The sequence below is a fragment of the Heptranchias perlo genome, chromosome 5, assembly GCF_035084215.1.
Source record: "Heptranchias perlo isolate sHepPer1 chromosome 5, sHepPer1.hap1, whole genome shotgun sequence".
Taxonomy (NCBI): domain Eukaryota; kingdom Metazoa; phylum Chordata; class Chondrichthyes; order Hexanchiformes; family Hexanchidae; genus Heptranchias; species Heptranchias perlo.
In genome coordinates this window covers 61,351,643-61,423,731 of record NC_090329.1, presented here as the reverse complement: position 1 = coordinate 61,423,731, position 72,089 = coordinate 61,351,643, and the positions used below count along the sequence as shown (strand labels likewise).

Here is a 72,089-nt window from a genome sequence, read left to right as displayed (position 1 = left end):
AGTCAGTTGGTTGTCCTTTGCATCTCACAAAAGGTGCTGAATGCTTAGGGAAAGAAACATCTGAGCAGCCTGGTGCCTCCAGAAGGACCCTTCCTGTGCATGATCCACCCATCCTATCATCTTGTTTACTCAAGCAGCAGCTCAGATACACCCATTCCGGGAGATGGTATTACTGACACAGATCAGCAGTGAGCATAAGGAGCTGGGAGGCAACTTTAAGGAGACATCTGCCGCTCCCCAGGTGACATAAGCACGAGACCTCAGCTGAGGATTCCAAGACCAAGATCTCAGGGGTCTAGGGTGATAAAGATCAATGATTCAGGAGCACTGGTCTCACATGCAGGCAGTGGAGAGTCTCTCTCATGGTGCTGATGACGGGATAATTAGAGGAGTCCAGAACGCACATCTGCAATGCAATGAGGGAGGCAGGACATGAAGTGAGGAAGACCCTCATGACTGGTAGTCCAGGAGATCAATGGAGCCGCCAGCCAGACATTAGCAGGAGGATATAAGAGCGGTTGTCATTTCTGTATAGGCAACAGTTACAGCTTCCATAGATCGCAGTCTTACAAAGTAGCCTTGACTGCTCAGAAACTGCAGTTTCAATATGGTAGCGGTGACTCTCTGTCAAATCTGTGTTCCAGAAATCACACTGTTGTGTGCTTGCATTTAGCCAACCCTTCCCCTGTTCATTTGATTCCAGTGGGTGTGCAGCCAGCAGAATGATCAGGGCCACAGGAGAGAAATCATGGCAGAAATTGGAGGTGGCCAGTTCTGGTGCGGAGTTTTGGCTGAGGTGCCCTGCCCCACTCCACTTGCTAGAACACCACTCAGAAGTGGGTGGTTTTCATAATGAAAGTCCAGGCTTTTATGTCAGAGGAAGTTGTGAACAGACTGCAGCTCAGACCACACCTTGACTCCCTTGTGCAGCGCTGGTCACTGAGGCACAAGGGAGCTCCTGATGTGCTGTGGCTGGTACAGAGAAAAGCCACCAGGAGGATTGCTAGTATAGGAGAAAACAACAGATTCAAATATAGGAATGATCAAGAAATCATTCTTCAGACAAAGAGGGATCAACACTTGATTCAAGATGAGCCAAATGGCCTTGCTCATCCATAGTTATCTTGTGATCTCTTTCTTTGAATGAAAAGAGAAGGAGCAATGGACAGAGGATAAGCAGCATTCATAGATACACATAACCCAACTGGCAGAGCAGCTGTAGGAGTGAAGAGGAGGCACTGTGCAGTTTGTGTTGCCTGCAATTCCCAACTATCGCCCGTATTACAAAAGGCACTGAGAGTTAAATTGGTTAACTCCCAAATCCGGGCACGGGCATCGCGGTGTGCAATTAGCCCATGCCCAATGGTACCTATGCAGCCAGCACGTTAGATTGGTCCAACTTCATTTACCTGATTGACGTGCAGCGTGGAACCCTAGCTGTGTTCCTCTCTCCATTTCTCACCAGCAGATGGGGCCCCAAATCTCGGGTGAGTTGCTCTCACCTCTTAAAGGCAACGGGTAACTCTTATTTACAAAAAAAAAGATGAGCCCACAGGGAGAGCAGACATCGCACACATAAAACACAGATGCAGATCCCGTCCCTATGTTTACAAACTGATGAGTTATGTTAAAACATTGAATAAAGGTTGCACACTACTAAATCCCACATCCTCCAATCTGCCCGCCAGACCTCACCAATCTGACTTTGTACCAGTCCTGCGAGAGTGTGTGCACCAAAGTTCTCTGCTGATGCACTAGCAGCCTTGGTGCAAGAGGTGGACAGAAGGAGGGGCATCCTATATCCGCAGGAGGTCCTCCAGACAAATGCTCCCGAGGCAGTATGGGACGAAGTCAATGCCAGGCGCATAGCACCATGAACATGGATGTAGTGCAGGAAGCAGTTCAATGCTTTGACATGAGTGGTTCAGGTGAGTGAGGTCAACTGTCAAGTGGCCTCTCCTACCAACTGCACCACTAGCCGCATCCACTGCTCCACACACTACACCCCTCATCACCCACATACCAACAAACTCTTTCAATCAGTACTCAACTCTTCCAATCAGATGCTTCCTCTCACCCATCATCACTGTTGCAAGCTGCACACCCACAAGTCGCAGGTCACACACACTGGCAGCTATTCAAACATGACAGGCACATCACCCAAACATCCTGCAGGACACTCACCGAAACACGTCCCACTTTCTTGCAGGAGAAGGTGGTGCACAAAAGGAGGCACCAAGTGGCAGTGGCATTTAGCCCCTCGAGACTGTTCTGCCATTCAATAAGATCATGGCTGATCTGTAACCTAACTCCATATGTGGCTCCATATCCCTTAATACCATTGGTTAACAAACATCTATCAATCTCAGACTTAAAATTAACAATTGAGTTAGCATCACCTATCATTTGCAGAAGAGAGTTTCAAACTTCTCCCACCCTTTGTGTAGAAGCATTTCCTAACTTCACTTCTGCAAGTCCTGGCTCTAAATGTTAGGCTATGTCCCCTAGTCCTAGTATTCAAGTATAGGAAACCTCCAAAAACAGGTACAAATGTATTGGCAGCCAGAAGCAATAATCCAGCAACTAGCCTGTAAATCCTGCATGGTCCCTTTAAATAGCACTGGTTGTGGGGGGGAGGGTTCCTCCAGGCTGGCTAGGACGTATTCAGGTGTTTGTGGTTGAGTGCATTGGCTGCAGTGTTAAGTGCCAAAATGGTGTGTATGCCTTTAAATTAGCGTTGCACACTGATCTAACACATTCTCCTTACTTTACATGCTGCTGGCTTCCATTATCTGCATCTGCGCAAACCCCTTCACCAAAATGGCGTCCAGCGCACGTCATGCAAGCAGCATGCGGGTGCATCCCGGATGCCATTTTGGAACTTCGGGAGGCCGTACCACCAAAACAACCGGCCAAATTTCTAGCCCACTGTGCTTTATCTGCAGCTGTGGAGTAAAAGGCAATGCTGCTGTCCATTGGCCCCATACCCGTCTGCCATCTTTCCCATAACTCCACTTTTGAACCTCTCCAATCAGGTTTCAGCCCGAATCAAAGTCAATAGTGACATCCTCTGTGACAGTGGCCATGGTGCACTATCCCTCCTCATCTTTATTTCAGTAGTTTTTAAACACGATTGACCTCATCATCCTTCAATGCCTCTCCCCCTTTGTCCTGCTGAGTGGGAATGCTCTTGCTTTGTTCCACTGTTACCTATCAAGTCATATCCAGAGAATCTTCTGCAATGGGTTCTCTTCCTGCCCCATTATCTCGAGTCCCCCATGGATCTATCCTTGGCCCAATCCTATTTCTCATCTACATGCTGCCCCTTGACGACATCATCTGAAAACATGACATCAGGTTCCACATGTATACTGACAACACCCAGCTCTACCTCATCACCTCTCGACCCCTCCACTGCCTCTTTGTTGTCATGATGCGGAGATGCCGGTGATGGACTGGGGTTGACAAATGTAAGGAATCTTACAACACCAGGTTATAGTCCAACTGTTTTATTTGAAAAACAGTTTTCTTCGTTTTCAAACAATTTTCTTTGTTGTCAGACTGCTTGTCCAACATCCAATCTTAGATGAACTCCAAATTCCTTCAACTAAATATTGGGAAGATCAAAGACATGGTCTTTGGCCCCTGCCACAAACTCCATTCCCACGCTACTGATCCCCCCCACCCCGACCACCGTCTCAAGCAGAAACAGACTATTCGCAACCTCGGCATCCTATTTGACACTGAGCTGAGCTTCTCATCCCATATCCTCTCCATCACAGAGACCACCTATTTCCACTGCCACATCATTGCCCATCTCCGCCCCTGCCTCAGCACATCTGCTGAATACCTCATCTATGTCTTTGTTACCTCTGGACTCGAGCATTCCAATGCTGTCCTCCCATCTTCCACCCTCCATAAACTTGTACAAGCATGTACCACAACTCGCAGCAAGTCCCATTCTCCCATAACCTGTGTTCACTGACCTACATTGGTGGACTAGGAACCAACACCTTGATCTTAAAATTCTTATCCTCATTTTCAAATCCCTCCGTGGCCTCACCCCTTTCTCTCTGAACTCAGTAGTGTAGGCGCCGTGTGTTCCCTGAACTAGAGTGTTAGCACTATGCCATGTCTGAACTCTAGCTTGCCTGACAATGACTGGATCAAATTACACATTCTAGACAAAGCGTTGGGTAAGTATTGTCCTCCCACTGCCTCTTGGTGAGAAGAAGAAATTTGCGTATTCGCACTAGTGGTGTCAATAGACACAGCCTACTTTCTAGGCAAGAGATTAATTGGCAGAAATTAATTATCACATTGCTAAGGGTACTTATGCTAATAATTACAAGACTTAACTGTGGCAATTTTAATGGGCAATTAATGTGCAAATGCAGCGACTTCATGAAAATCACAGAGGTTAAGCACGAGGTGCCATTTTCATTAAGCTAACAGCAGAGAGGCGCAATTCGTCCAGCTTTGTGGCTATTTGCAATTCATGGGGTATCTCTTCCTCGTTACAAGTTGCTGGCCGATTTGCACATTGATAACGGCGTGCGTCATTCAGACACCATTATTTCTTCAGCAAAATCTGGCCCGATATCAGTTTCACCGCAGTCTTCAAGACTGTATCTTTAATTCTCATTATCTTTTGTGATTTGACTTTGTTCTAATTAAGGACTAACAGACCACATTGGAGCTCTTGTTTTTTTTAAAAACTTGTTTGAGACTCACCTTATAATGAATTCAAATTAAGGTGGAAAGCCTGAATTAATATAGAGCAGTGTTTTAGCCTTTTAGCTTTGCTGCTCTCAAAACTATTGCTTATGAGAAAGATGAGTTTCATAATGAATATCTTCAGCCTTTCATTTGCCAAAGGTTGTAACACTATGCCCCACTGAGTCATCTCTCACAAGACTGTTTATATTATTCCACTCCAAATTAAATTTAAAGCTCTGATGGGTTCACCTCCTTAATGACCCATTTTTCAAATTAATTTCTTTGCTGCCTTTCTTGTTTGTGTTGTGCAAATTTCAACCAAGACTCATTCTCCCAGGCAGACATTCACTGTTCATCCTCTTCAACCTGCTTTCTCAGAAATTATAGGGTTATCAATTTTTTTTCCAGCAATACAAGTGAGAAGGACATTTTCCAAGGTATAAAGTCAAAATCTGAACACAAAACTTTTCAAAATGCATTCATTCTTGATGTAGTCAGTGTAGGAGGCAGACATTCTGTATCAGGGGAAATGAATTAATTTTGGAATCAGTGTCAGCATCAAGCAATCCCAGATAGGGATAGTGTGAGCCAGATGCAAAATAAAGTTCTCTCTGCTCGGCCCAGCAATATACAGTGTGCATCTGGAAGTCACGGGAAGCACAGCCACAATTTTAAAGATACACTGGTGGCGGGCAAGGTACCTCACTGCTAGAGCAGACTTGGAAACATTACTCCTAGGTCTTAATCCAAAACCTTGGATCGAGTTATATAACAAATTAGGTTATACTGGATCACATGCATGCAGCACACTGACAAATTGGACGAGCTTTATTAGAGGTGTGCAATTCTACCCACCTGATTTCCTTCTATGTGCTATTCCCATGTAATCCAATACACCCAGGTACAAGAACAGAACAATCTGCCCCACTAGGTATTATTGGTTATAACGCCTGTATATTTTATACAATAGTAATACATTGTATAACACTTCCATTATTATCCTCCTATTCACTGCAAGCAATGCCCCAGATGATCCACTAATATTAAATCATGAAAGTTTTTGTCTGGTTCACTGAGTTAGTGATTGCTATTTCCTTTAAAATCGAAATTGTATTTTGTGCTATTTAACTCTAGGGCTGATTTTCCTGTGGCCCATGGAAATTATGTACAATGCGTGGGCAGAACACAAAGCAGCATCGTGCCTGACATCAGTAATGTGTGCCCGGATTTCATCTCAGCCTAATCTGCATGGATGGACGCTGAGGCCTCCAATTGGGTACATTGATAACCCAGGAAATAAAAGTGGAGCTGTAGGTCTTAAAGGGCTACATATGCTTAAAGGGGCAGGTGCATCTTGTGCCTTAGGGAAACCTGTGGAGAAAACAGTGAACCCTGAGCCTGTGAACATTTTTCAAGTCCAAAATTGCATGGGAATATCCTGGAGTGCAGCTGTGAACTTATGTGCCAACAGACAGTTTTACAATTGACAGTGCCAAGGTGGAAGATTTGGCTGGACTGAAGAAAAACAGTTCCAAATCATTATAATGCCAAAGAGGGTAGGTCACATAAGGGCACGCTGATTTGATGAAAAGTCCATTGAGCTGCTGCTGCAGCAAGTAGAGCAAATGAGGGATGCCCTATTTCCCTGTTATGGCAGGAAGGTCCTGAAGTATGCTGGGCATGGCAAGAGATGGCTTAGGTGATCACAGCAGGACCAGCACCAAGAAAAGGACATGGTGCAGGGCCAGAAATATTTTAATGACCCCAGCAGGAGAGGGAAAGTAAATGTGAATCTTTACACAGATGTAAGATGGTTTGTTATCAGTCACTGTCCTTTGTTTGCTGATAAAATATTTTAATAAGTGTGGTGCAGTCTCATTCCCACTTGGGAATGACACTCTGCTCATAAGCCAGACACTCCACATAAGCCAACGCACAGATATAATGTGAGAAAGAGCAAGAACTTAGCACCACATTCACAACTTACTTTAATGCAAAAGGAAATGGAAGGTGCCCCAGTGCTGCATATATTTATGAAAGCACAATATTTCTCTGCAGGTGGAGATATTTAACAGGAGGTAGAATTAACAGTTACTGAAGGACCTGCTACAGTTCAGGAAGTCACCCTAAAGAGCTCCACAAAGGCAACTTAGAGATAAAAGTCCATTGTTCTTCCTTCTCTCCCAATCCAGGTCAATGTATCTGAAAATACCACTTGTCCAGACCTTTCCATGCAGATGACAGTAGATGATGGAAGCCCATGATGAAAAAATTTGCATTTTTTAATGCTTTTCACATCCTCAATGTGTGTACAGGGTGTGCCCAGGTGAACAGCAGAAATAGAGCCCAACAGTAAGGATGTGGGCAGTGAAAAAGCATTGATTGCAGGCATCAGGCAAATCCATGAAGGAACCAGAATACTTGTGACGTTTCCTCCACCTGAGGCACAAGGAACAGTGCAGCCAGCTCCTTCTCACAGTAGGTACATCAGAGTATAGAGACAGTTCCAAAGTGCTTCAGAGCAAATAAACTACTTTGGCAGTGAAGTCACTGTTATAATGCAACTGTGATTTTCTTCTTTTTCCTCTATGTAGAGGGAGAGGTTAGGATCAGGAATACACTGCCTAAAATCTGCTTCCACCACCCTTTCAATCTCAACTTTCAAAAAAGGAATTAGATAAATACTTAAAAGGAACAATGTGCAGAGCTATGGGGAAAGAGCAGGGGAGTGAGACTAAATGGATAGCTCTCTCAAAGCCAGCAGAGGCACGATGAGCTGAATGACCTCCTTCTGTGCTGTATGATTCTATACAGTCTTCAAAAAGGAACAGCAATCAGGCCAGATTTTCCATAGTATCTGTTGGAAGTAACTTGTCTGGCACCCAGTCACAATTTCAAGACTTGGCATGCAGCAGGCCTGTTACACTCATGGGATATCCAGATTGAGATAGAGAAGATGAAGGGATCATTGAGGTTGAATCACTGACTGAAAAGCAGGAACAGGAAGGGAAAGAAGGAGACCCCTCATTGTCAGAGGAGGTGGTTTCCTCCAACAGCTGCACAGGCAGTGAATCCAGATCCCCATGGTTCCTGCATTCAAAAGAAGGACATTTTCAGAGCAAGATAAATTGTTTCACTCATTGGGTGATGAGCCCAGTAGCTTCTGCACTATGGTGGTAAGTGTGGAGGAGTCCACATCCTGCATGCGAGATACTGATGGACAATAATGAAAGTAAGCAGACATTCTTGATAGTGGCAGCATCTCATAGCTGAGGCCTTGTTACCAATCTGTGGCTCCCTCATGAGCATTTGGCTGCTGCAGTACAGGTCTTCAGCTTTAATGTGGCAGCAGAGGTAACTCAACAGGGAGGGAAATTGTGTGGCATGCATCCCACCAATCCTGTCATGGAGTTTGACAACCCTCAGACTCAGAAGAAATGGATTGTTGGAGCAGACTAGAGGTTGGAATAGTCTCCAGAAGGCTCCATCAGTATCAGGCCATGTTGGACCGAGTGGTCTCCATGCTCTGCACAATTCCTTGAGACAAGTTGGAGCTGGACTCCTCCGTGCTCCATGGCATTGTGTGCAAGCTTCTGGCAGGCTGCCCAGTGAGTGAACCTAGTATTTCCTGGTATATGCCCATGTGCCTTTTTTGGTAGTCTGGGCCCCTCGAAGTCAGCATCTGAATCCTCTGTAGAAGATCTAGTATGTGACCTTGCCCTCCAGCCAGCACCTATGGTGTCCAATCCCCTTGCCCTAGTTCCTACACATGCCTGGTAAGTCACCACATGTAGACACCTCCTATAACCTAGCCTCTAAAGTCAGCATGGTGCCAGTATCTGAGCTGATGTTTGAAAGTCAGATCAAGTAACAGTATATCTTCCTTAAGCCTGGCCTCCTCTTCCTCCACCTGCACAGGGACTGCTGCATTCTCAGCACCTGTAGAGGGGGACAAGGGATGAAAAGAAAGAAAAAAAAAGAATCTGCAGCCTGTCAGGTTAGAGATAGAAGACAGAAGGGGCAAAGAGGATTAGGTACGAAGAAGAATCTGCTGCTGTCTCCTCCAGCGTTGCCAGGCACCACAGCCTTGACTTTGCCCCTGCCCATGATGGCAAGCCCACTTCCTTTGAAGGGGGTGGGGGTGGGGGAAAGAGGGTGTGCTTTTGGGCTCTTCCTCCTCTGGTGCCCACCTGCTGTCATATGCAACCTTCTCCTGCAAGAAAGGAAGGAAGTATGTTAGTGAAAGTTTTGCATGATGTTTGAAGAATGTTCCTATCATGCTGGAATAGCTGATAGCCTGTGCATGGTGACAGTTGTGGGTAAGTGCAATAATGGTGTGTGGCAGTTTGAGGAGAAGGAGGTGTGATCTAATTGCAGGAAAGTGAAGGGAAGCAAGGGAGGGGAATTGGGTGATTAGTGAGGCTGTAAGTGGCCTTCCTTTCTTGCACCTCCTCAGCTAACTTATCACATGCTGTAAGCAGAATGTAAGAACATGCTGTAAGCAGAATGTAAGAGCACAGTATTCTTATCTTAAATACAATGATCTCACTAGAGTTGTTCCAGCATTCACAGCCATGTCTTTGTGCTAGGCTTCTGGCATTCATATACTCTGCAGTTTGTTCCCACCTGGAGGGCTGTGAACCTGGGGGGATAAAAGATGTCCCTCTTCCTGTCCTATGCCGGCACCAGGGCCTCCAAGTAGCATTGGAAAATCTTGGTGCCCTCAGTATTTGCTTCAGCCATATCTTGCTCTAGAACTGTTTCCATGATATCAGCCAGAATACACCTTCCTTTAAAAAGGAGGTGGCTACCTTAAGTGGTCATAGATGCCCAATATCCATTCCCCCTACAACCATGCAGCCAGAGTAGCACAGATAGCACTGGCTGTGTGCCTGACTCATGATAATGATCAAGCAACATGAATATTATATGCTGCCTGAGCCAATTGCAACAGGCACATGCAATGACCCCTGTGCACCCCACCCCCTATGCCCAATTCAGATTCCTAGGTCTATGTATGTCAGACACCCAGCTACCCAAAGGAAAAAAAATAGAAATTCCAATCTCCATTGGGTGCTTGTTATTAAAGTAACTTTAAAAAAGTCATTTACATACAGATGAATGAAAACTACCATAAATCCCACTTCTCAAATCAAATCCATCACCCAAGTACCAAATTTTATGAGGCATCTGCTTGTCAATCATTGGTCCCATACTGTCAAATCATGAATAAAGATTAACTACTGGAAAATGACTTCAGCACCCTGAGATTCTCAATGTCTGAGCCTCATCCAGTACCACTGATGTGGAAGCTTTTGACATTTTAATATTCCATAATAAGGATGAGGCAAGAGCCACATTTGTAATTTTATGTGGTATAATAAAACTTGCAATATGGACCAAGGTACAATTTACTGGGCTCCTGAAACACATTGAATTTCTGGTAATTATATTTATACAGCATTCTTTGAATCCCTAAATATGCATATTCAATAATAACAGAAGTAGGTGCACATGATGGATTTCAGGCACAATTTATTGAAATAAAAATTATGAAAGTTTTCCATAATGCTCATTCAACCCCAACTCCTACAATATCATTTCTAATCCCTTTTCTCCTTTATTTAAACACATAACACAATTTTGTTGGAGAATTCTCATTTCTCAACTACTGTTATGACATTTACCTCTAAGAAAATAAGAATTTGATTTGGGTCTAGGAACATTAGAAATATCAAGTATACTGATGAGGCCACCAGAGAATGATATATAGATATATAGATACACAATGAGTTAGTTGAGGAGGTACAACAAAGGAAGGCAGCTGCTGTTTTTGGAGTACTGGCCACCCTCCTGTGAGGACAGAGGTGCAAGCTGCATGTAGCGAGTGGTTGAGAGAGTACAGATAGTCTCCCCAGGAGAGAATGAGGAAGAGGTTTTCTGGTATCTAGTGAAGTACCAAGGTAAATATACACTTTCATACATTCTTTTTCTTTGTCCATGAAAGGCATGGTCCCCATGGAAATGGCACTTTTCATCCTCAGGGAGACACTATACCAGGAGCATTTAACCTTTTTCATTGCACTCTTGTTTACAGCAGAGTAAAACAAACAACTTGCATTTCTATAGCACCTGTCACAGAATCCCATCAACTTGTAACCTCCTTCATGCAACAAATAGTCCATGGCCAGTTCACACATCAAAACACTTGCCTTTTAATTCACACCACAGTACCTTTGGCAATATCCAGTACACTTTCCCACTCCACAGTACCTTTTCAGTGGCTCACAGCTACCTATCAACTCCTTAAGCCTAGTCCCCTAAAGTCCCATCTTCCAGGACTCTGGTCAAGGGGTTCTCCTCTACAGCCCTTGACCTGTCCCTTTTATCTCTCATCTGACTGGGGAAGGTCTTCATGCACTCCAGCATTAATTACCTTTTAAAGGTGAGGTCTCTTTAAAGGGCCATACCCTTCCTCTTAAAGGGAAGGTCTCCTTAAAAGGGCCATACCCTTATTCGGGGATCAAGGCTCTCCCTTACTCTGCTACATGCCTTTAACGTAGTAATACGTTCCGAGGCAATTCACAGGTGCGTTATTCAACAAAATTTGACTCCAAGCCACATAAGGAAGTATTAGGACAGGTGACCAAAAGCTAGGTTAAAGAGGTAGGTTTTAAGGAGTGTCTTAAAGGAGGAGAGGTAGAGAGGCGGAGAGATTTAAGGAGGGAATTCCAGAACTTAGGGCCTAGGCAGCTGAAGGCATAGCAGCCAATGGTGGAGCGATTAAAATCGGGGACGTGCCAGGGGCAAGAATTGGAGGAGAGCAGTGATTTCGGAGGGTTGTCGGACTGGAGGACATTACAGAGACAGGGAGAGGCGAGGCCATGGGGGGATTTGAAAACAAGGATGAGAATTTTAAAATTCCCAGACCTTGGAGCCAATGTAGGTCAGTGAGCACAGCGGTGATGGGAGAATGGGACTTGGTGCGAGTTAAGATACAGGCAGCAAAGTTTTGGGTGAGCTCAGATTTATGGAGGGTGGAAGATGGGAGGCCAGCCAGGAGAGCATTGGAATAGTCAAGTCTAGAGGTAACAAAGGCATGGATGAGCGTTTCAGCAGCAGATGAGCTGAGGCAGGGTCAGAGATGGGTGATGTTACAGAGATGGAATTAGGTGCTCTTGGTGATGGAGCAGATATATGGTCGGAAGCTCATCTCAGGGTCAAATAGGATGCCAAGGTTGCAAATTGTCTAGTTCAGCCTCAGACAGTGGCCAGGGAGAGGGATGGAGTCGGTAGCTAGGGAACTGAGTTTGCGGCAGGAACCAAAGACAATGGTTTCGGTCTTCGCAATATTTATTTGGAGGAAATTTTTGCTCATCCAGTACTGGATGTCGGACAAGCAATGTGACAAATGAGAGACGGTGGAGGGGTCGAGGGAGGTGTTGAGAGGTAGAGTTGGGTGTCGTCAGTGTAAATGTGGAATCTGCCGTTCTGTTTTTGGAAAATGTCACCAAGAGGCAACATGTAGGTGAGAAATAGGAGGGGACCAAGAATAAATCTTTGGGGGACTCCAGTGGTAATGGTGCTGGAGCAGGAAGAGAAGCCATTGCAGGTGATTCTCTGGCTATGACTGGATAGATAAGAATGGGACCAGGTGAGAGCAGACCCACCCAGCTGATCAATGGAGCAGAGGCATTGGAGGAGGATGGTGTGGTCATCCATGTCAAAGGCTGCAGACAGGTCGAGAAAGATAAGGAGGAATAGTTAACCACGGTCACGGTCGCGGTCACATAGGATGTCATTTGTGACTTTGATAAGGGCCGTTTCAGTGCTGTGGAAGGGGTGGAAACCTGATGGAGGGATTCAAACATGGAGTTGCGGGAAAGATGGGCACAGATTTTGAAGGCAACAAAATGTTCAAGGACTTTGGAGAGGAAAGGGAGGTTGGAGAGGTGGTGATAGTTTGCAAGGACATAGGGGTCAAGAGTGGGTTTTTTGAGGAGGGGGGGTGACGATGGCAGATTTGAAGGGAGAGGGAACCATTAACAATATCAGCTAACATGGGAAGAAAGGGAAGTTGGGTGGTCAGCAGTTTGGTTGGAATAGAATCGAGGGTGCAGGAGGTGGGTCTCATGGTCAAGATGAGCTTGGAGAGGGCATAAGGGGAGATAAGAGAGAAACTAGAGAAAGATGCAAGTTCAGTTCTAGGGAAGGGGGGATCCATAGGGGAAGTTTGGCTTGGAGGGCAGGGGGAAGGGAGGGAAGTGGCAGAGGCTGCTGAACAGATGTTCTCAATCTTAGTGACAAAGAAGTCCATGAGCCCCTTGCACCTTTCATTGGAGGTGAGGATAGAGGGGCAGGGAGAGAGGTTTAGAAAGACGGTTTGTAGTGGAGAAGAGAAGCTGAGGGTTATCTTTGCATTTCAGGATGATCCTGGAATAGTGAGCAATTCTGGCAGAAGAGAGCAGGACCCAATAGTGCTTTATGTGATCCAGCCAGATAAATGGCTAAACCAGTTGTCTGCCATAAACCTTCAAGTCTGCTTCCCTTGGACTTAAGGGAGCAGAGATGAGGACCGTACCAGGGGCAACCATCAAGGTGAGAGAGAGTAATGGTTTTAAAGGGAACGAGGGCATCAAAGGTGGAGGTGAGGGTGTGATTGAGCAGATCAGAAGCTGAGGAAATGGATTTGTGAAAGGTAGGTCGTGCCTGACAAACCTGATTGAATTTTTTGAAGAGGTGTCTAAAGTAGTAGACAGGGGAATGTCAATGGATGTTATTTATATTGACTTCCAGAAGGCATTTGATAAGGTCCTACGTAAGAGACTGTTAGCTAAGATAGAAGCCCATGGAATAGAGGGAAAAGTACGGACTTGGTTAGGAAGTTGACTGAGCGAAAGGCGACAGAGAGTAGGAATAATGGGTAGGTACTCACATTGGCAGGATGTGACTAGTGGAGTCCCGCAGGGATCTGTCTTGGGGCCTCAATTATTCACAATATTTATTAACGACTTAGATGAAGGCATAGAAAGTCTCATATCTAAGTTTGCCGATGACACAAAGATTGGTGGCATTGTAAGCAGTGTAGATGAAAACACAAAATTACAAAGCAATATTGATAGATTAGGTGAATGGGCAAAACTGTGGCAAATGGAATTCAATGTAGACAAATGTGAGGTCATCCACTTTGAATCAAAAAAGGATAGAACAGGGTACTTTCTAAATGGTAAAAAGTTAAAAACAGTGGATGTCCAAAGGGACTTAAGGGTTCAGGTACATAGATCATTGAAGTGTCATGAACAGGTGCAGAAAATAATCAAGAAGGCTGGCCTTTATATCTAGAGGACTAGAATACAAGGGGGCAGAAGTTATGCTGCAGCTATACAAAACCCTGGGTAGACCGCACCTGGAGTACTGTGAGCAGTTCTGGGCACTGCACCTTCGGAAGGACATATTGGCCTTGGAGGGAGTGCAGCATAGGTTTACTAGAATGATACCCGGACTTCAAGGGTTAAGTTACGAGGAGAGATTACACAAATTGGGGCTGTATTCTCTGGAGTTTCGAAGGTTAAGGGGTGATCTGATTGAAGTTTATAAGATATTAAGGGGAACGGATAGGGTGGATAGAGAGAAACTATTTCCGCTGGTTAGGGATTCTAGGTGTAGGGGGCACAGTCTAAAAATTAGAGCCAGACCTTTCAGGAGTGAGATTAGAAAACATTTCTGCACACAAAAGGTGGTAGAAGTTTGGAACTCTCTTCCGCAAACAGCAATTGATACTAGCTCAATTGCTAAATTTAAATCTGAGATAGATAGCTTTTTGGCAACCAAAGGTATTAAGGGATATGGGCCAAAGGCAGGTATATGGAGTTAGATCACAGATCAGCCATGATCTTATCAAATGGCGGAGCAGGCACGAGGGGCTGAATGGCCTACTCCTGTTCCTATGTTCCTATAAATGTCGTGGTGAATGGAGGGCCAGTTTGGAATTTGAACGTGCAGTTGTAACTGATTAAAGGGCACAATTGCACAGTGATACCTTGCAGGAAAATTTTTTAATTCCACTCGCAAAGAGTACTGCTTGCAAAAATACCATGCTAGCAAAGTTGCAACGTTTTAGCCCTGGAAGAGAGGTCGTCTGGGCACAGTGGTGCTGTTTGCAGGGGGTTCCAATAATCTTCATTACTGTGTTATGCTTACAGGCCAAGGCTGCAGTCAACTACAATAAGACTACTTGATAGGTGGGGGAACCAGCTATCTTTAAGCAGCTGGCATCACCTGAGAAGCTAGTCCTACCTTTTTCGGCAGTGCAACTGCAGAGGGTATTGGTGAGAGCAAGTTTGAAGGCACAGTGCCATCAGCTAGCAAGTATTTTCCATTTATTATGACCCTTCATGCCCTTACTCATGTGTCACCTTTTGGCTCAGTTGGTAGGTTCAAGTCCCATTTCGGTATTGGTGGTGCCATTTTTTCAGATGAGAGGTTAAAACGAGGCCCCATCTACCCTCTCAGGTGATGTAAAAGATCCCATGGCACTATTCCAAGAAGAGCAGGGATGTTCTCCCTGGTGCTCTGGTGAATATTTATCCTTCAACCAACACCTAAAGCAGATGATCAGGTCATTTACTTCATTGCTGTTTGTGGAACTTTGCTGTGCACAAATTGGCTGCAGTGTATCTTAAATTACAACAGTATCTACACTTCAGAAAGTACTTTGTTGGGTGTATAGCACTTTGGGACATCCTGAGGTCATGAAGGGCATGATATAAATGCAAGTCTTTCTTTCTTTCTTACTACTTTCTTAATTTTCATTTTATTTAAATGGCAGCATGATGCCTTATAATCGTACCTGTTTGAAGACCATGCTCATTTCAAGCAGTCAGAGGGGATCTATGCAATATCACCCAGGATGCCTCCACGCATGCATTCATTTTCAGTAGAACTGGGGAATTCATCCAATTGGACATGACAGCAAGGCTGCAACATGATAGGGCCTTCCAGTTTTACCATATTGCTAGCTTCTCCAAAGTGCAGGGTTCAATCATTGGTGCCCACATACCATTGCGAACTTCTACGATTAACTCCCTCAATTTTAGAGGATTACGGGGGGCAGAGAGGAAAGAGATAATTGGACATGAAGATTCCTGGGGAGGTGGCATTTCCTGCTTTGAAGGCAGAAAAGCATGGAGGACAGCATCAGGAAGACAATCACTTGGAGAACTCCTCAGTGACAGTTGCAAAAGATCATCAGAACTCTTCTTATATGAATAAATGAAAATGACGGACAGTAAAAGACTTACAGCTCCATCCAGCTTGTGCCATTCAGTTATGATGCCTCATCCATCACAATACATACCATTCTCACCCAACCAGAGCGACGTAATCTCCTGGGAGAGGTAAAATACCAGATAAAAACCCAGACCAATTAGGGGAAAAAAAATCTGGAGAATTCCTCTCCGACCCCCTTAGGAGATTGAAACTGGTCCAGGAGATCATAATGGCCATTATTTATGTTATCAATGAAGTTTTCTATCTGTTTAACAGTGACTACCTTTATTATCACTACCATAACTCCTTCGCCTTGCCGTCACATAAATTACAAATCTTCAATCCAGTACCCATCTAAGAACATCAATCACATCACGTCATGTCAGGTCATGTCATGTCATGTCACGTTACGTCACATCACGTCACGTCACGTCACGAGATATCTTTTGCTCCACATAACTATGAAAATCTTTATCATCTGATTGAATAAATCAGCACAAATTAAGTGCACCCTTTCTTGGTATGACTATAATCTCCATGAAGAGCAGAACACAACAGAAGTGTAATGCTCTTTTAATAAAGGAACTCAAAACTGAACATAAGCCACCTTATTCTTTCCTCAAATGTGTTCCAATGAGTTTCTAAATGCAAGCTTTTTTCTCCTCTTCTACTATTTCTCCTAAGTGCAACCTCAGGGCCAGTATTGCAAGAAATAGTTTGCAGCTCTTGTAATACAAAGGTTCATGATATTGAGGTGGCCCTCCTCTCAGGGCAGCTTGCTCCTAGGAGAATGTAGCTCTGGCTGCATCTTTAGAGCCAGTGCCTGGGCAGCCTGGTATTGCCTACTATGTGCCATTTGCGCGATTCCTCTCAGGGAAAAGCCTGGATACCTGGCATGAATGAGAAACAGCAGCCTCATGCAGCGCACCTCCAGGGCCCTGGATCTGAGTCCCCACTGATCAGCAGGCTGACTGGTCTAATGGTAGTTCTCAGATCCTGAAAACTCTGACAGACAGCAATCTGCATCCCAGGCCCAGGTTCTGAAAGCTAGTACAAAGGGTGCCTTTGATCTGTCCCCTACTTCCATTGGAGCTGTAGGCTGTGCTCCTGTGGAACAGGAAGCATCAACTGGTCGCTGGCAGCTTCTGCAATGAGGGGGATATGTCACAAATTCCAGTGAAGCTGCCATTACTTTCATTGCTGCCTGTAACAAAGATAAAGCATCCCTGATAACCTTCCTCAAATGAGGGCTGTTGATTCCAGAGTGACAGCTGTTAGTTGCCACTCATTCTTGCAGACTGACCTCAGAGCCTACACATAGGAGCAATGCTCCTTGAACGTGTTTCTTTTCAGACGAGTACCCATGTGATCTGGGTTCCACAATTCTGAAGCCATAGGCTGCCTTCTCCTCAGCCTTAAACTGAAATCAAAACTCACTCACCAAAAATTGGCCCCAGTTAAAATCAGGGTCTCTGTGCTTGTATGTTTCAACACTTGTGTAGAGCCCAGTATGTCAGTGAAACTTTCAATGTTACTGAAAAGCTGTGCCCAACCGGCTCTTTACTAATATTAGACACATAAAATGGGGTAAAGTTATTTTGCAGCTGGTTTGAAGCCCAAACAATGGGAGACTAGATCCTCCGGGTGGCTTCACTCCACTTGCCAAAATTATAAGCAGCAGCATGTCAATGGCCAAGGATTTCCTTGGAGCTCCTGCAGCTCCGCGGCCATAACTTTGCTGGAAGTGTGGCGGAAACACTGTTTACGGGCATAAAAGAGATTTCCGTCGCAGTTATGGTGAAGTTATGGTGACGGAGTAGGAACGGCTCTGAGGAAATTCCTTGAAAATCCAATGACATCCAGCTACAGTTATACTGTCATTTCTACATTGTTGCAACATAAAACAATGCTGCATCAACAGAAACTACAGTATGCTTTACCCAAAAGCTAATGGAAATGTGTCCTTTGAAATCCTCATTGTAAACAGAATTTAAATATTGCAGGAACACTTGATTCTGACCTGAATGATACCATTGTTTTCATCCTCTGTTATTTTCGTTCCTTCAGTATTAATCTTTTGACATCTGTGCTTGCAGTGATAACAGTTGCCAGTTCCCTTATGGGTCTGCACTGAAGGAAAAGTCTTGACCTCAGAATTGTTTGTTGTCAAAATTGTTTGAGTAATGTTGGGATGAATGATGTGTTTGTACCAGTCCTTCTGGTTTTAACTAATCACAGCATTTCTACACTTCAAGCAATATACAGCGTCCCTGAACAAACCAGTTCCTGTTAAGTTCTTTCAATAGCCCCTGATGGAAGCAGATGACAGGTTGCTGTTATTTTATTGAATAGACCAATGTGGCAAAGACTAATGAATCTGTCAGCAATGTGTAACACTTTCCATGAGTCAGCAAAGGTGAGTGGATGTGAAGGTGACATTTCTTACAGTGGGAAGAAGATGCAGCCCTCTACTCTATCTTCTCCATTAGAGGAAGGGCTAGAGAATTTCCATCTGTTGTGGAAACCTTGTTCAATTTAGTGGAATAGGTGCAGCCTGATACTCAGCTCTCATAATAGTTGATCAGAGCACCCATTATGCTGGAAAGTCATTTGCTTTACAGATCCTAAAACATTAGGCATCATATACAAACTTTCAGAAGAATGCTATCAGGAAATTCCTACAAGTGTCCTTGATGTGGAGATGCCGGTGATGGACTGGGGTGGACAAATGTAAGGAGTCTTACAACACCAGGTTATAGTCCAACAATTTTATTTGAAATCACAAGCTTTCGGAGGCTTCCTCCTTCGTCAGGTGAGTGTATACATTTATGGAATCCTATACTCACCTGACGAAGGAGGAAGCCTCCGAAAGCTTGTGATTTCAAATTAAACTGTTGGACTATAACCTGGTGTTGTAAGACTCCTTATACAAGTGTCCTGTCAGTCTCCAGTCACAGCATTTGCAAATATTTGACAAGATTGAGTCACGAATAGCAGATGACAGAGATCCAACAATGGCTCAGCTGTCCTTGAGTTGCAAGTACTTTTGATGATACCCACATTCCCAACACATCACCACCAAATGCAATGCAGAAATTTAAATGTGCTGCAGGCACTGGCAGTGAATAAATTATTGTCAGTAGCACAGCACGAGCTGCGTAACCTGCTTCAGACTAGTGCAGTCAATCTCTATGGATTAATTTGTTTTACCCAATACTGAAATTACTTCCAAATACACACACAGCAGCTTTTGTTCTACAGTATGGATCTGTAAAGGAAATTACTCTGAAACATGCATCAATAGTTTTAACCCTTAACAGCCATAATGTTGTGGAATAATAACAGGGATGCAGAACTTCTCCAATCCCATGAAACAGGAAACATAAAATGGGGTTTTGTGGAGATCACCACAGATGTTGATAGATAATGGGCTCAATTTTGAAATAGCGGTGGGATGGCAGCGGTGGGTGGGGGGGGGGGGGGCGGGCGGTGAAGGTGCGTGTGACAAACCCGAATTTTAAAAAACTTACCTTTTCCGACGCAATCGCGATGTGGTTGATGATGATTAAATTTGTTTCCGGGTTTTGTGCCCGACAGCCAGCTTGATTGACAGGCTGGCTGCCGACGGGAGCTGCAACGCTGAGGGGGAGGGAGAGAAAAAGAGATGTCATCCGACGCTGGAACAGAGAGTGGAGGGTGCTGAAGTTCGGGGGGTGGGGAGAAGGGAAGATCGGGGGGAGAGGGGTAGATTGGGGGGGGAGAAGGAGATCAGAAAGGGACATCGGAGGGGGAGAGGGGGAGATCGAAGAGGCAGACATAGGGTGCTGAGAGGGACATCGGAGAGGGAGAATCGGAGGGAGAGAGGGACATCAGAGAGGGAGACGTCGGACATCGGAGCAGGATGGAAAGGTAGGTTTATTTTGTTTTTTAACTTTGTGCAATGGTTTTCTATTTAATTTATTTCGTTTATTTTTGCCTGATCCGATCCTTCACGCCTGGTTTTACCAGACTTTTAGTTAGAAATAAAGTACTTTAAGTACCTCAGTGAGGTATATTTGGTTCTTTAACTATCATCCCGCCGGCTTTAATTGCTGGTGGGACTTCCAGATTCGTGATCCGCGCGCACACACAGGTGCGTCTGTGGGTTGGAGCCGGCTTCCTCACCCGCTCGGGATTTCCCAGAATTTTGGAGCCCCCATCACACCCACATTTTGATTTGAAAATCGGGGCCAATAGTTTTGGCTTGTCATATACTTACATGAACAGAACCATGTACTGATTTCTTTTAAAATATATCTTGATTGAAATTGCTGTTTGTGGGACTTTGCGGTGCGCAAATTGGCTGCCGTGTTTCCTACCTTACAACAGTGACCACACTTCAAACAGTACTTCATTGAGTGTAAAGTGCTTTAGGACATCTTGAGGTTGTGAAAGGCGCTATATAAATACGAGTCTTTCTTTCTTGCTTTTCACTTAACTGGATGGGTGCAGCTGCAACAGCATTCAAGAACCTCGTCACCATCCAGAACAAAGCAGTCTGCTTGATCGACACCGCAATAAATGCCTGCCTTGCCAGCGATGCCCACATCACGAGAATAAATAAAAAAAATAACCTGTTGCACTTTGAAATGAGCCAATGGATAAATTTTATTGCAATAGTCACTGTCTAGTGGTCTTTGCTGTGGATCTGGTCTGCAGTTCTGGCTGCATCAGTGACCATTACTTCTCCAGGGGTTCAGGACTGAAGTGTAGCCTCCTATGGCATATCTCCAGAGAGAGATTCAGAAAGGATTTATAGGACTGTAAACCCTATTGGCAGGGTATCTGTGAGAGGGTCCTGATCTTTGTTGGTGCTGGCTTACTTGATGGACTTCCATGCAGTCTTACTGCTCTTCTTCCACTTTGTCCTCCATCATATATATTAGAAATAATGGGATCCCAATTGGGAGCTATATTTTTCTGTCTTCAAAGATTACAGTCCTGAAATTCCTAGATTGGGAGAGGGCATATGTCCAATTTCTGCCCTGGGGGGCATGAATTATGGGGTGGAACCCTGGCTCCAATTTAGCTCTTATGCTGACATATTGGGTCCCAGGAATTTCTGGGCTTATATTCTATTTGACGAGCTGACAGTCCTCTCCAGGAGGACTTGGATTTGAAGCTGAAAAGACTAAAAAGAAAATTTCTAGATAGATGCAGGAAAAGCAAAGTTGGAGACAAAAACGTTTTCCTACCACAAAGCTGCTGCAGTATTCCTTTCAGCCCAACTCCTTTATCCTTTGGTCCTGCAGGAGGTCAGAGAGGCACTAACAGGTGAAGGCCCCAAGCAGAACAGCAACAGAGAAGTGGAAGAAGATGGCAACAGCATTAAGTGCCAATTCAGCTATTTGGTGCACAGCCAATCAATAGGAATAAATGGGCAAGATTCCCCATTGTGTTGTCAGCTATTCAAAGGATACCTCATTACTATCCATGTACTGCATAGGTGAATGTCTCCTCCTGAGAGTTAAGGCATGCTTTAGAGAATGATTTAATTTGACAGGGAAGTGCAAAATTGGGTAGGGATCTGATGTAACAGATCTCTATGCCACTTCCTTACCAAATACCACCCAAAATCAAAATCATTTTTCAGAGAAAAATCCAGTTTACTGCCTTTATATCTGCATTAAAAAAAATTCAACTATCCGTTTTCAAATACAAATAACAAAAATCATTTGCTACTGTCCAGTTTCTGTGTCATCCTAACGCTTGTCCCTTTTCTCTTTCCTGTCCGTCCTTTTCAACAACCACAGCTTCCTGAAGAAGACACCTCAGCTGAGAAGAATCCTTCTGAGGAGGCACTGTCATGTGCTCCATCACTCTCAAGTACCAGAACAGAGATTGACAGCCTAGTTGGGTTAGAGAGTGAGGCAATAATGGGCCTATCTGCTCCTCTTCCAACAACTGTCTGTCAATCCAAAGGAAAGAAGCAAAAACAGCAGTGAGTGCTTAATGAGGGTAGTAAGGGGGAAAAAAGTCTGAAAGAATCAATCTAGAAGTTCAGAACTGCCTTGGAAATGCACTACTTACAATTGTAACACAGATCTGAATGACCTAAGTGCATGCGGTTGAATGCCCCTTTAAATTCAGCTTCCAGTCATGTCAATCTGTTTGTAAAGCCAATCCTGCTAAGTTTTACTCAGCGGGTTAGCTGCAGGGTGGGACTTCTGACCTGCCCAGTGAAAATTGCATTGGGATCAATATGACATCATCGGACCCCTATTTGAATTTATTCATGAAGTAACCCGTCTCTTCCCGGTGGGTGCATTTATGACCTGAGTGAGCTCCACAGTGAAAGTGGCGGTTAGTCGGTTTTGGGCAGGAATTGGGTGGTTAAATCGACTTTCACAATATTAACCGCCCACCTACTCCATTCCTGCTGAGTGGGTTGGGTTAAAATTGTTATTTCTTGATTTTCTCTGACTTGAAATAACCTGGAGAGGTTGTTGAGGTAACGGGTGAGGCTCCAAGAGTCTACCAATCTGGAGAGACTTCCAATAATAACAATAATTAGCCTGTGATTGATCTTGTGATCTCTTTACATCGCTTTCCCACAGAGAGCACTTGAGCAGCGACCTTAAAGGGACAGGGCATGTAAGCAGCTTAAACATTGTAACCACATTCCATACCTCAGACTACCTGTGAGAATCAGCTAATAAACAAAAATAGGCTAAGGACTGTAAGCTGAGACAGTGAGAATAGGTATAAGGAAAGCAGCTTTCAAGATAATGACTGTATCTCATCCTCTCCCATAGTGATCCTATTATTGGCTTCCTGACAGCCCCTTATTAATGTAACGCATACCAGCGGTGAAATATCATGTAAATTGCATTGCCGCTTTCTGCAGTCAAAACATGAGTAATAATATTGGATATTTCAAAAACAGCATCATTTTTATCAGATTAAGGCAAACTTCAAAATGAAAATAAAATACAAGTTTCTCTGTAGACACTTGCCAAAAATCTGTTAATACATTATATATTTCTCATTAATAATTTTTTAAAAACATCAAATGTGGATATAAGGACTGATTATCCGGTTTGGTACACTGGTAGTGATGAGCAGGGTCATATGATCAAGCCTTGGGCCTGTTTTTCACTCAAAACGCAAGGAGCGCTATTCAGAGGTGTTTAAGCACAAAGGGCAATTATGCTTTTCATGTGATATTCTCATTAAGGCTTTAGAATTAACACTAATAACCTGGTGGCTCCATTTTTCATCTACAGCACACATATGTGATGTCCTGAATGCCCACTTAAAACCAATGCTGCATTGGTGGTCCTTTCAGTCACTTGAAAGATTGCATTATTAAAGGGGAATGCATTATTAGCTGCAAAACTTTGTTTTGCTGCAGTACTCATTGTTAATGTAGATTTTTTTTCACTGTTCTCACTACATTTGTTGCTGGTTGTGGCCTAATTATTACATTTTTTTGCATTTTTGTCATCCCCTATTTTTTATCTGTGACTTTTTGGTCAGCTGCAATATAAATTGCCACAACCACAGTTTTGAAGATTGGCATCCTGCCGTGTATACCTCTATATTTGCTGGTTTTGGTGGTTTTGGTGGATGAATATCTGCCATGCCCACATACCCTTCGCCGGGGAGGCAGTCAAAGAAATGTGACTTCAGACAAATACCAAGACAGGAACTGCTTTGGCAAGTCATTGTCAAGGTCTTGAACCTAGTAAACACCCTTACTGCCTCACACTGTGGCACCATGATAACCATACAGATTTAATAAACTCTCTCTTGGCAAGATGAGAACAGGGCTGGCTGCATTCAGGATTATCAGGTCAACGTGTGACTGCCGGCAACGCAGTGTGTATCGTTCACCAACGTGAGGGATAAACGGAGCAATTTTTCACTTTGGAGGCAGTAAAGGAAAATAATGCATTTCCAGATCAGGTATATCATGGGTAAGGTGCAAATGTAAGAAATCTTACACCAGGTTATAGTCCAACAGTTTTATTTGAAAATCACAAGCTTTCGGAGATTATCTCCTTCGTCAGGTGAGCGAGTGAATGAAAGGTTCTCAAATCGCATATCTTATATTAGGCTGGGACACGATCACACCAGTCAAAGGTGTCGTTGGTGTTCAGACAGGTTAGCCACGGAAAACAGTACGTCCCAGTATACTGAATACACAATGGGTCAGATTACACAGACAAAGAGAGAACGAGACCCGAAAGGCGAGAGAGAGAGGAGATTGCGGGGGCTCTAACACAGATATTCAGAACCTCTCTGGCCACAGGGGATGTGCCAGAGGACTGGAGAACCGCTAATGTAGTACCATTATTCAAGAAGGGGAGTAGGGAAATACCGGGGAACTACAGGCCAGTGAGCCTAACATCAGTGGTAGGAAAATTATTGGAAAAAATTCTGAAGGACAAAATTAGTCTCCACTTGGAGAAGCAAGGATTAATCAGGGATAGTCAACATGGCTTTGTCAAGGGAAGATCATGTCTGACTAATTTGATTGAATTTTTTGAGGGGGTGACTAGGCGTGTGGATGAGGGTAACGCAGTGGATGTGGTATACATGGATTTCAGTAAGGCCTTCGATAAAGTCCCCCACAGGAGACTGGTCAAGAAGGTACGAGCCCATGGAATCCAGGGTGCCTTGGCACTTTGGATACAAAACTGGCTTAGTGGCAGAAGGCAGAGGGTGATGGTCGAAGGTTGTTTTTGTGACTGGCAGCCTGTGGCCAGTGGGGTACCACAGGGATCGGTGCTGGGTCCCTTGCTGTTTGTGGTCTACATTAATGACTTGGATATGAATGTAAAAGGTATGATCAGTAAGTTCGCTGATGATACAAAAATTGGTAGGGTGGTAAATAGCGAGGAGGATAGCCTCAGTCTGCAGGACGATATAGATGGGTTGGTCAGATGGGCGGAACAGTGGCAAATGGAATTTAACCCGGAAAAGTGCGAGGTGATGCACTTCGGAGGTACTAACAAGGCAAGGGAATACACAATGAATGGGAGGACCCTAGGCAAGACAGAGGGTCAGAGGGATCTTGGTGTGCAAGTTCACAGATCCCTGAAGGCGGCAGAACAGGTAGATAAGGTGGTAAAGAAGGCATATGGGATACTTGCCTTTATTAGCCGAGGCATAGAATATAAGAGCAAGGAGGTTATGATGGAGCTGTATAAAACACTGGTTAGGCCACAGCTGGAGTACTGTGTGCAGTTCTGGTCGCCACACTACAGGAAGGATGTGATCGCTTTGGAGAGGGTGCAGAGGAGATTCACCAGGATGTTACCAGGGCTGGAGCGCTTCAGCTATGAAGAGAGACTGGGAAGATTGGGTTTGTTTTCCTTGGAGCAGAGGAGGCTGAGGGGGGACATGATTGAGGTGTACAAAATTATGAGGGGCACAGATAGGATGGATACTAAGGAGCTTTTTCCCTTCGTTGAGGGTTCTATAACAAGGGGACATAGATTCAAGGTGAAAGGCGGGAGGTTTAGAGGGGATTTGAGAAAGAACTTTTTCACCCAGAGGGTGGTTGGAGTCTGGAACTCACTGCCTGAAAGGGTTGTGGAGGCAGGAACCCTCACAACATTCAAGAAGCATTTGGATGAGCACTTGAAATGCCATAGCATACAAGGCTACGGACCAAATGCTGGAATATGGGATTAGAGTAGACAGGGCTTGATGGCCGGCGTGGACACGATGGGCCGAAGGGCCTCTATCCGTGCTGTATAACTCTATGACTCTATGACCATGGATGAATAAAGAGATAACGGTAAAATTGATGCTAAAGAAAAAGGCATGGACAATAAAAGAGAGGATGACAAAAGGGAATACGAAGAGGTTAGGAAAGAAATCCAAAAACAATTAGGAAAGCAAAGAGGAACTACGAGATTAAATTATTAAGGAATATAAAAAGAAATAGTAAAGTATTCTACAGACACATAAATAACAAAAGAAAAATCAGAATCGGGACAGGCCACTAAGGGATATACAAGATGAACTCACAGGTAATGGCAGAAATATTGAATAGTTACTTTACCTCGGTATTTACCGGAGAGACAAATAAGGTGGGCATGACATTAGAAGATGAGATCAAAAAAGATATTAAAAACATTTAAAATAGCAAGGCGGGAGATAATTAATAAACAAATCAAACTTAGAAAGGATAAAACCCCTGGTCCAGATGGATTACATCCGCAAATATTAAAAGAAGTTAGGGAGGAGCTAGCAGAGGCACTGTTACGTATATATATGAAAATTCATTAGGAAAGGGAATAGTGCCAGAAGACTGTCGGACAGCTAATGTAATTCCTATATTTAAAAAGGCAGATAGAACAAGTCCAGGGAACTATAGAACAGTTAGCTTAACGTCAGTGGTAGGTGAGATAATGGAATTTTTACTCAAAGATGTAATAGAAATACATCTAGAAAACAAAAATATAATAAAGAATAGTCAGCACGGATTTCAGAATGGAAAGTCATGCTTGACCAACCTTATTGAATTCCTTGAAGAAGTAACAGAAAGGGTATGCAAGGGTAATGCAATAAATGTATATATATGGATTTTCAAAAGGTCTTCGACAAGGTACCGCATTGTAGACTCATGACTAAGGTCAGAGCATGTAGAGTCAGGGGACAGGTTGGATAGCAATTTGGCTGCAAAATGGAAAACAGAGAGTAGAGGTTAAGGGTAGCTATTCAGGCTGGCAAAGGTGGGAAGTGGTGTTCTACAGGGATCGGTGCTGGGACCACTGTTGTTCACAACTTAGATTAACGATTTGGATTCAGGAATTGGAAGTACAATTTCAAAATTTGTGGAACATACCAAATTGGGGGGTATAATTAATAGAAAGGAAGAATGCATGAAAATGCAAGGGGGCATTCATAAATTTGCAGAATGGGCATGTAATTGTAATGAATTTCAATATACATAAGTGTGAGGTGGTGCATTTTGGTAAGAAGAATAAGGAGGCCATGTACTGCTTGGATTATAAGAGTCTAAATGGGATAGAGGAGCAAAGGGATCTAAGCGTACAAATACACAAATCACTAAAAGAAGCGATGCAGGTTTATAAGGCCAGAAAAAAGGCGGATCAAGCAATGGGGTTCATTTTTAGACGGATAGAATTGAAAAGCAGAGAAATTATGTTGAACTTGCATAGAACCTTGGTTAGACTACATTTGGGGTACTGTGAACAGTTCTGGTCTCCATATTATAGAAAGGATATAGAGCCATTGGAGAGGGTACAAAAAAGATTCACAAGGATGATACCAGAACTGAGAGGATATACTTAACAAGAAAGATTTAACAGGCTGGAGCTCTTTTCTCTAGAAAAAAGAAGGCTGAGGGGTGACCTAATAAAGGTCTTTAAGATAATGAAAGGGTTTGATAGGGTAGACGTAGAGAAAATGTTTCCGCTAGTGGGGGAGACCAAAACCAGAGGTCAACAATATAACATAGTTATTAATAAATCCAATAGGGAATTCAGGAGAAACTTCTTTACTCAAAGAGTGGTAAGAATGTGGAACGTGCTATCATAAGGAGTAGTTGAGGCAAATAGCATAGATGCATTTAAGGGGAAGCTAGATAAGGAGATGAGGGAGAAAGGAATAAAAGGGTAAGCTGATAGGGTTAGAAGAAGTAGGGAGGGAGGAGGCTCGTGTGGAGCATAAACGCTGGCATAGACCAGTTGGGTCGAATGGCTCGTTTCTGTGCTGTAGTTTCAATGATGTAACAATTGATGTATAAGTGTAGATATTTCCCATTCAAAGTTTTCCAGATGCAGAATGTGACAGTTACAAGTGTGCAAAATGTAATGCAATGTTTATTCAAAATGGTTAAATGCAGTTAGCTGAAAAATAACTAGGACTGTCTGCTTTACAATTTCACTTTCCTCTTTATCTTAAAGGTTTCGTTGCAGTCCTTGTAAGTTCGCACAATCTGGAGGCTGCATCTTTTGATAATCTAAACAGAGGAGATGATCTGAGAATTAATAATTTCTGGAATTACAGTAACCTGCTAACTCAATTAAACAATCTTGCGCTAGGCAACTGACCACTCTCTCCGTAACGGTGAATATTGAGGAGAATCATCATCATCAATCCTGTGACCGTTCTCCGCACCTCTTTATTCACTGTGCATGAAGGTAACTCTTCATGGGATTTTCTGTAGGAAGCACAAGCAAGCAACTGCCACCAGTAACCTGAAACAGCCCATCGGAAGTTAATTAACTTTACTCAAATCAATTATTAACAATAATGTACAATAACTATGGGATAACATGGGGTCAATTTTCCTCAGGAAGCCTTGCGTCCAGGCACCCGAAGTGTATTTGTGCCTGTCGAGGCTAGGGCATGCCTGAATTTGGTACTTCGGTTATTAACAAGGCCAGGTCACTCCCTCCCCACAAAAGTAGCAGGGCTTTGAGCCAGGAATCGGTGGAGAAAAATAACTGCAGCTACAGGCCTGAGGGATCTGCAGTTGTGGCACCGACCACTGGCCTTGGCACTTTCTGCCTGCCATTGGTCGCATAGTTTTGAATTTATTGCATTAGATGTGCATCTATTGAATTTAACAAACTGCCTCAGTTTGCAATGGCGGAAACCACAGTTTTAATACAATTTTATTAGCGAATAATATTTTATTGATCTGATTGTGATGTATGCCTGTGTGGAAAAAATGTACAGTCAGCTCATTTGATTTGCTCTTCCTAAGGTGTGCTGTCCATAACTGCACCCAGTTCTCGAAATGGGATCTAACCAGAGCTTTATATAACTGTATAGGACAGGTTTCCAGTGTGTTTTCTGCTCTTCAACATGTGATGGATTTTTATAGGAGTCACTAAGATGAGAATTTTCTTTTTCCTGAAATTGCTAAGCAGTGGTATTAAACATTTTTTCAAAAATTTAAAAAGCCACCAAGAAGGTATGTTTCTTAAACAATTCTTACCTGAATGTGGATATTTGGAGCAGGAGTGCTGCTCCCGGCTCCACAGCAGTCCCGAAGACTGTTGACAGCTCCCTCCAGATTGCCTCCAGCCCTCTCCAAGGACTTACCTGAGGGCCGCTGTCAGCGACGCAGTGTGTATGGTTCATCGACGTCAGGAATAAATGGAACAATTTTTCATTTAGGATGCAGTAAAGGAAAATAATGCATTCCCAGATCAGGTATATCATGGGTAAGATGCAAATTAGAATTTCCCAAACACTACTGGCATTATGCCATAGTCTCTATCTCAGAAGAAGAATACTCCCAACCATATATTTCTAGTTATCATTGCGGTCTTATTGCAGCTGCCCTGCTCAGTAAAACATGTTGGGGAACTAGCGGAGTCCCTAAAAAGAAAGTTTTAAACTTATCTTAGTGTGGCTGGAGAAACAGGAGTGCTCCTCCAGGATCCACAAGGGAAATCTGGGACTCTGCTACCCTGGGCTCCCCTCCTTCTAGCCCTCTGCAACCTTCGAGCATCCCCCCCCTCCCCCCCGCCGTGAATTGCCAGAGTGCCGCCCGATCTTCGCCAGCCAGCTACCTCTTTATGCCTGTTTTGGGCATGCAGCTCATCAGCGGGAAGTAAATGAGGCCCGAGAATTAAAACAGACCGTGTCTGAAATTGATATCATCGGGGTGGGTTTGATGCTCACCTCACCTCTCGACCGCCCAAAATCAGTTAAAGTTGACCCCCTGGAGTAAAATTTAACGACAAAAAAAAGAGATGCTACTTGCCAAGGCTTACAATTCCATGGCTGCCTGTTTCCATCTCCCTATTGAACAATGCATCAATATACACCTGTATGCTGAATAAACCTACAGTCATGCTTTTTGGAAGTAAACTTCCTACTTCCAAGCATTTAACTTCTTTACACAAGATGGCAATGTCTTCACTTACTGCATAAGCAGGAAGAGCAACTGCCACCAATAACCTGAAATAGTCCATCGGAAGTTATTTGCCTTTACTCAAATTAATTATTAACAACAATGTACAATAACAAATGGGACAAAATGGGGAGCCTTGCGTCCAGGCGCCCGAAGTGTACTTGCACCTGGTGAGCCTGGAGCACGCCTGAATTTGGTAGGTGGGTCATTAACATGGCCAGGTCACATCCTCCCCACAAAAGCTGGCTCTTTAGCAGGGCTTTGAGCCACAAATTGGGGGAGAAAAAGAAGTGCAGCTACAGGCCTGATAGATCTGCAGCTGTGGCACTGACAACTGGCATTAGTAATTTCTTCCTGCCATTGGACACATAGTTTTAAATTTATTGCAGTAGAAGCAGCATCTATTGAATTTAACAAACTGCCTCAGTTTGCAATGATGTGGAGATGCCGGTGATGGACTGGGGTTGACAATTGTAAACAATTTTACACCAAGTTATAGTCCAGCAATTTTATTTTAAATTCACAAGCTTTCGGAGGCTTCCTCCTTCGTCAGGTGAACGATGTGAAAATGAAATCCTGTTTGCAATGGCTGAAACCATCGTTTTAATATTATTTTATTAGTGAATAATATTTTATTGATCTGATTGTCATGTATGCCTGTGTAAAAAAATGCACAGTCAGTTCATTTTGATTGGAGAAGTATTTGAAGAGATTTCAACAACTGAAAGAGTTTCTGAGAAGAATGAGAGCTTTGTACAGAGCATGTGATCTGTAAAGTTCCTGCCAGTCTATTCAAATAGTAACGAGATACAAATGGTGTTTTCTCTTTGCTTGGCAGTGCAAGACATCCAAAACATTCAAATCTATTCAAATGCTTTTGACGTTTGTAGTATGAATATAGATATTTCTCATTCAAAGTTTTCCAGATGCAGAAAGTGAGTTACAACCGTACAAAATATAACGCAATGTTCATTCAAAATGGTTCAATTCAGTTAGCTGAAAATAAACCTATGAATGTTCCCTTTCAATTTCACTTTTCTCTTTCTCTTAAAGGTTTTGTTGCAGTTCTTGTAAACTCACGATAATTTAGGAGGCTGCATCTTTTCGATAGTCTAAGCAGAGGAGATGATCTGAGAATTAACAATTAATCGAATTACAGTAACCTGCTAACTCAATTAAACAGTCTTGCACTAGGCAACCGACCACCCTCTTCGTAATGATGAATATTGAACAGAATCATCATCATCGACCCTGTGACGGTGCTTCGCAGCTCTTTATTCATTGTGCATAATGGTAATTCTACCATGGGAATTTCTCTATCCTTTACAAGTTGAGTATTGTGCTTAATTCTAGGCTGACCTCTCTTCTTAGTTCCACACTTTGCTTGCCAGAATGATAGTTCCTCTTTTGCTCTGAAGGGTTGGCCAGCAAACTTCAGCCTTTATTACTGTTGTTATTCTGTCTCCATGTAGTATCTCATGTGGTCTTTCCGACTGACATCCAAGGCTTTTCCCAATAGTCTTGTGTATAAACAACAACAACTAAGATATTTATTTACAATCAAATAGGAACAGGGGAACATAGGAGCAGGAGTAGGCCTTTCAGCCCCTCAAGTCTGTTCCACCATTCAGTTAGATCATGGCTGATCTGTATCTTAACTCAATCTACCTGCCTGGGTTCTGTATCTCGTATTCCGTATTAATAGATTAAGTGAATGGGCAAAACTGTGGCAAATGGATTTCAATGTAGGCAAGTGTTAGGTCATCCACTTTAGACCTAAAAAGGATTGATCAGGGTACTTTCTAAATGGTGAAAAGCTCGAAACAGTGGAGGTCCAAAGAGACTTGGGGGTCCGTGTATATAGATCATTAAAATGTCATGGACAGGTAGAGAAAATAATCAAAAAGTTTAATGGATTGCTGGCCTATATATTTAGAGGACTTGAATACAAGGGGATAGAACTTATGCTACAACCATACAAAATCCTGGTTAGACTACACCTGGAGTACTGTGTTCAGTTCTGGGCACCGTACCTTAGGAAGGATATATTGGCCTTGGAGGGAGTGCAGCGTAGATTTACTAGAATGATACCTGGACTCCGAGGGTTAAATTATGAGGAGAGATTACACAAACTAAATTTGTATTCCTTGGAATTTAGAAGATTAAGGGGTGATTTGATCAAAGTTTTCAAAATATTAAGGGGAACTAATAGGGTAGATAGAGAGAAACTATTTCCGCTGGTTGGGGAGTCTAGGACATAGCCTAAAAATTAGAGCCAGGACTTTCAGGAGTGAAGTTAGGAAACATTTCTACACGTAAAGGGTGGGAGAAGTTTGGAACTCTCTTCCGCAAACGGCAGTTGATGCTAGCTCAGTTGATAATTTTAAATCTGAGATTGATAGATTTTTGTTAACCAAAGGTATTAAGGGATATGAGGCTAAGGCGGGTATATGGAGTTAGGTCACAGATCAGCCATGATCTCATTGAATGGCGGAACAGGCTCGAGGGGCTAAATGGCCAAGTTCTGTTCCTATTTTCCTATGTTCCATTAATACCCTTGCCTAACAAAAATCTAACAATCCCAGTTTTGAAATGTTCAATGGACCTAGCCTCAACAGCTTTATAAGGGAGACAGTTCCAGATTTCATCTACCCTTTGTGTGAAAAATGTTACCTGACATCACTCCTGAAAGGCTTAGCTCTAATTTTAAGGTTATGCCCCCTAGTTCTGGGCTTCCCCACCAGAAGAAATAGTTTCTCTCTTTCTATCCTATCAATTCCTTTAATCATCTTAAACACCTCAATTAGATCACCTCTCAATCTTCTATACTCAAGGGAATACAAGCCTAGTCTATGCAATCTGTCTTCATAATTTAACCCCTTTAGTCCCAATATCATTGTGATAAATCTATGCTACATCCCCTACAAGAATATATCCTTCCTGAGGTGTGGCGACCAGAACTGAATGCAGTTCTCGAAATGGGTCTAAACAGAGCTTTTTATAGCTGTAAATAGACGTATGGGCAAAAGGTTCAGCCCACACAAGAAATAAATATGAATATAGAAAGATAGGGCAACTAAAGCCAGAGCTCCCTGGATGACAAAAGAGATAGAGAGTAAGATGAAGCAGAAAAAAGGGGCTTATGACAGATGTCGGGTTGATAACACATGAGAACCAGGCTGAATATAGAACGTTCAGAGGGGAAGTGACAAAGGAACTAAGAGGGATAAAGAGAGAGTATGAGAATAGACTGGTGGCCAACATAAAAGGGAATCCAAAAGTCTTCTATAGGCATGTAAACAGTAAACAGGTAGTATGAGGAGGGGTGGGGCCGATTAGGAACCAAAAAGGAGATCTACTCATGGAGGTAGAGGGGATGGCCGAGGTACTAAATAAGTACTTTGCATCTATCTTTACCAAGGAAGAAGATGCTGCCAGAGTCTCAGTAAAGGAAGATGTAGTTGAAATACTGGATGGGCTAAAAATTGATAAAGAGAAGGTACTGGAAGAGCTAGCTATACTTAAAGTAGATAAGTCACCCGGTCCAGATGGGATGCATCCTAGGTTGCTGAGGGAAGTAAGGGTGGAAATTGCAGAAGTACTGGCCATAATCTTCTAAACATCCTTAGATATGGGGGTGGTGCCAGAGGACTGGAGAATTGCAAATGTTACACCCTTGTTCAAAAAAGGGTGTAAGGATAAACCTAGCAACTACAGGCCAGTCAGTTTAACCACGGTGGTGGGGAAACTTTTAGAAACGATAATCCGGGACAGAATTAGCAATCACTTGGGACAAGTGTGGATTGATTAGAATGGATTTGTTAAAGGCAAATCGTGTTTAACTAACCTGATAGAGTTTTTGATGAGGTAACAGAGAGGGTAGATGAGGGCAATGCAGTTGATGTGGTGTATGTGGACTTTCAAAAGGCGTTTGATAAAGTGCCGCATCATAGGCTTGCCATCAAGACTGAAGCCCATGGAATAAAGGGGGCAGTAGCAGCATGGATACCAAATTGGCTAAATAACAGGAAACAGAGAGTAGTGGTGAACGGCTGTTTTTTGGACTGCACGGAGGTGTACAGTGGTGTTCCCCAGGGGTCGGTACTAGGACCACTGCTTTTCTTGATATAAATGATTTGGACTTGGGTGTACAGGGTACAATTTCAAAATTTGCAAATGACATAAAATTTGGAAGTGTAGTGAACAGTGAGGAGGATTGTGATAGACTTCAAGAGGATTTAGACAGGCTGGTGGCATGGGCGGACACATGGCAGATCAAATTTAATGCAGATGAATACGAGGTGATACATTTTGGTAGGAAGAATGAGAGGCAATATAAACTAGAGGGCACTATTCTAAAATGGGTGCAGGAACAGAGAGACCTGGGGGTATATGTACACAAATCATTGAAGGTGGCAGGGCAGGTTGAGAAAGCGGTTAAAAAAGCATACGGGATCCTGGGCTTTATAAATAGAGGCATAGAGTACAAAAGCAAAGAAGTCATGATGAACCTTTATAGAACACTGGTACGAACACAACTGGAGTATTGTGTCCAGTTCTGGGCACTGCACTTTAGGAAAGATGTGAAGGCCTTAGAGAGAGTGCAGAAGAGATTTACTAGAATGATTCCAGGGATGAGGGACTTTAGTTACGTGGATAGACTAGAGAAGCTGGGATTGTTCGCCTTTGAACAGAGAAGGTAGAGAGGAGATTTGATAGAGGTATTCAAAATCATGAAGGGTCTAGGCAGAGTAGATACAGTGAAACTCTTCCTATTCCTCGGGTCAAGAACGAGAGGGCATAGATTTAAGGTGATTGGCATGAGGAAAAACCTTTTTACACAGCGAGTAGTTAGGATCTGGAATGCACTGCCCGAGGGGGTGGTGGAGGCAGATTCAATCGTGGCCTTCAAAAGGGAATTGGATAAGTACTTGAAAGGAAAAAATGTGCAGGGCTACGGGGATAGGGCGTGGGAGTGGGACTTGCTGGATTGCTCTTGCATAGAGCCGGCATGGACTCGATGGGCCGAAAGGCCTTCTTCTGTGCTGTAACCTTTCTATGATTCTATAATAATGATAACAGTCCATAATGAGTCAACAACCCATTGTGAGAATGCAGCCGGAAATCCTCAATCCCTCTGGCAAACTGTGGCTGAAACTCTAGCAGGCGTGCGGTGGAAAATAGGTCGGGACCCAGATATGTCAAATCCTGGACTGACGTCAGGGACTCCGCAGGGCCTTGCCAGGGTATTATGACCCATTGAGAAGATGCGCACGAGCTCCGTCAAACTACGTACGTGGAGCCCATGTGGGAATTTAGGCCGCAATCATGTCCAGGATCCCCAAAGAAATTCTTTTAATGAGGTCCCTTTTACATCAGTCGCTGGATATTTCTGCTTGTTCTGGCTGGCAGGCACCCGAGATGCACCCCTAGTGGTGCGGGTACCTGCCCAAAGAAAGAAAAACGGGGTGACCTCCTCCCCCTGACCCTCTAAACGTTGGTGGAATGCAGCGCTGGTAGTTACCAATGGGCATATCCTGGCTTTTATGCCAAAGTGCAACCCCCTTAAGGATTTACAGCCCCAATTTCTTAAATGAAGAAAATAGTCCCTAATTTACTTGTGAATAAAATTCACTCCCTTACTTGCAAATTTAGCCTGTTTTTGTAACATAACCCACTAAAGTACTTCATTGGACCAGACCAGGACTTCGAAGAACTACTGAACTGGAGCAAATTCCCTTTTTTTATTCAATTAATTCTTTTGAAATCATGATTTTTGGACAAATTTAAGGGGAATTTTTACTTCGAGCGGGAAGCTGGCGGGATTCTCTGGCTGCCCATCTGCGGGCTCCATTGAAGGCCGGCTGCAATAAATGGCCAGGCTTCATTTACGTTCCATTGGCTAGCTGTCTACCTGAAACGGGCATCGAACGCTTGGGAGAACCCCCCATGGAAATTCAACCCCAAAGTGTTGCAGCAAAAGCATATTGGTGAAAGTGCAACAACAGAACATGTGACAAACAGTAAATGAAAGCTAGTTAACTCGCATCAAGTCCTGTTCACCTATCACCCCTGTGCTCACTGACCTATATTGAATCCTGGTCCGGCAATGCCTCAATTTAAAAAAAACTCATCCTTGTTTTTAAATCCCTCCATGGCCTCACCTCTCCCTATCTATGTTACCTCCTCCAGCCCTGCTACCCTCCGAGATCTCTGCGCTGCTCCAATTCTGGCCTCTTGCATATTCCCGATTTTAATCGCTCTGCCATTGGCGGCCATGCCTCCAGCTGCCTAGGCCCTAAGTTCTGGAATTCCCTCCCTAAACCTCTCTGCCTCTCTACCTCGCGCTCCTTCTTTAAGAGACTCCTTAAAACCTACCTCTTTGACCAAGCTTTTGGTCACCTGTCCTAATATCTCCTTATGTGGCTCAGTGTCAAATTTTGTTTGATAACACGCCTGTGAATCACCTTGGGACGTTTTACTACTTTAAAGGCGCTATAAAATTGCAAGTTGATGTTGTAGCCACAAGACTTTTAAGGGGATGATTTTAGAGGTGGTAGTGGACCGACCATGCATTATAACCCCCCCCCCATCCTCTTCTGATTTGACGGGGTGTATAATGGGTAGCCAATCTGCAACCACTCATGTTCCACAACTGACAAAAGTTAAAATCAGCCCTTAATATATTAGAGATAGATATAAAATATATAATTCTTGATCTAAGTACAACTTTAAAAGATTCCCAATTCCTTATTACAGACGTCACTGACCTTGTAAGATACAGGATTGTTTTGGTTTCGATTTAAATCATAGAATCACAGAAAGGTTACAGCACGGAAGGAGGCCATTCAACCCATTGAGTCCATGCCAGCTCTATGCAAGAGCAATACAGGTAGTCCCACTCCCCTGCCCTATCCCCGTAGCCCTGCACATTTTTTCCTTTCAAGTTCTTATCCAGTTCCCTTTTGAAGGCCATGATTGAATCTGCCTCCACCATCTCCTCGGGCAGTGCATTCCAGATCCTAACCACTCACTGAGTAAAAAGGTTTTTCCTCATGTCACCTTTGGTTCTTTTGCCAATCACCTTAAATCGATGTCCTCTGGCCCTTGACCGTTCCGCCAACGGGAACAGTTTCTCTCTATCTACTCTATCTAGACCCTTCATGATTTTGAATACCTCTATCAAATCTCCTCTCAACCTTCTCTGTTCCAAGAAGAACAACCCCAGCTTCTCCAGTCTATCCCAAATAACTAAAGTCCCTCATCCCTGGAATCATTCTAGTAAATCTCTTCTGCACCCTTTCTAAGGCCTTCACATCTTTTCTGAACTGCAGTGGTCAGAACTGGACACAATACTCCAGTTGTGGCCGAACCAGTGTTCTATAAAGGTTCATCATAACTTCCTTGCTTTTGCACTCTATGCCTCTATTTATAAAGCCCAGGATCCCGTATGCTTTTTTAATCACTTTCTCAACCTGCCCTGCCACCTTCAATGATTTGTGCACATATACCCCCAGATCTCTCTGTTCCTAGACCCCTTTTAGAATTTGTGCCTTCTAGTTTATATTGCCTTTCCTCATTCTTCCTGTTATGCTCTTCCTGCCCAATGTGGGAAATCAGGGACCCTTCTGGTGTCCCTGACGACCATGTGTGCGGGAAATGTATCCAGCTGCAGCTACTGACAAACCGCATTGCGGCACTGGAGCTGCGGATGGATTCATTAAGGAGCATTCGCGATGCTGAGAACGTCGTGGATAGCACGTTTAGTGAGATGGTCACACCGCAGGTAAAGGTTGTACAGGCAGGAAGTAATTGGGTGACCACCAGGCAGAGTAAGAGAAGCAGGCAGGCAGTGCAGGGGTCCCCTGTGGCCGTCCCCCTCTCAAACAAATATACCGCTTTGGATATTGTTGAGGGGGATGACTTCTCAGGGGAAGGCAGCAGCAGCCAACTTCCTGGCACCAGGGGTAGCTCTGCTGCACAGGCTGGGAGGAAAAAGAGTGGAAGAGCTATAGTGGTAGGGGATTCTATCGCAAGGGGAACAGACAGGCGTTTCTGTGGCCGTAAACGTGACTCCAGGATGGTTTGTTGCCTCCCTGGTGCCAGGGTCATGGATGTCACTGAGCGGCTTCAGGGCATTCTCAAGGGGGAGGGTGAGCAGGCAGAGGTCGTGGTCCACATTGGGACCAACGACATAGGTAGGAAGGGAGATGAGGTCCTGCTTCAAGAATTTAGGGAGCTAGGTAGCAGATTAAAGAGCAGGACCTCAAAGGTTGTAATCTCTGGATTACTCCCAGTGCCACGGGCTAGTGAGTATAGAAATAGGAGGATAGAACAGATGAATGCGTGGCTAAAGAGTTGGTGCAGGAGGGAGGGTTTCAGTTTCCTGGATCACTGGGCCTGCTTCTGGGGAAGGTGGGACTTGTACAAGTCGGACGGGTTGCATCTGAACCAGAGCGGGACAAATATCCTTGCGGGGAGGTTTGCTAGCACTGTTGGGGGGGGTTTAAACTAACTTGGCAGGGGGATGGGATACAGAGTGGAGCTACAATAGGGGGTGATGTGCAGCCAAATATAGAGAAAAAAACAAGTCAGCTTGGAAGACAGGGCAAATATGTGAGGGCAAGGCTGGATGGCATCTATTTTAATGCAAGGAGTCTTGTGAATAAGGTGGATGAACTGAAGGTGTTGATAAACACATGGGAGTATGATATTGTTGCTGTCACAGAGACATGGTTGAGGGAGGGGCAAGACTGGCAGCTCAATATTCCGGGGTACAGAATCTTCAGGCGAGACAGAGGGGGAGGTATAAGAGGAGGGGGGGTCGCAATATTAATTAAAGAATCAATTACTGCCATAAGGAGGGATGATATATTAGCAGGTTCCTCTAATGAGGCCATATGGGTGGAGCTTAACAACAAAAAGGGGGCAAGCACTTTGATGGGAGTGTACTATAGGCCCCCAAACAGTCAGGGGGAGATAGAGGAACAGATATGTAGGCAAATCTCAGAAAATTGTGCAAATAATAGGGTAATAATAGTGGGGGATTTCAACTTCCCCAATATTAACTGGGATACTCAGAGTGTAAAAGGCTTAGAGGGTACAAAATTCTTAACGTGCATCCAGGAGAGCTTTTTGAGCCAGCATGTAGAAAGTCCTACAAGAGAGGGGGCGGTACTGGACCTAATTCTAGGGAATGTGGCCGGCCAAGTGGAAGAAGTGCTAGTAGGTGAGCACTTTGGTGACAGTGACCATAATTCGGTGAGATTTAAGGTGGTCATGGAAAAGGATAGGGAGGGGCCGGAAATAGAGGTTCTAAATTGGGGGAAGGCCGATTTTAATAGGATAAGGCAGGATCTGGCCAAAATGGACTGAGATCAGCTGCTTGTAGGAAAATCCGCATCGGAGCAATGGGAGTCTTTCAGAAGGGAGATTGAGACCATAAAATGGCAACATGTTCCCGTAAAGGTCAAGGGTGGTTCCAAGAACTCCAGGGAACCTTGGATGTCAGGGGATATACGAGAATGGATTCGGAAAAAAAGGAGGGCTTTTGGCAGATACAAAAGGCTAAAGACGGAGGAAGCCCTAGAGGAGTACAAAAAGTGCAGGGGGATACTTAAAAAAGAAATTAGGAGATCAAGGAGGGGCCATGAAATAACACTGGCGAGCAAAATAAAGGAAAATCCTAAGATGTTTTATAAGTATATAAAGGGTAAGAGGATGACTAGGGAAAAAATAGGGCCCATTAGGGACAAAAATGGTAATCTGTGTGTGGAGCCGGCAGATGTAGGAGGGGTTCTAAATGAATTTTTTGCATCTGTTTTCACTATGGAGAAGGACGACGTGGACATAGAAATACGACAGGGGGACTGTGATATACTCGAACATATTAACATCGAGCGGGAGGAGGTATTGGCGGTTTTAGCAGGCCTAAAAATGGATAAATCCCCAGGCCCGGACGAAATGTATCCCAGGCTACTGTGTGAGGCAAAGGAGGAGATTGCGGGGGCTCTAACACATATATTCAGAACCTCTCTGGCCACAGGGGATGTGCCAGAGGACTGGAGAACCGCTAATGTAGTACCATTATTCAAGAAGGGGAGTAGGGAAAAACCGGGGAACTACAGGCCAGTGAGCCTAACATCAGTGGTAGGAAAATTATTGGAAAAAATTCTGAAGGACAAAATTAGTCTCCACTTGGAGAAGCAAGGATTAATCAGGGATAGTCAACATGGCTTTGTCAAGGGAAGATCATGTCTGACTAATTTGATTGAATTTTTTGAGGGGGTGACTAGGCGTGTGGATGAGGGTAACGCAGTGGATGTGGTATACATGGATTTCAGTAAGGCCTTCGATAAAGTCCCCCACAGGAGACTGGTCAAGAAGGTACGAGCCCATGGAATCCAGGGTGCCTTGGCACTTTGGATACAAAACTGGCTTAGTGGCAGAAGGCAGAGGGTGATGGTCGAAGGTTGTTTTTGTGACTGGCAGCCTGTGGCCAGTGGGGTACCACAGGGATCGGTGCTGGGTCCCTTGCTGTTTGTGGTCTACATTAATGACTTGGATATGAATGTAAAAGGTATGATCAGTAAGTTCGCTGATGATACAAAAATTGGTAGGGTGGTAAATAGCGAGGAGGATAGCCTCAGTCTGCAGGACGATATAGATGGGTTGGTCAGATGGGCGGAACAGTGGCAAATGGAATTTAACCCGGAAAAGTGCGAGGTGATGCACTTCGGAGGTACTAACAAGGCAAGGGAATACACAATGAATGGGAGGACCCTAGGCAAGACAAAGGGTCAGAGGGATCTTGGTGTGCAAGTTCACAGATCCCTGAAGGCGGCGGAACAGGTAGATAAGGTGGTAAAGAAGGCATATGGGATACTTGCCTTTATTAGCCGAGGCATAGAATATAAGAGCAAGGAGGTTATGATGGAGCTGTATAAAACACTGGTTAGGCCACAGCTGGAGTACTGTGTGCAGTTCTGGTCGCCACACTACAGGAAGGATGTGATCGCTTTGGAGAGGGTGCAGAGGAGATTCACCAGGATGTTACCAGGGCTGGAGCGCTTCAGCTATGAAGAGAGACTGGGAAGATTGGGTTTGTTTTCCTTGGAGCAGAGGAGGCTGAGGGGGGACATGATTGAGGTGTACAAAATTATGAGGGGCACAGATAGGATAGATACTAAGGAGCTTTTTCCCTTCGTTGAGGGTTCTATAACAAGGGGACATAGATTCAAGGTGAAAGGCGGGAGGTTTAGAGGGGATTTGAGAAAGAACTTTTTCACCCAGAGGGTGGTTGGAGTCTGGAACTCACTGCCTGAAAGGGTTGTGGAGGCAGGAACCCTCACAACATTCAAGAAGCATTTGGATGAGCACTTGAAATGCCATAGCATACAAGGCTACGGACCAAATGCTGGAATATGGGATTAGAGTAGACAGGGCTTGATGGCTGGCGCGGACACGATGGGCCGAAGGGCCTCTATCCGTGCTGTATAACTCTATGACTCTATGACTCTAAAATGTATCACTTTGCATTTTTCTGCGTTAAATTTGATCTGCCACGTGTCCACCCATGCCACCAGCCTCTCTATGTCCTCTTGAAGTCTATCACAATCCTCCTCACTGTTTACTACACTTCCAAGTTTTGTGTCATCTGCAAATTTTGAAATTGTGCCCTGTACACCCAAGTCCAAGTCATTAATATATATCAAGAAAAGCAGTGGTCCCAGTACTGACCCCTGGGGAACACCACTGTACACCTCCCTTCAGTCCAAAAAACAACTGTTCACCACTACTCTCTGTTCCCTGTCCCTTAGCCAATTCAGTATCCATGTTGCTACTGCCCCCTTTATTGCAATCTTGATGATAAGCCTACCGTGCAGCACTTTATCAAACGCCTTTTGAAAGTCCACATCAACTGCATTGCCCTCAGCTACCCTCTGTGTTACCTCATCAAAAAACTCTATCAGGTTAGTTAAACACGATTTGCCTTTAACAAATCCATGCTGGCTTTCCCTAATCAATCCATCCTCTTCCAAGTGCCTGTTAATTCTGTCCCGGATTATCGTTTCTAAAAGTTTCCCCACCACTGAGGTTATATAATAAACTTTTGACTGGCTAATGGAAAACCCAGCCTTAAGTTGTTGAACAGACATTTTTGTCAGTTAACCACAAACTACTGACTTTTGTCTACTGTTAAAGAAAAACAATACAAGACAGACATGGAACAGGAATAAGACTTTGGATACTGCATCAGCAAAACAAATTTCAGGGGTGGCCCCTTTTATGGTAGTCGAAAGCCATAAGACTAAGCCTCAAATCTTTATAAAAAGGAGAATGAACTCTGCCAACGGCAGGAGAGGCAGCATGAAGAAGACAAGGAATAATCGCTTTGGTAGATACTCCCGGCCTTCTTCCCAGGACAATGATCTGGTCAATACTGCACCTTGAACCGTATTCCACTGTTGTTAGTATTGCTTAGATTTATTGCTTATTGTTGTTCAGCAATCAAATTAAGTCCTAACCAGTTTTTGTAGTTGCTGTCTCCACTCTAGCATTAGAACAAGTAATCAAAATTATTAATAATCCTACAACCTCACACTCAATTTAAAGTGATCCTATCCCCTATTTGCCTGATCCTGAAGGAGAAAGCCACTGCCTCTACTATTTAGAAGAAATTTCAATCTTAGCAATAGACTGAGTCAGACTGGAGCATGGATTGAGATAACTATGAGAACAAAATTCAGCATTTCAGAATTCTTTTCAACAATATAACTCCCATGCTGCATCGATCAAGTATGGGAACATAGCGTACAAGTTTCCAATGCCTGTTTACGATGTTGGGAATGAATCGCCAACACTGTTGGACAAAACCAATAAAGCTCATTATATAGAATTACATTGAATGTACAGCACAGAAACAGGCCATTTGGCCCAACAGATCCATGCCGTTGTTTATATTCCATACGCGCCTCCTCCTTCCTTACTTCATCTAACGCTACCAGCATACCATTCTGTTCCTTTCTCCCTCATGTGCTTATCTAGCTCCCCCTTAAATGCATCTATGCTATTTGTCTCAACTACTCCTTGTGGTAGCACATTCCACATTCTTACCACTCTTTGGTTAAAGAAGTTTCTCCTGAATTCCCTACTGGATTTATTAGTGACTATCTTATATTTATGACCTCTAGTTTTGGACGCCCCCATGAGTGGAAACATTTTCTTTATGTTTACCCTATCAAACCCTTTCATTATCTTAAAGGCCTCTATCGGGACACCCTTCAGCCTTCTCTTTTCTGGAGAATTTCTATGTATGAGTCTTGATTTCAACACAGTGAGGTTGCAAGGGAAATGAAGAGTGTGCACGACAATGTACTTACATCTTAGGACAAACAAGAGAAGAAAATTCAGAGGAGCACTGACCATAGTAGTATCAATAAAATAGAGACAAACAAAAAAGATATCATCCAAGAGAATATGTGACATTGTAGCTTGAAGTGAAAAGGGGATTGTCAATCAAATGACAAGATTTTTTGTGCAAAAAAGGTTATTGCTCTAAGTTTAAGGAAAGCCTTCGACCCTGCCCTAATCAACTTCTTTAATGCCTCGAGGCCCACAATCTGGAGGGTCTCAAGGATCTTATGCTTGCTCTATCCCCTCCTGTCTGCAGTTGTTGTTGCCTATTATGTGTGGTTTCCTCCTGCAAGTAGATTGAAAAGGGACACATATTGGATTGAGGAAGATGAAAGATTTTTATTCATTATCAGGATATTATTAGCAAGGCCAGCATTTATTGCCCATCCCTGGTTGCCCTTGAGAAGGTGGCGGTGAGCTCTAACTGGGATATCCCTCTCTCGCTCTTGCTAAGATCTCCACTGGCTGCTTCTTCCCCCACCCAATGCATGCAAATGAAAGAAGTTTTTGACAATGTCCTACCTGTAGGTTGTCCTGTGTCACCTCATCCCTCTCTTCTGAGTATCCTCTTCCTAATTAGGGGTTTGATTGGCTCTACCTTCTTACTCTTTATTTACAGATGGAAGGCCCAATCTTTTTGTTACAGCCAAATTATGAAGGATTCAGCACACCACTGTAATTCTGGACTGGAGTGTAAGGCTCACCTCTGACATATTCAGGCAATGGAAATGGGACTTGAAAATCTGAAAGATTTGTTCAACTATTATTTGTGTGGCACTCAATGCTACATTGTATCTGTTTCCAGATGATGAAAAGAGTCATTCGAATGGTTGAAGCGGGTACCCCAGTCTCCTAGCAGCCTGAGAATAAATAAATCATGGCTGTTTCCAAGGCAGCATGCATTGATATGCATAATGAGGTGGCTTGCATTACTTACTATCTGCACATTCAGTGATTGAAACCTTTTTCTGTTCTTGAAATTGACGGCACTTTCAGATAGACCCTTTATTGACACATAGGTAGCTTGACAGCCTGCACTTGGGGGAATTCAGCCACTTAAGAGAAGTTGGTTACTCTTTTTCTCTCTCCTTCTCTGCTTCACTGAATCCATAAAGATGTAAATGAACTCAGAGGCATGCCTCAACAGGGCATCTGTTTAATGAAACAATGCTGACTAACTGATGTGACTAATGTCTCCAGAGGCTACTTGGAAACATCCAGATGTATAAAGATGTAATGTTGCTATCACTATCACAACTACTGACAAGGCTGTGTCCCTGATGGAAAGAGGCTGCAGGTTAGGTTCCCACAACTGGCACACCTCAGTTACTGTATCCGGGGGAACACACGGCCTGATCCTATAATAAAAACTCAAATAGGACCTCCTTGGTCTGTAGACCCTGTAATATGGATATCTATGTTATCTACATGTATGATGCCACACTCTCATGGCTTGCATCTTCTCCTCCTTTATGTCCTCATCATTCTCCTCCTGAAAGCATAGACTACGAAGATAAAAATCTATTATTTCCTGAATCCGAACTCTAACTAAATTGGCAGCAAAATTCAGTAAATATCTTCCATGCAGGGATTTTGCATCTTTTAAGTATTGCACATCACTTCCAGCCAAAACACTGCAGGATCACTACTCTGTGTGACCTATGGTCTTCCAGATTCTTTCTTCATTCTGGCCCAACACCACCACCTTTATAGCGTTGGTGATTTCAAGGGGCAGTATATGGTTGGTAAATCAGGATAATCTCGTAGATGACTAAGCCATGCTCCCCACCTGCATGCATTGATGCAGGCTTCAGGCACGCAGTTGAAGGTTACAGCATTTTCTGGGATGGAGTTTTGGCAAAAGGCCACTCCACCTCATTTTTTTGGCAGGCTGCGTCTATACAGTCCAAAATCAGTTCTTTAAATAAGGACAATCCATGCCATGGTTTCCGAACATTACAAACTAGAGCTCTGCATATACATCGAAGCTGATGTCACTGAATTTGGTGCGACCTACAGTCAGGAGCACAATTCCGGTCGGTGGATTCTGCATCACAATCCACAGGTAACAGGCTAAGACCAGTAACTGCAGTATAGCTGCCCGTTGCATTTTCTCTTTTCATCTCTGATTGTTATTTTAAAATAACTGATTTTGTCTACTAACTGCCTTACTTTCCAATTTCTTTTAATCATTAAATTCTTTTCATTGTGCTTATTCTAACTTCCCTATTCAACCATTTAAGTCTAGGGTTTTGATATGATCCTCCCACCCAACAACAATTTGCACTTATACAGGATTGTAAACAAAGCAAAACTTCCCAAGGAAGGAGTGGGAGAGGTGTAGCCAAGCAGGACTTGGGAGGAGGGTTAGGGTAGGTGATTGAAGATGCCATTAAAGAGGTAGGTTTCAGAGATGCTTTTAAAGATGAGAAGAGATGTGGCATGAGAGAGTAGTTTAAAAGAATTCTAGAGTGCAGTGGTGTGATGACTAAAGGTACTTCCAATGGAAAAAGAAGAATGAATGCAGTTATGAGAGCCTAATGTCTGAGTAAGTACTGAGGGCTGAAAGAGTGGAGTGAGGACATGGAAAGATTTGTAAACAAGCGCAAGGATTTTGAAATAAATTCACTAGAGAACTGGGAGCTAGTAGAAGCCAGTGACTGGGACTTAATATCAAGTAGGATGTGGGTGGCCAAACAGGATTACTTTGATCTTGCAAAAATTGAGCTGGAGGAAGTTCTAGTTCTACCATGATTCAATGTCAGACAACCTTACTGTGTAAAGGGACAATTTTCCTCTGTTTTGCGCCTGGAGAATGCTCAGTTCCCAAATGCAAAGCAGAGGATAAAGGGCAGAAACCTGTAATGCCAAATGTCTGCCTCCTTTGCATTGCACTCAGATTTCTAGAGATTCCCCTGAGGCAGCATGGAGTGCTTGTGCCTAGAGCAGGCACATTAAAACCTTATTTAAATGAGGCAGGGGCGAATTAAGACCAGCTCCTCCTCATTTTCATTTCTCTACACCAGCCAGATGTCCATTTGGAGGAGCAACAAGAAGGAATGGCCCTTAGGCCTTGCTCTAGTTCCACTCAAATTGGAAGATCTGAGAAGGGACAGGTAATAAGAGGATAGAACCCAGTAAAAGGTAAGTACTTTTTTTTTTACCAGGTACTCGAGAGTACTCTTCAGTGCTGGAAGCTTCTGGCTGCTGTTTTTTGATTTCCACTTTTGATTCTGGGTGCTGGCCCCTGCCCAAGGACAGGCCTGCACCGGGTAAACATAAGGCCTATTAAAATGACCTGAGCCTGGAAATACAGACAGGTTCAGGTTATGTCAGGCAGACCATACCTGGCTAACACCCAGGTGTGGGGGAGAAGAAAACCTTTTCCCGGAGCCCAAATAATTTCATTTTAAGTTTCCTCTTTTTGCTCTGGTTACGCATTAATTTCTCAGTATCTTGTTTATTTACCATTGTGTCAATTGCATTTATTCAAAAATGAATCAGTTCTCACATTAATCATCTAAACTAAAGGTTAAATCATCTCTTTAGGTTTCTGCCAAACTCCCTCTTATTAGTAGCAACAATACTCCCCTTCCAATCTACTTTCTCGTTCCTTCTAAATAATTGAACACTATAATATGAAACTCATATGCACCCGAGCTTTAACCATGAGGTAAATTTTAACATACCAGCGGGAACTCAGCAGGGGGATCAATGCACGCGTGGGAAACCTGGAACATTTTCTTATGTTTTCTTGAGCGTTCGCGACTCAACTGAAGGCCTATAATGTGACTTCCAAGCTGCGCAGCAGACACACTGCGCACCCGAATGACACGCTGGGAGCTAGATTATTTAAAAAGCCATTGCAACCATGGATTTTGAGGGAGAAATGTGAAATTGAGCCAAATGGAGCAACAAAGGATGAGGCCATCATCCCGGTTCAGTGACTCTTCACTGGAGTTGCTACTTGCCGGTGTGAGGATCAGGAGAGATACATTGTACCCGGCTGACAGGAGGAAGTGCCCTGCCTCTGCCATCAAGAAGGCCTGGCCCAAGGTGGCAGAGGAGGTGAGCAGCAGGAGCACTGTCTCAAGGATGTGGGTGCAGTGCAGGAAGCGCTTTAATGACCTAACCAGGTCAGGAAAAGTGAGTACAGTTACTGATTCACCTACAATCTGTGGTGTACATTACCCCCTGTCTCACTCTGTCTTGCCAAGCAGACTCCATCACATCATTCCTCACACCCACTTAAGTCTCATTATCAACTTACCTTCACTTTCTGTGCACTTCCTCACCTCCCCATTTGTGAACCCACCTACTCGCACTCACCCCAGTCCTGATGCATTGTGATGAATCTGTCTGATAATCACCCTCTGATGCATCTCCTTCATTGTCAGCATCGCCCAAAGCAATGGATCCATCGGGTGACCCCGTCATCCTCACTCACTCATACATCTGTTCTTTCTCCCCTTGTAGGAGAAGAGAGCGCAAAATGCAAGGGAGAGGAGTCGGACTGGAGGGGGGGCCACCACAAATAGTGGCCCTGACAGAGGCAGAGGAGGAGGCCTTGGATCTCAGCCATGTGGTTGATTGCCTGGCTGTCAAAGATGGTGAGACTGGCACCCCGCAAATGTCTGGTGACAGAACTTTAACATCCCTCACACACATCATGAATTGACGTTATCAATGATTGACCTGTTGCATACTTCGGTATGCTAATCGCACCATAACTTCTGCGATGATTCTTACTATTGCTGTATGTTCTCTTCCAAGGCCTACAAGGAGTGCTGAAGAGGCACACGACATGGACGAGGGCGATTCCTCAGAGGAGCTCCATGCCTCTGAGGGCGCACCGTCTAATCATAGTGAGCCATGCACCAGCGCAGATACTCACACCTTGGTGGATCCTATTACAGAGTTGGTTGGGTTGCCACCTGGTGGGTTGCCACCTGGTGATTCAGCACACAAGCAGACACTGGTGGTAAGGGCAGCTGTGGAGAGTCCACGTCAAGGGACGCACTCCTCTCCAAGCTCTGTTCAGCTGGATGCAGATGCTGAATCCTGGGGGCCATCGTTGGGAAGAAGAATGGTAGAGGTACAACTGCAACTTTGTAAGGTACTGAAAGACATGCCTTGCACACTCTCCACAATAATGGAGGGGACAGAAGAGTGCACCTCCAGCATTAGTGGAATAGTGGCGCAGGTAAGTGTGGGAATGTCTGCGATGGAGAGAAGGCTAGCCTCCATTGAGCTTCAAGCATGGCTCAAAATGAGTCCATTCAGGCCATGACAATGGCCATGCGGACTCGGGGTGCTGACTATTCTGCCACCTTTAACAGGCAGACAGATACTTTAGCGGTGGCCTTACAACGCATCACAAATGTGCTCCAAGCTGTTGTCCAGCTGTGTGGTAGGAGTGATGTGGCCCTGGCCCAGGAGAGGGATGATTCCAAGGGACATGGAAGTGAGGACTCCACTCAAAGTGCTCCCACATCTCACCTGTTGCCCCCTCTCAACCAGTACCCACAATACTGCCTCTTCTCCCGATGACTGAGTCTGCCCCTGCACAGGTGCAGGTGGAGCAGTCTTTGGCGGGGCTCTCACGGCCTCCAAAACCCAGAGAGCGTAGACCGAGAGCATCTCAGCAGTCAGGGTAAGGACCTGAGCAACCTGCCACTACCTCTACCACCACGGCCACGTCTTGTCCATTCTTGAGTCTCTTTTGTGAAAGTGCCCATTCATGTGCCTCATCAAGAAAGGCAAATCTTCATGCAACCCATTGGATGCTTTTGCAATTGGTGTATGTGTGGTTGAAGGACTCCTTTGTGCAAGCGGACGGAGTTAGGGGCTGATGTTGGTGGTGGTGGTTGTGCTTGTTCCAGGTGGTCTGAGTATTTCCCTATCTTCACTTTGCAGATCTCCTTATGAGAATCTATCAAGATATAAGTGACTCACTGGCATCACAAACAGCCAGATATGCTGCTGCTCTGCCGATAGGTTGCCCATTATTGTCTTCCTCCTCCTCATCCTCCTCCTCGTCTTCTTCAATGTTGTCTGCAGATGTGGATGCTTCATGGGCGCATGGGATCTCCTCCACCTGTAACCCTCTCTGCTGAGCGATGTGTAGGGCGCAACTCACGTCTATTATTCTGTACACCCTCGCCAGTGAGTACTGAAAGGCTCCACCAGATCGATCCAGGCACCTGAAACGCATCTTGAACATTCCTATGGCTTGTTCAATGACAGACCTGTTGGTGATGTGACTGTCGTTGTACCGCTGCTGTGCCTCATTGGTGGGGTTTCTCTTAGGTGTCATGAGCCACGTCTACAGGGGGTATCCATTGTCTCCAAGGAGCCAGCCCTTAAGTCTGTCTTGTGCGTGGAAGAGGGCTGGGATGGACTCGCGCAAAATGAAGGAATCATGGCAGCTGCCAGGGAGTTTGGCACACACCTGCAGAAACCTCTTCTGGTGGTTGCACATCAGCTGTGCATTGATGGAGTGATATCCCTTTCGGTTGATGAACAGTCCTGTTCATGTGCAGGTGCTCAGATTGCTACGTGTGTGCAATCAATTGCGCCCTGTGCCCGTGGGAAGCCAGCCAGAGAGTGGAAACCCACCGCCCTCTCAGTCTGGCTGATGTCATCACAGGGGAAGTTGATGTAGTCGGACACCTTGGCAAACAAGCCATCATGACCTGTCGTATACACTTATGTGCAGACAACTGAGAGATCCTGGTGATGTCATTGGTGGCACCCTGGAAGGATCGGGAGGCGAATAAATTGAGGGCAGTGGTGACTTTAACTGCGATGGGCAATGCACGGCTACCAGGCCCAGCCGGAAGCAACTCTTCATGAAGGAGCCTGCAGATATCTGTGGCCGCCTGGCAACTCAATCTGAGCTTGTGTAGACACTGCTCCTCAGAGAGGTCCAGAGAGCTCAGCCTCTGCCTATACACCCTCTCATGTGGGTAGTGCCTCCTGTGACGTTGGGCTCTCTGTTGGTCTCCTCTCTGCTCTTCTGCAGGTCCTTGTGGTGCACCTCTGTCCTGTGGAGCTGCAACTCCTAGAACTGAACGCTGTGCCTGCCATGGATGGTGATGTGCCTCCTCCTTAGATGTACTGCTGAATAAATCCATTGCACCCCCCCATCCTGATGGTGTCAGTTTGAGGGGGTGCTAAATGTAGGTAAATATGTGCGAACACAAGAATTCTGAGAGTGAACAAAGAAATCTCAGTCTAAACATAAAGAACTCCCAACCAAAGGTTTGTCTGAGAGAACTGATTGTCCTTCTGCAAAAACTCACCTTTTCTTCACTGTGTCAATCACTGGTTTAAAGATCCAAATGGGTGCCGGCTGCAATTCGCCTCCTTTTCCATGGCGTGCATCAGAGGCCACGGGAGACACGTTCAGGAGAAGTTAAAATGGCTTATGTAAGTCAATGCACAAACGCTTTACAGCTTTAAGGACTTAAAATAGCTCAATTGACCCTTTAAATATCAGCCAGCGGGACTTCAGAGTTTCAGAAACGTGCATCCAATCGAGTCTGGGTCAAACCCGGAAGATGGTGCGTTGGAGCCGGGATGTGATCCCGCTCCGAAATCAGAGAATTTTCACTGCCCACCTGACCCCAACCAACCTGTTCTTGGGGGTTAAAATTTACCCCATGTCTAATCAGCTGATGGATCCACCTTTCCTTCAGACATGGCCTCAAAGTTCCAGTATCTTTTTCATCATGCTCCTTATCTTATGATTAAAAAAAAGCTAGACATTAAGGTGATTCTCCTACCATGTGCTTCTTTATTGATCAGGTATAACTGCTCCCTGGTTCCTATTTTACATGCCATTGTAGAAGAAGGTTGTAACTAGTGGGGTGCCGTAAGGATCAGTGCATGGGCCTCAGCTGTTTACAATATATATCAATGGCTTAGATGAGGAGACCGAGCATAATGTATCCAAGTTTGCTGATGATACAATGCCAGGTGGGAAAATAAGCTGTGAGGAGGACGCAAAAAGATTCATAGAATCATAGAATCATAGAAGTTTACAACATGGAAACAGGCCCTTCGGCCCAACATGTCCATGTCGCCCAGTTTATACCACTAAGCTAGTCCCAGTTGCCTGCACTTGGCCCATATCCCTCTATACCCATCTTACCCATGTAACTGTCCAAATGCTTTTTAAAAGACAAAATTGTACTCGCCACTACTACTGCCTCTGGCAGCTCGTTCCAGACACTCACCACCCTTTGAGTGAAAAAATTGCCCCTCTGGACCCTTTTGTATTTCTCACCTTAAATCTATGCCCCCTCGTTATAGACTCCCCCACCTTTGGGAAAAGATTTTGACTATCTACCTTATCTATGCATCCTCATTATTTTATAGACTTCTATAAGATCACCCCTAAACCTCCTACTCTCCAGGGAAAAAAGTCTCAGTCTATCCAACCTCTCCCTATAAGTCAAACCATCAAGTCCCGGTAGCATCCTAGTAAATCTTTTCTGCACTCTTTCTAGTTTAATAATATCCTTTCTATAATAGGGTGACCAGAACTGTACACAATATTCCAAGTGTGGCCTTACTAATGTCTTGTACAACTTCAACAAGACATCCCAACTCCTGTATTCAATGTTCTGACCAATGAAACCAAGCATGCTGAATGCCTTCTTCACCACCCTATCCACCTGTGACTCCACTTTCAAGGAGCTATGAACCTGTACTCCGAGATCTCTTTGTTCTATAACTCTCCCCAACGCCCTACCATTAACGGAGTAGGCCCTGGCCCGATTCGATCTACCAAAATGCATCACCTCACATTTATCTAAATTAAACTCCATCTGCCATTCATCGGCCCACTGGCCCAATTTATCAAGATCCCGTTGCAATCCTAGATAACCTTCTTCACTGTCCACAATGCCACCAATCTTGGTGTCATCTGCAAACTTACTAACCATGCCTCCTAAATTCTCATCCAAATCATTAATATAAATAACAAATAACAGCGGACCCAGCACCGATCCCTGAGGCACACCGCTGGTCACAGGCCTCCAATTTGAAAAACAACCCTCCACAACCACCCTCTGTCTTCTGTCGTCAATCCAATTTTGTATCCAATTGGCTACCTCACCTTGGATCCCGTGAGATCTAACCTTATGTAACAACCTACCATGCGGTACCTTGTCAATGGCTTTGCTAAAGTCCATGTAGACCACGTCTACTGCACAGCCCTCATCTATCTTCTTGGTTACCCCTTCAAAAAACTCAATCAAATTTGTGAGACATGATTTTCCTCTCACAAAACCATGCTGACTGTTCCTAATCAGTCCCTGCCTCTCCAAATGCCCGTAGATCCTGTCTCTCAGAATACCCTCTAACAACTTACCCACTACAGATGTCAGGCTCACCGGTCTGTAGTTCCCAGGCTTTTCCCTGCCGCCCTTCTTAAACAAAGGCACAACATTTGCTACCCTCCAATCTTCAGGCACCTCACCTGTAGCTGTCGATGATTCAAATATCTCTGCTAGGGGACCCGCAATTTCCTCCCTAACCTCCCATAACGTCCTGGGATACATTTCATCAGGTCCCGGAGATTTATCTACCTTGATGCGCGTTAAGACTTCCAGCACTTCCCTCTCTGTAATATGTACACTCCTCAAGACATCACTATTTATTTCCCCAAGTTCCCTAGCATCCATGCCTTTCTCAACCGTAAATACCGATGCGAAATATTCATTTAGGATCTCACCCATCTCTTGTGGTTCCGCACATAGATGACCTTGTTGGTCCTTAAGAGGCCCTACTCTCTCCCTAGTTACTCTTTTGCTCTTTATGTATTTGTAGAAGCTCTTTGGATTCACCTTTGCCTTATCTGCCAAAGCAATCTCATGTCCCCTTTTTGCCCTCCTGATTTCTCTCTTAACTCTACTCCGGCAATCTCTATACTCTTCAAGGGATCCACTTGATCCCAGCTGCCTATGCATGTCATATGCCTCCTTCTTCTTTCTGACTGGAGCCTCAATCTCCCGAGTCATCCAAGGTTCCCTACTTCTACCAGCCTTGCCCTTCACTTTATAAGGAATGTGCTTACCCTGAACCCTGGTTAACACACTTTTGAAGGCCTCCCACTTACCAGACGTCCCTTTGCCTGCCAACAGACTCTCCCAATCAACTTCTGAAAGTTCCTGTCTAATACCATCAAAACTGGCCTTTCCCCAATTTAGAATTTTAACTTTTGGGCCAGACCTATCATTCTCCATAGCTATCTTAAAACTAATGGAATTATGATCACTGGTCCCAAAGTGATCCCTCACTAACACTTCTGTCACCTGCCCTTCCTTATTTCCCAAGAGGTGGTCAAGTTTTGCCCCCTCTCTAGTCGGGCCATCCACATACTGAATGAGAAATTCCTCCTGAATACACTCAACAAATTTCTCTCCATCCAAGCCCCTAATGCTATGGCTGTCCCAGTCAATGTTGGGAAAGTTAAAGTCCCCTACTATTACCACCCTATTTTTCTTGCAGCTGTCTGTAATCTCCTTACATATTTGCTCCTCAATTTCCCGTTGACTATTTGGGGATCTGTAGTACAATCCTATCAAAGTGATCTCTCCCTTCTTATTTTTCAGTTCTACCCATATAGACTCCGTGGGCGAACCCTCGGATATATCCTCTCTCACTACTGCCGTGATGTTCTCCCTAATCAAGAACGCAACTCCCCCTCCTCTCTTACCTCCTGCTTTATCTTTCCTATAGCATCTGAACCCTGGAACATTGAGCTGCCAGTCCTGCCCCTCCCTTAGCCATGTTTCAGTAATAGCTATAACATCCCAGTCCCATGTACCCATCCATGCCCTGAGTTCATCTGCCTTGCCCATCAGACTTCTTGCATTGAAATAAATGCAGTTTAATCTAGACTTCCCTTGGTCTTTGTCCTGCTTTCTCAGACCATCTGTCCGGTCATGTTTTGTACACTCTCCCTTACTGCCTTTTGTTTCTGTCACCACTTTACTTCCCACTGACTTCCTGCATCGGTTCCCATCCCCCTGCCACATTAGTTTAAACCCTCCCCAACAGCACTAGCAAACATTCCCCCTAGGACATTGGTTCCAGTCCTGCCCAGATGCAGACCATCCAATTTGTATTGGTTCCACCTCCCCCAGAACCGGTTCCAATGTCCCAGGAATTTGAATCCCTCCCTCTGGCACCATCTCTCAAGCCACGTATTCATCCTAGCTATCCTGTCATTCCTACTCTGACTAGCCCGTGGCACTGGTAGCAATCCTGAGATTACTACCTTTGAGGTCCTACTTTTTAGTTTAACTCCTAACTCCCTAAGTTCAGCTTGTAGGACCTCATCCCGTTTTTTACCTATATCGTTGGTACCTATATGCACCACGACAACTGGCTGTTCACCCTCCCCCTCCAGAATGCCCTGCAGCCGCTCCGAGACATCCCTGACCCTTGCACCAGGGAGGCAACATACCATCCTGGAGTCTCGGTTGCGTCCGCAGAAACGCCTGTCTATTCCCCTTCCAATCGAGTCCCCTATCACTATAGCTCTGCCACTCTTTTTCCTGCCCTCCTGTGCAGCAGAGCCAGCCACGGTGCCATGAACCTGGCTGCTGCCACCTTCCCCTGGTGAGCCATCTCCCACAACAGTATCCAAAACGGTATACCTGTTTGAGAGGGGGATGGCCACAGGGGACCCCTGCACTACCTGCCTGCACCTCTTACTCTGCCTGGTGGTCACCCATTCACTTCCTGCCTGTACTCCCTTTACCTGCGGTGTGACCAACTCGCTAAACGTGCTATCCACGAGTTTCTCTGCATCGCGGATGCTCCACAGTGAGTCCACCCGCAGCTCCAGCTCCGAGATACGATCGGTCAGTAGCTTCAGGTGGACACACTTCCTGCACACATGGTCGGCAGGGACACTGGTAGTGTCCATGACTTCCCACATCTTGCAGGAGGGGCATATCACGGGTGCGAGGTCTGCTGCCATGGCTTGCCTTAGCTCAGTTACCCCTTTTAAATTACGTTGAAATTAGAAAATGTTAACTATACTAGGGACCTAGGTTCACTTAAAAAAAAACACTACCTGCTATAAAAGCTGCTTAGTTTCCCAGCTCTTCGTTTAAACCAATGCCCTAATTTAGAGGAAAAAAACCAGTAACACTCACCAACCAATCACTTACCTGCTGTCCTGTGACGTCACTCCTTGGTTTTCTGTTGTTGTTTTTGATCCGTTCAGGTCCGCCGCTGCTCTGGTCTCGGGCCTCGGTCCGCCGCTCTTTTATCCCCGCTCTCGGTCTCTCTCCTCTGCTCCCGTTCAGGTCCGCTGTCGCTCTGGTCTCGGGCCTCGGTCCGCCGCTCTTTTATCCCCGCTCTCGGTCTCTCTCCTCTGCTCCCGTTCAGGTCCGCCGCTGCTCTGGTCTCGGGCCGCCGCTCTTTTATCCCCGCTCTCGGTCTCTCTCCTCTGCTCCCGTTCAGGTCCGCCGCTGCTCTGGTCTCGGACCTCGGGTCACCGCTGTTTATATCCCCGCTCTCGGGCTCTCTCCTCTGCTCCCGTTCAGGTCCGCCGCCGCTCTGGTCTCGGGCCTCGGGCCGCCGCTCTTTTATCCCCGCTCTTGGTCTCTCTCCTCTGCTCCCGTTCAGGTCCGCCGCCGCTCTGGTCTCGGGCCTTGGGCCGCCGCTCTTTTATCCCCGCTCTCGGTCTCTCTCCTCTGCTCCCGTTCAGGTCCGCCGCCGCTCTGGTCTCGGGCCTCGGGTCGCCGCTGTTTATATCCCCGCTCTCGTCTCTCTCCTCTGCTCCCGTTCAGGTCCGCCGCTCTGGTCTCGGGCCTCGGGTCGCCGCTGTTTATATCCCCGCTCTCGGTCTCTCTCCTCTGCTCCCGTTCAGGTCCGCCGCCGCTCTGGTCTCGGGCCTCGGGCCGCTGCTCTTTTATCCCCGCTCTCGGTCTCTCTCCTCTGCTCCCGTTCAGGTCCGCCGCCGCTCTGGTCTCGGGCCTCGGGTCGCCGCTGTTTATATCCCCGCTCTCGTCTCTCTCCTCTGCTCCCGTTCAGGTCCGCCGCTCTGGTCTCGGGCCTCAGGTCGCCGCTGTTTATATCCCCGCTCTCGTCTCTCTCCTCTGCTCCCGTTCAGGTCCGCCGCCGCTCTGGTCTCGGGCCTCGGGCCGCTGCTCTTTTATCCCCGCTCTCGGTCTCTCTCCTCTGCTCCCGTTCAGGTCCGCCGCCGCGATTGCAAAGGGATATAAACAGATTAAGTGAGTGGGCGAGAAGGTGGCAGATGGAGTATAATGTGGGGAAATGTGAAATTATGTAGGAAGAATAGAAAAACAGAATATTTTTTAAAAGGTGAGACACTAAGAAATGTTGGTAGTCAGGGGGATTTGGATGTCCTTGTACATGAATCACAAAACATTAACATGCAGGTACAGCAAGCAATTAGGAAGGCAAATGATATGTCAGTCATTATTGCAAGGGGGTTGGAGCATAAGAGGAAGGAAGTCTTGCTGCAATTATATAGGGCTCTGATGAGACCACACCTGGAGTACTGTGTACAGATTTGGTGTCCTTACCTAAGGAAGGATATACTTGCTTTGGAGAGGGTGCAACAAAGTTTCACTAGATTGATTCCTGGGATGAGAGGGTTGTCCTATGAGGAGGCATTGAGTAGAATGGGCCTATATTCTCTGGAGTTTAGAAGAATGAGAGGTGATCTCATTGAAACGTATAAAATTCTTAGATGGTGTGACAGGGCCGATGCTGAGAGGTTGTTTCCCCTGACTGGAGAGTCTAGAACTAGGGGTCATAGTCGCAAGGTAAGGGGTCGGCCATTTAGGACCAAGATGAGGAAACATTTCTTCACTCAGAAGGTTGTGATTTTTTTGAATTCCCTACCCCAGAGGGCTGTGGATGCTCAGTCGTTGAGTATATTCAGGACTTTGATCGATAGATTTTTGGACTCTAAGGGAATCAGGGGATATGGAGATCGGGCGGGAAACTGGAGTTGAGGTAGAAGATCAGCCATGATCTTATTGAATGGCGGAGCAGGCTCGAGGGGCCGTATGGCCTACTCCTGCTCCTATTTCTTATGTTCTTAAGCAGAATTGCACTAGCTTTAACACTATTACATTTAATTCTGAGATGAGTTAAATAGACGAGTTATCTTATCCAGGTGGAATCTATGTCAAAGACAAGAAATTTGTCATGCAACTGCCCTTTCTGGTTTGACATATGAAAATGCATCTATTTATCTAGTCACACCAATCAATCTCCTATGCCATTGCACACAGTTAGTCAGAATGCTCTTACTTGTTCTGCTATCTTTATGTAGCTGTTTCTCTCTTTCTCTCTCCTCTTCTATTTCTGTTGGTTTCTTTCCTTCTCTTCTGCTTCACTCCCCTTAAATCTTCATTTTGCTTCACTCTGTCATCTTCTGCTTCTTTCTCCGTGTTCTTCTTTCCTGTCAGTGAGGGGATACAGCAGAGAAAGAAGCCACCAACAGCTGAAGACTACATTTCACAGTTGTGGACTATGGGAAAAATATATCTCTCAGCAGCTTCCTTACCACCCTCTTCCTCAATCACTTGTTTTTCCCCCACCCTCTCATTCCCATCACTATCTATGCCTTTTCCTACTTGTATAACCCACTCAACCCATGTATCCTGCCCTCTCCCCTGCTCCACTATCCTTCATCTCACTCTTAACCTTCCATCTACTCCCCTCACTCCCATTTGCTACTCCCGAGAGCAGATGGTGAGAGGCCAGTTACACCTCACTGAACCTGTTTCTTCCTCCTTTCTCCTTCTTACCCTCCTTTCCTATCTGATTCCCTCAGCAGCTTTCAAAATTAAACTTTCTTTTCAAAAAAGAAATTCAATTAGATTGAGGAAATAAAATGGCTGTCTCTCCAGCTGTGTCTTTCTCCCTCTCCCTCTGTATCATGGGTGTTAAAAACTGGAATCTCTGACTCACAGTTGTAAATGATTAGCATTGACTGTTTCTGGCGACAATATACAGTTGGAGACAATGAGGTAGAATTTCTGCGGGGTTTCCCGATCTCCTGCCATAACTTTGGCGAAAGATCAGTGTGAACCCTGGAGAAATGGTGTAAACTTCCATTTACACCATTTCTACAAGGTGTCCATGGATCTTCTGTCAAAGATGTGAGAGGAGATTGACAGAGATTGAAACCCTGCGGAAATTCCAGCTGAATCATTTGGCTTCAAAATTCAATTGCTGTTTTTTTCTTTAAAAACATAATACATTAAATGAAGAAATGCACTCACTCTCTTTCTCTCTCATTTTCTTTCTCTGCCCTTCTGCCACCCAGCATCCATTTAAGGGGAGGCCATTTGTTAAAACCTTTTTAAAAGTTCAAGCATCTCTTTCCTTTAGCCCCTGTTGTCCCCTTTGTGTCAATTGTCTCCCTGCCCCTCTGCCTCATGCAGGGTGCTTCTTCTCCCATGCCTTTCACGTGCTGCTGCACCCAATAAATCATTAGCGATGTGCCTTGAGCATCAGTAAATCATGCAAATGTCTCCACCTCGCATTATCTGGTGAGGTCAGCCCATTTGTCTGCAGGCACACATATTGCCTGTGCAGCAATGGTGCAGGTGGTGTGGTGCTCAGGATGCTTTTAGGAAACTGGTCTCCAGGGAAAATGATGCCATTTTTTGATGTGGGGATCTTCTTAGGTCAGCACTGCCAGTCCAATTACCCTACAGCTGGACCTCATTGCTAAATCTTTCCCTCCAGCTGTACCAGTGCAGCCTTCAATATGCAAATGTCCCTGACCTCGGAATTTTGGGTGAGGGTCAGAGGCTCATCCGTAGGACAGGCGGAATTTCTGTCTCAACCCAGTTCTGCCGCCAAAAGGTCTTCATTTAAATTTTGCCCCCCATAATTTGATCGAACACTGCATCTTCATCTCTAAGTCTTGGCTCAGTAGTAACACACTCACATCTGACTTAGAAGATTGTGGGTTCAAGCCCTACTCTGGGCAGACACTTAAGTGCAGCACTGTCAGGGGTGCCGTCTTTCAGTTGAGAAATTAAACTGAGGCCTCATCTGCCCCCTCAAGGGGATGTAAAGGATCCCATGTCACTTTTCGAAGAAGAGCGGGAGAGTTCTCTCGGAGTCCTGGTCAACATTTATCTCTCAACAAAATCACTAAAACAGATTATTTGGTAATTTATATTATTTATTTGTGGGACCTTGCTGTGTGATTGACTGTTGTTTCCCTACATTACAACAGTGACTGCACTGCAAAATACTTAATTGGCTATGAAGTGCTTTGGGGTGTTGTGAAAGGTGCTATATGAATGCAAGTTCTTTTTTTCTCTAAGTATATTGATATGGAATTTATAGAACTTAGGAAATTCACCAATGTGCATTTGTTGAAAGGAGAATTGCTGCAAGTGTGTATATTCCATAAAGATACTCTCGAAACAGCACTGTAAGTTGTGCTCAATCTCTCATTAACCAGCATGTTGCTGGTTATATTTATGGATGCATTCCTTACTAAGCAACTATGGAGTAAACTTATGATAGCAACAATTACTCTTACTGATTAAAATTTCTGAAAAGTAACTTACAACATTGCTCCAATAAATAGTGTCATAACCATTGGAAGGTTTGATGCACTATCCATAGTCCTGAAGATAGCATGGCATAGCACTCTAATTAATGAGGCACAATGTCCATATTTCCTGTTGAGATTGCAATAGTTGAGTCAGCCCTCAGATACAAACAAACTATACATTCATTCAACCAGAGGAACTGAGTATAAAATGACAATACTCAATTAGGCAAGACTTGTGATTAGAAGTAGTTTTCATCACAGAGTCGTAGGCAAATAGAATCCCAGATAAATCAGTTAATGTTATGTTAATTAACATTTTTTTAAAAAGTGAACTGACAAATAGCTAAGTAAAATATCACTGAGAGTTATAAGGATAAGCACAAATCGATAGTATTGAGTGATGGATCCTGAGGTCCTGGGGCAATGGTAGTATCACACCAAGGAAGAAAACTGGTCTCGAATGTAGAATGTCAGATTAGCTGGGTATTCTGGGGTTTTCTTGATTTATTGTTGGGGGACAAGGAGAAAGTTTGCAGAACTTTTCTTCTGAAGATGAAATAGTTTGGGCTGTGTTGAAGTTAGAGTTTTGAATACTTTTTAGCTTGATGGGCCAATTAACTTTTTATGATTTGATGCAATAATATTTCCAACATTTATATAGTGCCTTGTTACATCAAATTTTTCAAGCACAATAACATTTTGAAGTGCAGTGGTTTTACAGATGGAACAGCCATTTTGCATTAGTAATATCACATAGGCAATCAGATGAATGCCCAGTTAATCAGCTTTTCTGGTCATATTGGTGGAGAGAGGAATGTTGGTGTGGCTCTGAGGGAACTCCCTGCTCTTCTTTAAGTAATGATACAGACACTTTTTTACATGCACTTGGTCCAGCAGCTGGGACCTCTTTTTAGCGACTCATTCAAAGGACCTCGGTATTGCTCGAAAGTGTATGAACTTAAACTGCAGCCTGGAGCTCACATCCACAACCTCCTGACCCAGAGGCAAGGAGGCTACCAGTTGAGCCAAGTTAGCATGCATGCTTCTTATCTTAAATTATGCAGGTGAATTTCCTCTGGGCTTCTCCCGCTCTGTGTCGTAACTTCAAGGGAAACTCCATTTACTTGTGTAAGTGGGGTTTCCACCAAACTTACGGAGGTAGAGCAGGAGACGCCTGAAGGAAATTCACCCCATAGCTATATATATATAATGACAGCATCCATTACACTCCAAAGAGGCAAAACTATGTAAAAGAGATGATGTGGAGATGCCGGTGATGGACTGGGGTGGACAAATGTAAGGACTTGCACAACACCAGGTTATAGTCCAACAGCTTTATTTGAAAATCACAAGCTTTCGGAGCTTTGCTCCTTCGTCAGGTGAAGTGAAGAGTTACATAAAGGCACAGCATATATAGTCAGAGAACAATGCCTGGTGATTACAGATAATCTTTCTAACTGCCCTTTATCACACCTCGGCAGAGAGATAATCACAGCAATCAAAGGAGTGTTCAAACAGGTTAGTCAGGGAAACATTACATCCAAGAATACTGAGGTGGGGTCACCAGGGGTCAAATGTAGCAGATGCTGGGGTTTGTATTAAAAACAGATAACAGATAATATCTGTTGTATTAAAAACAGATAACGATTTCCAGCCTTTATGTAACTCTTCACTTCACCTGACAAAGGAGCAAAGCTCCGAAAGCTTGTGATTTCAAATAAAGCTATTGGACTATAACCTGGTGTTGTGCTACTCCTTACATTTGTAAAAGAGAGAAAAAGAAAGTATGCTTTTTTTTAATGACATGAAGCCTGAAACTTACAAGTACTTGGTAATCTGTAAACTCCCTTTAACAAAGAGCAAATAAACTCTGATCGACCTCGAACATCTTTAGACACTTCCCCACAGGAAGTATCCTGAGCAGTGGCCTTAAAGGAACAGATCCGGTTAGCAACTGACCATCCCATCTGTGCTCCAGGCTCCAAATTACTCCTGAGCAATGCCACAAGAGATGAGTTAGTTTAATTAAATTGTGTAGTGCTCCATTTATGCAGTTGTTGACTTCAGTTTTTTTTAATCAATTGCTTTTGACAATTAGGTGATTGATCTGTTAGGACTAAACACAGTACTCTTGTATATTTGCATTTTTCCAGTATTTAAATTGTTTAGTTTTCAAGATTATTTTCATTTCCATTTTATGAAATTATTCAAGCAATTATCAGGCATACTACCCTTTCAGTGTAATATGCTGAAAAACTTGCAGCCATTATGCTAAGAGGCAAAAGCGGTTAGAGATCATTTATTTAGAGTGTGGTCATTATTGTCATAAATAGCTATGTACCCTTAACAACAAAAAGTATCTTACAGCACCCCAATTATTTCAACCACTTAAGCCGTAACTGAAAAAAATCAAAAAACAAACCCATTCAATAGAATGGTGTAAAATTCGCCCTCTTTTTGCTGTCTTATAATTACAAATTTAATTTGAGTACGGCAAATTACTTATTTCTAGAATTGCTGAAAGGGTAGTTATTTGCTGCTGCGTTCTAGTAGTGGATCTTTGATAATACTTGTTTCATATTTTATTTATTTACAATGCATATGCACACACAGGACACACATGAACAATTTGATCTCTCACTACAAAATATAGCCTCGCAACAACCGCCTATATTTTAGGTTATCAGTAAATGCTTACTTGGATACATTTCAGTGCTTGTAATGCGCATTTACTGATATCACTTTATCACTGTAACTCAGTGAAAATTCTGCATGAAATAATTGTGTATATTCTGAGCGAGTGAACTGTGAACAAACAAAATGGTAAACACAGAAAGTGCTAATGGTGAGCAATGAAGCAATGGGGCAAATTCTTTGATTTAATGATCTGATCTGGATGAACATAATAGTGCATTTATATGGAAACAATTAAAACTTTACATTGCTTAATTGTCCTCAATGATGGTAGTCTAGGCAAAATAATCTGATGCATACATATATTTGGGGTGTAATCATAAACTTGAGACCTGTTTTACGCACTAACTTTTTCTTGACAGCCAAAAGCCCAAGCATGGTCTTGTTCAAGAGCCTCTCTAACAAATGTTTCAACACACCCACACAACATTATGGTCTGTTTTCAATAACACCATCATGGGAAATACTTCAACTCAGGGAAGGAAACCCTAGTGTTCATGATCCTCACTTCCAAATTTCTCAACTTCTCAGGCACAGTGTCAAGTATTATATCAAGCATGAAAATTTTCCTTGTCCATATTGTAGCATACTGTCAAAAAAGCCCTGCATTAGCTCTACAGACTCCTCTCCTATTTCCATTTTAAATAAGGGCAATTAAAATTCCACATAATTATCAACCCCTCTTTCCTCTACTTCATTCTAAGTCACATCACTCATTTCCCTTGCTGACTGGTAGGTACAGTATCAATAAGGATTCTTCTTTATCAGCAAAAATAATACAAGCCCACAGAAAGGAATGGCATCTGCAGTTCATTTTTCTGCTGGGTTTTGACCTAGTGCCCATTGCTGTAGGCACTAAACCCAATGAAGAACATAAAAAGTTGAGGTAAAAGTGGCAATTCCTGCTGCAGACAATTTGATTTCTCTGCCAGATCCAAACTAGAGCTAAAATCTTAAGCAGGATTTTTTTTGCTGGTATTAAGCTTTTTAAGACCAATTAAAGCCGTTTTGTTGCTTTTCTACTTTAATTCTCCAGTTGTTGTCTGCGCTTATTTAAAACTAATGTAAAAATAATGGGGTAGTTTAACTAATGAGCCTCATTATCACTGTTTGTGTTTAGTGCCCATTCTGCCATGGATTTGGAGTTGTGCACAACATTCACTTAGGACCCTGAGGCTGCACAGAAGACATACTGGCAGCTCCTGTACTGCCTCTTTGGTGAAATTAACTCTTCTCATGCTGAGCTCCTTACTAAGATCTTCAAAAGATCTGTGTGACCTGTAAATTCTTCAGGGGAGGGTATTATCTCATGTGGTGTATCCTCCTCAAATACTGCCTCACCTTTCTTTCCTCCATCTTGCATTGCTCCTCTTCTTCCTCTATTAAATTAACGAACAAGGGAATGCCGATTAGGATTTCCAGAACTATAACTCTGCATCTTTTATTTGGTGGTATGGAAACACCTCTCGCTGCACTCTTTTCATGTGCAAAGGAAACAAATCTGCTCTCTAGCAAGGCTAGGGCTGCAAGCTCCAAAGTAAAACATGTCTGTCAGTATCAACTGGCAACAGGTACATCTCATTTATCCCATCATGAGTTACTCTTAGTGCAATGGGGTCTCTAATCACAGGTTTGGGCAATTACTACACCGTTCCAGATCATTTAAATATATTCTAATGAGCTCCCAGCAGCACTGTTAGAAGGACCCAGACCCGACCAGAAATGGCAACATTGCAATTTGGGGTCGATAACTTGTACAAATGGGTTCCACCCTAGAGAGTACATAAGTCAGTGTAGCACTAAAGAATGCTGGAAATATCAAACAAACTTAGGGCCAATTTGTATAATAAGGTGCTTTAATTTAGAATCAATAGTAGCATGAATAATTAAATGGGCTGAGGTACTAAAGTTGAAATTTTTTAATAAATTGGGTATACTGGTGGTGATGTTGATTTTGAATCAGCTTTTTAAATACCATCAAATCACAATAAATGTAGAACTAGCTGGCAAAAAAAGTCTAAGGTATCTTTATCCAGGAATGATCTTCATTTAAGAATGACATTTGTACTGTGACTCAACATTATTAAAATAAAATCCATGTTCCCAGCACTAAATTCAATACAGAATTTTTCACAAAAATGCTAAAAAATTGACAAACCTTAATATGAAATAATTATATTAACCCTCCAATATTAAAGAGACATAAAAATACGGTGTCAGCTGTGACTCAGTGAGTAGCACCCTCGCCTCTGAGGGTTGTGGGTTCAAATCCCACTCTGGGAATTTGAGCACAAAATCCAGGTGGATACTCCAGTGCAGTACTGAGGGAGTGCTGTACTGTCAGAGATGCCGTCTTTTGGATGAGATGTTAAACCGAGGCCCCATCAGCCCTCTCAGGTGGACGTAAAAGATCCCATGGCACTATTTCGAAGAAGAGCAGGGGAATTCTCCCCGGTGTTCTGGCCAATATTTATCCCTCAACCAAAACCAGTAAAACAGATTATCTGGTCATTATCTCATTGCTGTTTGTGTGAGCCTGCTGTGCTCAAATTGGCTGCCGTGTTTCCTACATTACAAAAGTGACTACACTTCAAAAAAGTACTTCATTGGCTGTAAAGCACTTTGGGACATCCTGAGGTTGTGAAAGATGCTATATAAATGCAAGTCTTTCTTTTAAAATGCCTTTCATTCTATGGGACACAATCTAAATCTGCTAACTGTGAGCTTAAATTCATTTTAAGCACTCTGCCTGTGACAGTCTTCATCTAATGTTAATCTTTGATCAGCACAAAAGTATAAATGAAACCCATAGGATACACAGAATTATAGCTCATCAACAGGACATTAGAATTACATCAGTGGATGATAAAGTCCACAGCGCTACATATCTGGAACAATGATCTCCAGGGCAATCTGAGCAACCGGTTGTAAGAATGTCATCATCCCATCCATGAAATGGGTAATTAACCTTTATAACTTGATTTGTTATGGTTACATCACTATTTCCAGTGAGTTCTGCACTGAATAAGAGGCAGAAAGCTCATTATACAAGCACTTTCATTGTTCAGGAGCACCTGGCTAGAATGGAACCTGCTAGGCGCTACAGTACAATGATTAGAAGGTAGATTGCATGTTTAACACCTTCATATTTGAGCTATACTCATACTAATGTAGGACCTGATTGACCACTACTGAGCCAAATGGATACAGTAACTTAGTGGCTATGGTACTGGGCTAGCAACCCCAGCTTAAGAGTTCACATCCCACCATGGCAAGTAAAATTTAATAAATCTGATAATTAGTTGGCCAGCATCAAGATAAAAGTGACTGTGATAGCTGCTGGATTGTTTTTGTCCTTCTTGGACGCTAGAAATTGTAAGACTGGCAGATGCTGTTGAAGTAAGTTTGGTGAGTTGCCGCAGTGAACTCTCTAGATAGTACATACCACAACCACAGTTCACCAGTGGTAGAGGGAGTGAACATTGAGTCCAGTGTCAGGGCATTGATCAAGCAGATTTTTCTGTCCTGAATGGTACTTTATGTATTTCCAAATGTTTTGGACCCTAGAGAGGAGAGGAAAGGGGGCATGGCTTACAAAAAAACAAGCTCTGGAATGCTCTTTGAATTGCTTGTTTTGTTGTGAATGGTTTTCATTAGCCTCAGAAGGGAGGGATCCTGATCTTCAGTCAAAATGAAGTGAGGAAGAGATATGGATTGCAGCCAATCAGAAGAAACCAAGGCATTTGCAGAAAAATGAGTTGTCATGGACCAACCCAACGATTCAAGCTTAGACAAGTGCTTCAAACTGAGCCTCAAGATTCCAACACAGGAGTAGACCTCTCCAGAAAAATGTTTTTCAGTGATTTACAATACATGCCAGAAACTCCGAGTAAGAATAACCATTTTATTCAGAATTATTTCATTTTTATGATGTGCCTCAAGTTATGAATGTTATTTTTCAATTGAGGGAATCATTCAAGATGGTAGCTAAGACTGTGCCAAGAATATCCCTTTTCAAACCAAAATGTCTGCAAAATTGAAACCGAACAAACCAAAGAGTAAAAAATGGACCTGCAAATAGGACTGAGTTCTCTGGGCTTTGTCAGGTCTCTCTCATGGGCTGTAGACTTTCTGTTTTATATGCGTGTGGAGTACAATGCTGGTGATGTCCAGATCTCTCTGTGTACATTCTTATGTCAGTTTGGATCACATTGAGACACCAGAGTATATTTTTCTTTGTAGCGCCAGAGATATTTTGGTTGTAAATTTAAAAATAACAAAATTAGTTTTTTTAATACAAGGTAATACACATTTTGTAGTCAAAACAGTGCAGGAGTGAGATCCCTGCAACTTGTTGCACTGTCCACAAAAAAAACTTAACATATATGAACGATTTTAAATTTGTCAAGTTAACTAAAATGTGATTTTAATCCTCCCATATTAACATTTCAGCTTGTTTTATATTGAAATAGTTGCAGTACTTATTAAAACATAAAGAACATCAAGTGCATTATCAGCTGATCTTTGATTCCTGTATTAAAAACATGCTACTGATAGGATAATTTTCAAATGATTTATTTTTTAGAATGTGATAGCGGGCTGGTATTAAGAAATTGCATATTGTGCCTTGTTTAATCCATTTTGCTAGTTTTTAGATTGGAGAGCTATTGCCATGCATTAATATCCCTGTCTTGGCTAATTGGGTAACAATTTAATTAACTTAGCTACCAGTTCCTGATAATAGCATAGACATGTGCAATGAATTCTTATCTTAACAGTACCAATAAAATAATTATAATCGTTTAAGGTGAAAGTCAGCTTTTAAACAATGGCACGTTCGTGATGAGATTCAACGAACTTCAATGAGAGTGCTTGCTTGCCAGTTGTGTAGTTAATTGATAGATGGGGCGGAGATCCAATGGGCTGGGACTTCCCTGTGACTACACAGGGCAAGATCTCCCTCCACAATCTCACCTGAAAATTAAGAAAAATGTGGTATTGGGACTATCACGGCCTCTCCTCCCGATCTGTATTTCCTGAAAGCCTGCTCTGTGGGGGTGGGTGAGAAATGGATTTTACTCTGTGTAGGGTTCAGGGATGAAATCCTGTTGCGTGAGGTGGGTTTGGACTGCCACGCTCTTGCTCAGTGGGGAAGGAAGAAATGGTAAAGTCTTACCTGGAGAGGGGGAAGCTCACGCTTGGTTGTTGGGGGGATGATGTTGAGGTGATGCTTAGTGGGGGAGGGAGAGTCGAAATCCTGTTCAGTTGCAGGGCTGTTTAGTGGCCAAGATCATGCATGCCGTGGGGTGGAGGAGGTTTGAGGGCCAGAATCATGCTCAGTGAGGGGGGGTGGGTGAGGGGAGTGGGTGATGGCAGATATTCTGGCTCATTGTTGGAGTGGACGTTGGTCCTGTATAGGACGGGTGGTTGCTGTATTGCCTTATTGGGTGGTGTGTTGGGTTGGTAGAAGGTTGGCTCATTTGGGGAAGTTGGGTTATATCCCAGTACACTTCTGCTCTTCACTCCAACTCCCCGATTGTCATTTTTCTCTGCATCTGGTGTGCTCCAGCTGTCCGACTTGTCTCTCTACAGGTACTTTTGTAACCAGTTGCTCATGGTATTTACAATTACAATGTGGCCACTGATTCCGCTACTCGTGCTTGCTGGTCTTCCATTTGTTTCTGCCATTGGGTGCGAGTTGCACTTGTTCCCTCAATCACTCTTTTTTGCAATGCGCTGGCAATGGTTTTTATGGTGCTCTTGTTATTTGTTTCAGAGTGAGGGGTGACATGCTTCTTCTCTTTGCTGCAACATCTTTTTCCATTTCCAGCTTTCTAATGCTTTTAGATTAATTTTGGTCTTTCAAGTTTTAAGCAGAATGCGAATTGAATTCTCCTGTACCTGGTAGGTCTGTCAGGTAATGTAATGTTGCACTGATAGCATCACCTACAGGTGCAGCTCCAATGGAATGTTGTGACCACACACCATTTTTAATATAGAATAGATAGTTTTAAAAGTGTTACTTCTTTTCTTGAATTGTGATATCTTTCAGCAATACTTACAAATTAATTTTCTTTAGTTCATTTCTTATCTCTTTGAAGTTTGTCTTTGCTCCGGTCCTTACTGGTGCTGATTGCCAGATAATCTTTAGTGTAATGATATTGTGGCTATTAATCCCGGTGTGGTGGGGGGGTTATAATATGGATACTATCTTGATCACTTGTAAGAATTAGGTTTAGATGTGAATTATCTTTAGTGGGAATCTGTAACACATTTGGTGAAAAAGAAATATTGGGGGTTAACCCTTGAATCTGGGCGCGGGCATCGCGGTTAGCAATTAGCCCGCGCCCGGTAGTATCAATGCAGCCAGAGCATTAAATTGGTGCTTCAACTTTGTTGGCCAGAGGCTGCAGAAGACTGCTGAGCTGAATTCGAAGTGCTAACGAAGACACTGACCTTTTGAACTGAGGTGACCTGGAGTTCAGTCACTGGTCTGAACTGGCCAGAACCGGTTTGAATTCGTTCCGCTTCTTACAGAGACAAAGAAACGGTGATGCTACCTGAGCCCTTGGAACAGAGCCAATCAGGGGATGACATCGGTCACTCCAGCAACTTTGAGCCAACCGGAGAAGACAGCATCGTTCGAAAAGACAGTCTTGGGGAATAAAAACTGAAGAGTTGCTGGTTTGGTCCCAGTGTGTGTCTTTGTTTGTTTGTGAGCAAGAGAGAGAGTCAGTGTGTGTTTTTGTTGGTGTGTGTTTGTGTCTTTGTTTGTGAGGGAGACTCTGGAGACTAACCCTCGTGGAAGTGAATACCTTACGTCAGGGACGTAAAGACTGCGTCAGGGACGTGGAGACGACGTCGGGAGTAAGAGGGAGAATTGCCTGGCCAGCAGCGTCTCTCCTTTCCGGGTAATATAATATCCTTTCTATTCTGGGACCACTCTGGGAGTGTTGTCAGGAAAACCTAGTGGGTGTGCGTTTAAAGCCTAATACTCGGGGAGTATTACTAGAGAAACCTAGTGGGTGTGCATTTAAAGCCTAATACTCGGGGAGTATTACTCAGGAAACTTAGTGGGTGTGCGTTTAAATCCTAGTTTGAGTATAAACCTGTATAACCTGCTGTAAACTACATGCCTATATCTAACTAGATGTATAAGCGGTATGTACATGATCTAATAACGTTAATAAAGCAAATTGAGAATTAAGAGAGAATTGACTCTTCCTCTGTGTACTAAGCCAAAACCGTTAACCGGTGACCTCCGGTCAACAACTTCATTTACCTGATTGATGCGCAGCGTGGAGCCCTAGCTGCGTTCCTCTCTCCATTTTCTCCATTCTCTCCACTTCTCACCAGCAGGGGGGGCCCAAATCTCGGGTGAGTGACTCACACCTCTTAAAGGCAGCCTGCACCTCTTATTTGCAAAATATAAGATACGTGTCCGCACAGAGTCTGAATGGAGATCAGACATCACACACGTAAAACACAGATGCAGGTCCCATCCCTATGTTTAAAAACTGTTGAGTTATGTTAAAACATTGAATAAAGTTTGCACACTACTAAATCCCACATCCTCCAACCTGCACGCCAGACCCGGCCAGCCTACCGATCTGAGTTTGTACCAGGCCTGCGAGAGAGCATGCACCAAGGTTCTCTGATGATGCACTAGAGGTCTTGGTGCAAGAGATGGACAGAAGGAGGGGCATCCTATATCTACGGGGGGGGGTGGGGGGGGGGGGCAAGAGGCCCTCCAGACATATGCTCAAGAGGCAGTGGGAGGCAGTAGGGGACGCAGTCAATGTCAGGCGCGTAGTATCACAAACATGGATGCGGTGCAGGAAGAAGTTCAATGCTTTGACACGAGTGGTCAAGATGAGTGAGGTCAACTGTCAAGTGGCGTCTCCTACCAACTGCACCACTAGCCACATCCACTGCTCCACGCACTACACCACCCATCACCCACATACCAACAAACTCTTTCCATCAGTACTCAATTCTTCCAATCAGATACTTCCTCTCACCTTCACACATTACCACTGTTGCAAGCCGCACACCCACAACTCACAGGTTGGAGACAAGGGATACCCCCTGTAGATATGGCTCATGACACCTATGAGAAACCCTACCAACGACGCACAGGAGCGGTACAATGACAGTCACATCACCACTTGTTCTGTCATTGAACAAGCCATAGGAATGCTGAAGATGCGTTTCAGGTGCCTGGATCGATCTGGGGGAGCCCTTCAGTACTCACCAGCGAGGGTGTGCAGAATAATAGTTGTGTGTTGGGTCCTGCACAACATCGCTCAGCAGAGAAGGTTACAGGTGGAGGAGCTCGAATGCACTCATGAAGCATCCTCATCTGCCGGCAATATTGAAGAATATGATGAGGAGGAGGAGGAGGAGGACGAAGATGTGGAGCCCATCGCCAGAGCAACGGCTCACATGGCACATATCTAGCAGGTTCTCATAATGTGATCTGCAAACTGAAGATAGTGAACTACTCAGACTGCCTGGAACAACCACCACCAACACCAGCACCACCACCCCCCACCACACCCCCCACCACCCCCCCCCCCCACCTCGTTTACACAAAACAGTCCTACAACCAGGCATACACCCATTGTAAACGTGCCCAATGGGTGGCATCATGTCTTGGCGTCATGATGAAGCACATGAAAGGGCGAATTCACAAAAGGAACTCAAGAATGGGCAAGACGTGACAGTGGTGGTGAGAATTATAACATTTAATGTGCATTTAACAAAAAAGAAAATAAGCAAAAAACATGACATTCCGTCAGACACCTTTGTACATCCCCTTGGTGAGTACAAAACCTTCGCCTTCCTCTTCCTACCGCTTCTATGTGGTGCATCCCCTGTGGTTTCAGCAGAGGTAGTGGCAGATTGCTCAGATTCGTGCCCTGACTGCTTAGATGCCTTCGGCCTACGGCCTCTGGGTTTTGAAACTCATGAGGACCCCACCAAAGACAGCTCCACCTGCACCTGTGCAGGGACAGACTCGACCATTGGGAGAGGAGGCAACACTACGGGTACTGGTTGGGGGGGGGGGGGGGGCAACGGGTGAGACGTGGGAGCGCTTTGAGTGGAGGTCCCACTTCCATCTCTCTCCCAGGCCGGCGCAATATCACTCCCACACCACTCTGCTGGACAGCAGGCTGGTGAGGAGATGTGCCACATTCTAAGGCCACGGCTAAAGTATCTGTCTGCCTGTTTAACACGGCAGACATGTTGGTATCCAAAGTCCGCACGGCCATTGTCATGATCTGGATGGACTCATTAGAGAACCATGTTTGAAGCTCAATGGAGACGGCCACTCTCTCCATCGAAGACATTCTGATACTTACCTGGGCCACCAATCCACTAGCAATGGAGTTGAACTCCTCCATCCACTGCACTATTGTGGAGAGTGTGCATGCCACGTTCTCCAGTACCTCGCAAAGGTGGAGCTGTACCTCGATCATTCTCACTCTCAATGATGTCCACTGGGGTTCATCATCTGGG

General features: G+C 44.2%; 1 long non-coding RNA gene across 1 annotated transcript; it reads right to left on the bottom strand.

The window, feature by feature from the left end:
* Positions 1 to 27,826: 27,826 nt before the first annotated feature.
* Positions 27,827 to 55,536, bottom strand: LOC137321392 (uncharacterized). Its single transcript, XR_010962801.1, has 4 exons — positions 55,483 to 55,536; positions 28,952 to 29,068; positions 28,059 to 28,205; positions 27,827 to 27,967 (listed from the first exon to the last, which is right to left on the bottom strand). It is a non-coding gene; the product is annotated as an uncharacterized lncRNA (long non-coding RNA).
* Positions 55,537 to 72,089: the final 16,553 nt, after the last annotated feature.